This window comes from Nicotiana tabacum, chromosome 16, assembly GCF_000715075.1.
Source record: "Nicotiana tabacum cultivar K326 chromosome 16, ASM71507v2, whole genome shotgun sequence".
NCBI lineage: Eukaryota > Viridiplantae > Streptophyta > Magnoliopsida > Solanales > Solanaceae > Nicotiana > Nicotiana tabacum.
The window spans coordinates 66,253,982-66,326,070 of record NC_134095.1 but is presented as its reverse complement, the minus strand read 5'-3'; the positions used below and the strand labels follow the sequence as shown (position 1 = coordinate 66,326,070).

At 39.1% G+C, this 72,089-nt stretch overlaps 1 protein-coding gene across 1 annotated transcript; it reads right to left on the bottom strand.

Annotated features, from left to right (window-relative positions):
• Positions 1 to 32,098: 32,098 nt before the first annotated feature.
• On the bottom strand, positions 32,099 to 38,125 carry LOC107830894 (RNA-binding protein Y14A). Its single transcript, XM_016658571.2, has 4 exons — positions 37,748 to 38,125; positions 35,952 to 36,088; positions 34,362 to 34,507; positions 32,099 to 32,397 (listed from the first exon to the last, which is right to left on the bottom strand). The coding sequence occupies exons 1-4, from the start codon at positions 38,004 to 38,006 to the stop codon at positions 32,352 to 32,354; spliced, it is 588 nt and encodes a 195-aa protein (XP_016514057.1). The 5' UTR covers positions 38,007 to 38,125; the 3' UTR covers positions 32,099 to 32,351.
• Positions 38,126 to 72,089: the final 33,964 nt, after the last annotated feature.

The window sequence follows — 72,089 nt, the reverse complement described above, 5'->3', positions numbered from 1 at the left end:
TTTGACTTTTTGGGGAAATCATTGGAAAACCTATTTTCATGCATTAGAATTGATTCATTTAGCATTTATTGATATCGTTAAATAAATTGTGGCTAGATACAAGCAAATTGGTGGTGGAAACAAGAGGTAAAGCGATAGTTGACGCTTGAATAGTGTTCGTGACATTGAGGTAAGTGTTTGGTCTAACCTTAGCTTGAGGGATTAGGAGTTGTGTCCTATTTGCTATGTGTTAATTGTTGAGTACGACGTATAGGTGTGGTGACGAGTATCTATACATCGGTGTCAAGCATGCCCGTGAGTCTTATACTATGATTAATGTGACTCTGTTTCGTATTGGTCATGCTTTATATGATGATTTCTATTGTTGAACAAGGCTTGTGGAAGTATTATTGGTAATTGAACATTGTAGAGCGTTGGCTCAAGTTGAGAATTGAGTTGTGAAGTAATTATGGAAAAGAGAAGAGGTTTATGATATTGTCTCCCTTGCCGAGATGTTATTGCTTTTAATATTATCTCCATTGTCGGGATGTTATTACTCATGATATTGTTTCCCTTGCCGGGATATTGTTGTTATGATATTGTGTTCCCTTGTCAGGATTTTATTGTGATATTATTAATTCCCTTGCCGAAATTGCTTTGTGATTGTTACTTGGGTGAGGAAGAGTGTAAAGCATGAAGGGTGATGTCGTGCATGATTTTGAGAGTGTTAATGCACAAAGGGTGATGTCGTGCCGATATTGTGAGGTAAAAACACGAAGGGTGATGTCGTGCCACACGATGTACAATGTCATGCCATGGTATGAGTGATAATGCACGAAGGATAATTCCATGCCATGATTATGTGAGGTAAAAGCACGAAGGGTGATGCTGTGCTGATTATGTTGATTTTTATGGTGAGTACGAGAGTAAAAGCATGAAAGGTGATGTCGTGCATTTGTCTTTGATTTCCTTATCCTTGCTTACAGTTGAATTTTCGTGTTCATGTCACTTCTTTACTGAGATTTTGTTTGTACATGATATTCCCCGTAGCATGTTTCCCCTTCCCATGTTTAACTGCTAGTTTCTGTCATTATTACTTGTTGTACATGGTATACATGCACAGATTTATTTGGTAGTCTTGTCCTAGCCTCATCACTACTTCGCCGAGGTTAGGCTAGGCACTTACCAGCACATGGGGTCGGTTGTGCTGATACTACACTCTGCACTGTTTGTAGATCCTGGTGATGCAGCTTTTGGACCACAGTGAGGTTGCTGCCTTTAGTCCATCAGGTGACCCGATGTAGTCCTACAGGCATCCGCAGGCCTTTGCGTCCAATTCCTATCTAGTTTTTCATTTGTTCTTTACTATTTCAGAGACAGACATGTATCTATTTTGTTCGGACCCTATTTGTAGTATTCTTAGACAGTCTGTGAGATTGTGATACCACTTCTGGGTAGCTTATGTTTATGGATTTGTATCGGTATTATTTTAAGTTGTTGAATTTTATTCTTTCGCTTTATTATTTCCGCTATTTATAAAATGTTAACTTATGATTGTCAAGGGATTGAAAATGAAAAGGAATAGTTAATTAGAATAATTAGCTTGCCTAGCTTTCACTAGTAGGCGCCATCATGACTCCCGAGGGTGGAAAAGCTGGGTCATGACAAGTTGGTATCAGAGCTCTAGGTTGGTTAGGTCTCACAATTCATAGACAAGCTTAGTAGAGTCTGAGGGATCGGTACGAAGACGTCTGTATTTATCCCCCATAAGCTATAGAGTTAGGAAAAACTTTACATATATTCTTCTCCGTCGTGCGATTTTGTTCTCTCACTGCTAAATTGAACCCTCTACTCTTGTTCTTTCACGAATGGCGAGGTCACGTACCGCTTCTTCAGCCGAGCGCAGCTCAGACCAGTGATGGATCAACTACATTTTCAGATGCCTTGTGGAGGTTGGACAAGTTCACCAAGTTCTTCACTATTACTTTCGGTGGTACATCTTCTAAGGATCCCCAGGATTATTTGGATAGCTGTCATGAGGTTCTTCAAAACATGGGGATAGTGGAGACCAAATGGGTCGACTTTGCTGCTTTTCGTTTGTCTGGATCCGCCAAGACTTGGTGGAGAGATTATTGTTTGGCTAGACCATCTGGGTCACCAGCTTTGACTTGGGATCAGTTCTCTCAGCTATTTCTGGAGAAGTTTCTTCCTATCACTCAGAATGAGAACTATCAGAGGCAGTTTGAGCGTCTCCAGCAGGGTTCTATGATTATTGCGCAGTACGAGACCATATTTATTCACTTGACCCGTTATGCTCTTCTTATAATTCCCACTAAGAGAGAGAGAGAGAGTGAGGAGGTTCATTGAGGGACTCATTCAGCCTATTGGATTACATATGGCTAAGGAGACGGGGAGTGAGATTTCTTTTCAGGATGCTGTCAATGTGGCCAGGAGGGTTGAGATGGTTCTATCGCAGGAGAGTCGTAAGGGGTCTGACAAGAGGCGTCGTCATTCAGGCAGGTTCAGTGGTGCCTCATCTGGAGGCAGGGATTCTTTTGGTAGGGGCCATCCTCCTAGGCCATTTTATTTAGCACTTTAGGCTTCTCCTGGTGCTCCAGGTGGCTGTGGTTCTCATATGCAGTATTCAGATCAGTTGCCCTACAGTGCATCGCCAGCTCCTATCAGTGTACCTCCGCTCCAGAGTTTTTAGAGTGGTTATTCAGGCCGTCAGGGTCAGTAGTCTCAGTAGCCGAGGGCTTGCTATACTTATGGCGATATGAGGAATATTGCTAGATTTTGCCCTCGAGCACCAAGCAACTCTCAGCATCAGGGTTCTCGTGCCATGATTCAGGAACCGAGTGTTCCACCACCTGCACAGCTAGCTAGAGGTCGAGGTAGAGGTGCTAGAGGTGGATGTAGAGGTATTAGAGGTGGAGGCCAGCCAGTAGGAGGCCGTCCCAGAGATGTAGTTTAGAGTGGTGGGGCCCAACCCTAATGTTATGCTCTTCCAGCCAGGCCTGAGGCTGAGGCTTCTGATGCGGTTATCACAGGTACTGTTCTGGTTTGTAGCAAAGATGCTTCAGTTTTATTTGATCCGGGATCTACGTACTCCTATATGTCATCTTATTTTGCACTGTATCTAGTCATGCCTAGTGATTCTTTGAGTGCTCATGTATATGTGTCTACACCGGTGGGTGATTCTATTATGGTAGTTCGTGTCCATCGTTCATGTATAGTTGTGATTGGGGGTCTTGAGACTCGAATAAATTTGTTACTTTTGGACATAGTTGATTTTGATGTCATATTGGGGATGGACTAGTTATCACCTTACTATGCTATCTTGGACTGTCGTGCCAAGACTGTGACCTTAGCCTTGCTGGGTTTACCTTGTTTAGAGTGGAGAGGGACTCCTGGTCATTCTACCCATAAGGTTATCTCATATATAAAGGCTCGGCGTATGGTTGATAAGGGATGTTTGGCCTATTTAGCGTATGTTCGTGATTCTAGTGCCGAGGTTACTTCTATGGATTCTATGTCGGTTGTTCGTGAGTTTCCTGAGGTATTTCCTTCAGACCTTCCGAGTATGCCACCTGACAGGGATATTGACATCTGCATTGATTTGGCTCCGGGCACTCAGCCCATTTCTATTCCAACATATCGTATGGCCTTACCTGAGTTGAAAGAATTGAAGGAGCAATTGCAAGACTTGCTTGATAAAGGCTTCACTAGATCTAGTGTCTCGCCTTGGGGTGCGCCGGTGTTGTTTGTTAAGAAGAAGGACGAATCGATGAAGATGTATATAGATTATCGACAATTGAACAAGGTTAAAATCAAGAATAAGTATCCATTGCCGAGGATTGATGATTTGTTTGATCAGCTTTAGGGTGCCAAGGTATTTTCGAAGATTGACTTGAGATCTGGCTACCATCAGTTGAGGATTAGGGTATCTGGTGTCCCTAAGACAGCTTTTCGCACTCGGTACAGGCATTATGAGTTCTTGGTGATGTTATTTGGGTTGACAAATGCCACAACAACTTTTATGGAATTGATGAACCGAGTGCTCAAGCCTTACTTGGATTCGTTCGTGATAGTCTTCATTGATGATATTTTGATCTATTCCCGCAGCCGGGAGGAGCATGAGCAGCATCTGAGAGTTGTTCTTCAGACTTTGAGAGATAGCTAGTTGTATGCTAAGTTTTCGAAGTGTGAGTTCTAGTTGAGTTCGATTGCATTCTTGGGCCACGTTGTATCAGTAAAGGGCATTTAGGTAGATCCGAAGTAGATAGAGGCAGTCAAGAATTGGCCTAGACCCACTTCAGCTACAGAGATCCGGAGTTTCTTAGGTTTGGTAGGCTATTACCGTCGGTTTATGGAGGGGTTTTCATCTATTGCAGCCCCGATGACCAGGTTGACCCAGAAAGGTGCCCAGTTCAGGTGGTCAGACGAGTATGAGGCGAGCTTTCAGAAGCTCAATACAGCTTTGACTACGGCGCCGATATTGGTTTTTCCACAAGTTCAGGGCCATATATAGTTTATTGTGACACATCTTGTATTGGACTTGGTACGGTGTTGGTGCAGGATGGCAAGGTCATTGCTTATGTTTCATGATAGTTGAAGATTCATGAGAAAAATTATCCAGTTCATGATTTGGAGTTAGCAGCCATTGTTCACGCGTTGAAAATTTGGAGGCATTATCTGTATGGCGTGTCATGCGAGGTGTTCACGGATCACAAGAGTTTGTAGTATTTGTTCAAGTAGAAGGAGCTAAATTTGAGGTATAGAAGGTGGTTGACCTATTGAAAGACTATGATATCACCATCTTAAATCATCCAAGAAAGGCCAATGTGGTGGCCGATACTTTGAGTAGAAAGTCAGCCAGTATGGGCAGTCTTGCGTATATTCTGGTCGGTGAGAGACCGCTTGCTTTGGATGTTCAGGCTTTGGCCAATCAGTTCGTGAGGTTGGATGTTTCTGAGCCCAACCGTGTGTTAGCTTGCACAGTCGCTCATTCTTCATTATGTGATCATATCCGAGATCGGTAGTATGATGATCCTCATTTGCTTGTCCTTATAGACACAGTGCGGCACGGAGGTGCCAAGCAGGTTACAGTTGGAGATGATGGAGTTTTAAGGATGTAGGGTCATATTTGTATGCCTAATGTGGATGGACTTCGAGAGTTGATATTAGAGGAGGCCCATAGTTCCCGGTACTCTATTCATCCGGGCGCCGCTAAGATGTATCAGGATTTCCGGCAGCATTATTGGTGGAGGAGGATGAAGAAGGATATTGTTGCATATGTGGCTCGGTGTTTGAAATGTCAGCAGGTAAAGTATGAGCATTAGAGACCTGATGGTTTGTTCCAAAAGATTGAGATTCCTGAGTGGAAGTGGGAGCGTATCACTATAGACTTCGTTGTTGGACTCCCATAGACTTAGAGGAAGTTCGATGTAGTGTGGGTTATTGTTGATAGGCTAACCAAGTCAGCACATTTCATTCCTATAGCAGTTTCCTATTCTTCTGAGAGGTTAGCTGAGATCTATATCCGGGAGATTGTTCATCTTCATGGTGTGCCCGTGTCTATCATTTCGGACCGAGGTACGCAATTTACCTTACATTTCTAGAGTGCAGTGCAGTGTGAGTTGGGCACACGGGTTGAGTTGAGCACAATATTTCATCCTCAGACAGACGAGCAGTCCGAGCGTACTATTCAGATTTTGGAGGATATGCTCTGAGCTTGTGTCATTGACTTTGGAGGCTAGTGGGATAAGTTCTTGCCTTTAGCGGAGTTTGCCTACAACAACAACTACCAACCGAGCATCCAGATGGCTCCTTATGAGGCATTCTATGGTAGGCGGTGTCAGTCTCCAGTTGGATGATTTGAGCCGGGAGAGGCTCAGTTGTTGGGTACAGATCTAGTACAGGATGCCTTGGACAAGGTTAGGATAGGCTTCGTATAGCTCAGTCCAGGCAAAAGAGTTATGCCGACCGTAAGTTTCGTGATGTGGCATTCATGGTCGGCGAGCGGGTGTTGCTTCGGGTGTCGCCTATGAAGGGCGTGATGAGATTTGGGAAGAGGGGCAAGCTTAGCCCTAGATTCATTAGCCCTTTTGAGATTCTTGATCGAGTGGGAGAGGTGGCTTACAAACTTGTGTTGCCACCGAGTTTATTAACCGTGCATCTAGTGTTTCATATGTCCATGCTTCGGAAGTATCACGGCGATCCATCCCACGTGTTAGACTTCAGCATTGTCCAGTTGGACAAGGACTTGTCCTATGAGAAGGAGATGGTAGCTATTCTAGACTGGCAGGTTTGTCAGTTGAGATCGAAGAGTTTCCCTTCTATTCGTGTTTAGTGGAGAGGTCAGCCTGTTGAGGCTGCAACCTGGGAGTCCTAGTCTGATATGCGAAGCCGATGTCCCCATCTTTTCTCCATCTTAGGTACTTCTTTTCTATGTCTGTTTAAGGATGAACGGTTGTTTTAGAGGTGGAAAATGTGATGACCCAAAAGGCCATCACTCATTTTGGAAGTAAATTCTATGTTCCAAGGCCTTAAAAAAACCTCTCTTTGTCTCACCTCGATTTCCGGGCGCAGTCCGGGCGCGTTTCCAAAAAGCTTTTAGGTGAAAACTAAGTAAAATAAGGAAATTGGCTTTTAAAATTAAATAAAGTTGACTTTGGTCAACATTCTTGGTAAACGGACCCAGACCCGTGATCGGACGGTCTCGTAGGGTCCGCAGTAAAATTTGGGACTTGGGTGTATGCCTGGAATCGAATTCCGAGGTCCCAAGCTCGAGAAATGAATTTTTAAAAGAAATTATTCAACTGAAATTATAAGAGTTTTTGGAAATAAAAAGTGGTTTGAAATTGATGGTATCAGGCCCGTATTTTGGTTTCGGAGTCCGGTACAAGTCTTATATAATAATTAAGTTGAATCTGTGAAGTTTGGTAAGAATCGAAGTTCGTTTAGTATAAATCGGACCTTTATTTAAGAAATTGGAAATTTTGATGTTCTTGAGCAATTTCATGCATTTGAGGCTTAATTCATAGTTGTTGATGTTATTTTGATGATTTGATCGCACGAGCAAGTCTGTATGATATTTTTGGACTTGCGTGCATGTTTGGTTTGGAGCCCCGAGGGCTCGACTGAGTTTTGGATAGGCCACGGAGTGAAATTGGACTTAGGAAAAAGTTGTTGGTATCTGATATTTTACCCAGGCCTCTGATCTCACAATTGCGAGATCAGGCTTCGCAATTGCGAAGTCCTCGGGCATGGAAAAAGCGACCCAGGTGTCGCAAATGCGAACCTATCCTGGGCAGGCCTTGGTCACAAATGCGACCCTTTTATCGCAAATGTGATGTCGCAAATGCGACCCTTTTATCGCAAATGTGATGCCGCAATGCGACTGATTTCTCGCAAATACAAAGGCAACAAGTCCTGAAGGGGTTCGCAATTGCGAAGCCTGAGCGCGATTGCGACATCTACGACCAGTTAATTTGGACTTAGACGCATTTTTCTTCATTTTTCATACCCTATCAAACCCTAAGATCTCTTGGAGAAAAGTTCTTCTCCAAATCAATTGTAAGTCATTTCTAACTCATTTCCTTCAATCTATAACATCCTTTTACATGATTTCAACTCAAAATCAAGGGTTTTCATGGGGGAAATTCAGTGTTTTGGGTAGAACTTAGGATTTTTAAATTTTTGGGGATTTGGACCTCGATTTGAGGTCCGATTTCAAAACAAATTATATATTTGAGTTCGTGGGTGAATGGGTAATCGGGTTTTGGTTTGAACCTCGAGTGTTGACTAGTAGGCCCGAGGTCGATTTTTGACTTTTTGGGGAAATCATTGGAAAACATATTTTCATGCATTAGAATTGATTCATTTAGCATTTATTGATATCGTTAAGTAAATTGTGGCTAGATACAAGCAAATTGGTGATGGAAACAAGAGGTAAAGCGATAGTTGATGCTTGAATTGTGTTCGTGACATTGAGCTAAGTGTTTGGTCTAACTTTAGCTTGAGTGATTAGGAGTTGTGTCTTATTTGCTATGTGTTAATTGTTGAGTACGACGTATAGGTGTGGTGACGAGTATCTATACGTCGGTGTCAAGCATGACCGTGAGTCTGATACTATGATTAACGTGACTCCGTTTCGTATGGTTCATGCTTTATATGATGATTTCTATTGTTGAACAAGGCTTGTGGAAGTATTATTAGTAATTGAACATTGTAGAGCGTTGGCTCAAGTTGAGAATTGAGTTGTGAAATAAATATGGAAAAGATAAGAGGTTTATGATATTGTCTTCCTTGTCGGGATGTTATCAATTATGACTTGTGTGCGAAATTTAGGGTTAATCGGAGTTGATTTGATAGGTTTTGATATCAGTTGTAGAAGTTGGAATTCATTGGTTTTCATTAGGCTTGAATATCGGTTCATTTTTTTATGTTGTTTGATGTGATTTGAGGCATCGATTAAGTTCGTATAGTATTTTAGGACTTATTGGTATAATTGGTTGAGGTCCTAAAGGTCGAGGGAATGATTCTGATGGTAATCAGATTGAATTTGGGGACTTAGAAGTGCTGAAGCTAGGATTTGCTGGTGTGACCGTACTTGCGAGGGATTGGTCGCAAGTGCAGGCCTGAAGGGAGTTGTCTAGTGGTCCCAGGTGCGAGGGTTTGTCTGCACCTGTGAGGTCACAGATGTGAATAGTGGTCGCAAGTGTGATGTTTGGAAAGAGAATTTGGAGGTCGCAGATGCGGAAGAATGCACCATGAGTGACCGCAGAAGTGGAAATGGGCAGGAAGCTGTGGAGTCACAGAAGCAGTGAAGGCTTCGCAAAAGCGGAACCGCGGAAGCGATTAAAAAGTCTGCAGAAGCAAAAAACCTGGCAGTGTTTAATTGAAGGGTTCCGTGATTTTTATCATTTTTGGACTTTGCAAGCTCGGATTAAGGCAATTTTTGAGAGGGGTTTCAAGTGATTTCTTGAGGTAATCCACTTCTTATTATTTTTATTCAAACACTCATTTTGGAAGTAAATTCTATGTTCCGAGGCCTTAAAAAACCTCTCTGTCTCCCCTCGATTTTCGTGCACAGTCCGGGCGCATTTCCGAAGAGCTTTTATGTGAAAACTAAGTAAAATAAGGAAATTGGCTTTTAAAATTGAATAAAGTTGACTTTTGTTAACATTCTTGGTAAACGGACCCGGACCCGTGATCCGACGGTCTCGTAGGGTCCGCCAAAAAAAATGGAAACTTGGGCGTATGCCCCGAATCGAATTCTGAGATCCCAAGCCCGAGAAATGAATTTTTGAAAGAAACTGTTTTAACTGAAATTATAAGAGTTTTTGGAAATTAAAGTAGGTTTGAAATTGATGGTACCGGGCCCGTATTTTGGTTCCGGAGCCCGGTACAAGTCTTATATAATAATTAAGTTGAATCTGTGAAGTTTGGTAAGAATCGGAGTTCGTTTAGTATAAATTGGACCTTTATTTGAGAAATTGAAAATTTTGATGTTCTTGAGTGATTTCATGAATTTGAGGCTTAATTCATAGTTGTTGATGTTATTTAGATGATTTGATCGTATGAGCAAGTCCGTGTGATGTTTTGGACTTGTGTGCATGTTTGGTTTGCAGCCCCGAGGGCTCGAGTGAGTTTTGGATAGGCCACAGAGTGAAATTGGACTTAGGAAAAAGTTGTTGGTATCTGATATTTTGCATAGGTCTCTGATCTCGCAATTGCGAGATCAGGCTTTGCAATTGCGAAGTCCTCGGGCATGGGAATTGCGACCCAGGTGATGCAAATGCAAACCTAGCCTGGGTAGGCCTTGGTCGCAAATGTGACTCTTTTATCGCAAATGCGACTGATTTCTCGCAAATGCTAAGGCAACAGATCCTGAAGAGGTTCGCAATTGCGAACCCTGGTCACAATTGCGACATCTGCGACCAGTTGTTTGAACTTAGATGCATTTTTCTTCATTTTTCAAACCCTAAGCTCTCTTAGAGAAAAGTTCTTCTCTAAATCAATTATAAGTCAATTCTAACTCGTTTTCTTCAATCCATAACATCTTTTTACATGATTTCAACTCAATATCAAGGGTTTTCTTGGGGGAAATTGGGTGTTTTGTGTAGAACTTAGGATTTTCAAATTTTGGGGATTTGGACCTCGATTTGAGGTCCGATTTCAAAACAAATTATATAATGGAGTTCGTGGGTGAATGGGTAATCGGGTTTTGGTTTGAACCTCGAGTTTTGACCAGTGGGTCTGGGGTCGATTTTTGACTTTTTGGGGAAATCATTGGAAAACATATTTTCATGCATTAGAATTGATTCATTTAGCTTTTATTGATATCGTTAAGTAAATTATGGCTAGATACAAGCAAATTGATGGTGGAAACAAGAGGTAAAGCGATAGTTCGTTGTTTATAAAATGTTAACTCATGATTATCAAGGGATTGAAAATGAAAAAGAAGAATTAATTGGAATAATTGGCTTGCCTAGCTTTCACTAGTAGGTGTCATCACGACTCCCGAGGATAGGAAATCCGGGTCATGACAAATATTGATTACCCATTGAATTTTCCACCTAGTTTATGTATTTTTAAGGTGAAATTTTGGGAGTTTTGAGCTAGGAATTGGAAAGTAAAATTTGGGGATTTAAGTGACGATTTGGTGTCGAAATTTTGGTAGATATGGTTGGACTCGTGGTTGAATGGGTATTCGAATTTTGTGACTTTTGTTGCGTTCTGAGGCGTGGGGCCGGGGTTGACCTTTTGAGTTGACTTTTTAACTTTTAATTAGGAACTTAGCATTTTCATATGGAATTGATTCCTTTAGCTTGATTTGATTATTTTTAATTATTGTGGCCAAATTCGAGGCGTTCAGAGGCCGATTTGCGAGACAAGGGCTTATTGGAGTAGAGATTTATACGGGTTGAGGTAGGTAACACTTCTAAACTTGGTTTTGAGGGTATGAATTCCTGAATTACATATTATGTGGTTGGTGTTGAGGTGACGCACATGCTAGGTGACGGGCGTATGGGCGTGCACCGTAGTAATTGTGATCTGGTCGATTTAATGGTACTGTATAGTCATCAAACTGTGTAGCTATTCATGTGATCTCTATGTTTTAGAGTAATTGAGCTACAAATTCATGTTAGAAGTCATATTAAGCTATATGCTTATCCTGTTGAGACCCACTGTGGTCATTTCTGCTGTCAAATTATTTGCTTAGATGGCAATTTTGTACTCGGTCATATACATCATTTTCGTATCATATCTTAGTCTCTGTTCCTATTTATTGTTGTGTTATATATTAGTGTTTGGGCTAATTGGCATGAGATTTGTGAGTCCTAAGGACTGGAGAGATTGATGATTGACTGAAAGCCATATTGTGAGTGAGATTTGTGGATTGGGTTGCACGCCGCAACATGTCTTTTGGCTTATATGTGGATTGGGTTGAACGCCACAGCAGGCCTTTTAGGCTTTATCATTATGGGACCGAGCTATACGTCACAACGTGCAAAATTGGCTTATTATTAGCGCTTGGGCAGGATTCGCCCCTCTGGAGTCTGACATACCAGCAGTGAGCTCAGGCATCATATAGTGCTGAGTCACTGAATATGATGAGCGAGAATTGAGACAGATTGAGTACTATGAGAGTGTGAGTACGTGAGGTTTTCATTGTGTTGAATCACATACGATATGCATATTGACATATAGATACAGAGATGTCATATTCCTCATATCAGTCACTCTTGGTATATTTTATCTGTGTTGAGCTTAACTGTTAAACCAGGAAGCGTGTCTATATTTCTTGTACTGTGTACGAACAGATTTTGAGTTTTCTCTGAGATATTATTGTCCTATTTCCTCTCATTTCTGTACCGTTAAACTTTGTATTTATACTGTATTGGTTGACCTCGTCACTTCTTTTAGTCCAAAGGTTAGTCTTGTTACTTATTGAGTTGGTTGTACTTACGCTACACTTTGCACTTCATGTGCAAATCCAGGTATTTCGGGCACGGTGGTTGGTGATTTTGGAGTTCTTACCCGTTTGGAGATTATCGAGGTAACTGTTTTGACATCCGTAGACCTTGACTCCTCCTCTATCTCTTAATTTTACTTATATTGTTCTACCTTTCTAGACAGTGTTTCAGACGATATTATTATATAGATGCTCATATGCTCGGTGACACCCCAATTTTGGGAAAGTTTGTATTCGAGTCGCAATTGTTCATATAAGCCATTTATGAGAGTTATTACTGTTAAACTTGCTTCATCTTATTTTTAATTTAAAAATACATGGTTTAATTGTGAAAGTCGGCTTGCCTAGCATTGAGATAGGCGCCATCACAACATGTGAGATTTGGATCGTGACATTATCGTATCCCGAATAGTAAATTTTTTCTATAATAAAATATTTGAGAGGCACCATAAATTATCATATCCCAAATATTGAATTTTTTCCCACTTTAGAAGGTTAATGTAATGCAAACTGGATCTCTAATTCAAATGAGACAAATTTACTAGTAATTATGTGTTCACCATAGGTAGTGGTGCAATAGCATAAAAATCAGTCAAACAAATGATTATTTCCCTTGAGTTGGATGGTTCAGAAGTTGAGTGTCTATTTCTTAGCTAATATTCATTTAATCAAGGATTTGCTACCTTTTGTATCTATACGTTGTCAAGCGGTAATTGCTATTGTATGACATAATATAATTAAGCAGTTGCTAAGAGATGGAATCCATTGACTATGTGTAGTTAGAAGTGGCCGATTCTCTAAGTAAACCAGTAGGAAGAAAATTAATTATTCAAACCTAAAAAGAGATAGAATTTACGCTAATAAGATGTCAATAGAGATGGTAATACTGCTCATGTGATTGGAGATCCCATGAAGAAGGTTTATAAGGGTAATAACAAGTAGATATTGACACCGAAAAGCTATAAAATGAGTGTATGGCTGCTACAAGTTGAAAGGATGAGTTATAACTATCATTAAGTGCATATTCTTTAAAGATTGTGTATCACCTAATAGAGAGTGGAACATGGCTTACACCTATGAGATTTTGGCCAAATCTCTAGAGTTCTCATGAATAACTAGGCACGTGCACGACTTATTAGCGCAAAACCACACCGGACATCAAAATTGTGAAGGTCAAAATGTGATAGGTAAAATATCTAACTTATAATAAGGATTATTGATTTATAAAAATATTATATTTTATCAGTAACTTTATAGGTCAAATTATCAGTCTAAATTCGGTTCACGGTCCAAAAGACATCAAACATATTGAATTGAATTCTTTTTATATTTACCGTAGTTTTATAACTTATTTACCCGATTTTAGATAGAGTTTCTTATTTACAGAAAGTGACTAATTTTTTTTAAATAAAATATACAAATTTTCTAAAAAGATACAATTTATATACAACTTGAATATGGTTTTTAGTTGTACAAAATTCGATCAAAAGTTATAATTTACATATAGCTTATATACAGCTTGTATATAATATTTTTTGTACAGAATCCGATCAAAAGACTATATTTATATACAACTTGTATACAATTATGTTAGCTGTATAAATTTTGCATGCTATTTATACATCCGACATATAAAATATATACAGTTTATTTATGTCTTCTTATTCGAGTTTCAGTCTAAACCAAAACCAACTCGAGGTTTCACCAAATTTTATCAAAATTGAAATATAATCTCCAAAGGATATTTTCAATTATTTGCAATAATACTCAATCCAAACAAATAATAATTTTGCAAATTTCAGTTTTCGAATTTAAAGTTTCAAAAAATTTTAATTGTTGTAAATGGAGTTTAAGCTCCTATCTTCATGTTTCACACGCCCAAGCACGGTCTAGCTATAGGTCCAGTTGGTTAAGATTTGTTTTGATATGGTTAATTTGTTCTTTTCGCATTAATTTTTTCTCCTTTTAAATTTTTCATTTTGGTTTCGGCGTATGATTCAAGGGATTATAATGACTATTATTCTCTCTCTATATAAATATGGGTATCTAAGTTATAACACGCCAAAAAGTTATGCATCCAACAAGGTAATCATCATCCAACTAGATAAGACATGCTTCATGTGGTGGAATGGGTGTGGAAAGGTTGTAGAGTCTGCTTTCAGTGGCTAGAACACCTCTTTCAATGCAAAAGTTGTGTACATACTCGAGCATAATCGATTAAATATATAATTGGTAAATTGTATATCAAATTATAACTAAGTTAAAACCTCCCTACTTGTCACAAAAATCCCAAAGGATCATGATAGTATTTAGTTTCTAAGATTAAGTAAGCCTAACACATGCTGAGATTTAACAGATTTTAAACCATTGAACTATTAAATATAAACTAAGTAGTAAATAACATAACATAGCTGAGAATGAACAATAGTTATACATTTCCCAAAATCGGTAATATGGAGTCATAAGCTCTATTAAGAGTGCACTAGAAATCACTGAATACAACACTGTTTGAACTAAAGTAAACAGTAGCAAGAATCAATAAAAGGTGACTCTGAGGCTTGTGAGCGAACATGCAGGTATACCTTGAAGTTTCCACAACAACTCTGATATTCAGCTCGCTAATGCCCAACTCGCTCTGAGGTACCTGTATCTGCACAAAAATATGCAGAAGCATAGTATGAGCACACTGCAGCGGTACTCAGTAAGTATCAAGACTAACCTCGGTGGAGTAATACGAGGTTCAAGTCAAGACACTCACTAACCAAATAACATGTGTAAAATATCAAAATAAAGCTAACAATGAAAAATTAAAGTAAATAAACGGCAATGAAGGGTAATCATGTGATAAAACAGTAAAATAATCAAAGCCCAAATAAAATACAAGTGAAAACAATTAAGGAAAAACAACGACAATTCTATTCATCAAACCATTCCGCTACAATATTTACAACAAAAATCACCCTGAGGTACCATACCTCATAACCACAAATCCGATGTCCCAAATCACCAATCATATACACATGACACCTCGTGCCCATATTATCAATCATAACTGCATGGACAACTCACGTGTTGCAGGGACAACTCACGTGCTAATATCACAATCCGTCTAGCGTAGTTACAGGCTCAATATCACAATCCGCCTGACATGGTCACAAGCTCAATATCCCAAATCCGCCCGGCATGATCATGGGCTACCAGTCCAAACCATATTGCAGAGAAAGCAGATATACAAGAATACATGTATATGATCAATGAACATCAAGTTTCATATTACTGGACTGGTATAAATGATATATTACGGTGTATGGTTGTGCAATTGTACTATCACAGTTCAAATCAACAAGTAATATCAAAGACACCGAGTAGCACATTGAAAATAACACAATAAATCACGTAATATATATGACACACACAAGGATGTCACCCCCACCACACAAATATCATCAATAATATGTCCCCAGGCCATCACATATCACACCCACATAGCCCTACTTGTTTCACCGCAAACACAACAATAAAATAAATACCTGTATTATCTCATCACACGTGCATCAATAATTATCCCACTTTGTCTCGCCACATGCGCAAACCCAATATATATATAGCCTGCCTTATCTCACTGCATGTGCAATATCAATAACAACAATTGCACGACAGAACCTCGCGCAAACACCCTGACAATCTGCTCAACAAGTCCACATATGCCAAAATCACAACAACACAACATATCAATAATTGTCATCAACACATCGATTCATAAGTATGCCAATGCAGTGTACAAGGACAATCAATAAAGGAAAGTGGATGAGCGTTCAACATATAACACGAATTCAGCTAACCAATATAGCAACAATTTCAAAAATGCCCAACTTGGCCAATTAGGGAAATAAAATCCTAAAACATGATCTCTAACATGGAATATGAACTCAAGTAATCATCCACAATTGAAAATATGTAGTGAAGAAATCTCACAATCAAAACAAAGGAATAAGTGCAAACTCGGGTCAAATCTGATCATAACTAACACATATACGCTTGCATACATACTAGTCACCTTATGTACACGTCGTTCACGTAGTATGGATAATGCAATTAGACCAAATCCTACGGGAAAGTTTCCTAGACACATAGTTAGGCAAGATACTTACCTCAAAATTCCTCAATTAATACTCTAAAAAAGCCTTTCCTCTAAAATTCACCTCCGTTCGGCTCAAATCTAACCAAAATTGACTTAATAACATCAAATAATGCAAGAGAAACTAATCTATATTATATTAAAAGCACGAAGGCCCTTAGCGAAATGTCGTTCGCCTTTTTTACCCTTTAAAAATTAATATTATAATAGACAAAATAGTTATTTAATTATTTTCTAATATTTGACCCTTCAAAATCAACTACTAAAAATTTTATGTTAATGTTTTTCCTTATCTAAACTATGTAATATATGTTATGAATCTGTATTGCAGTAAATATATTAAGTAATAATCTTTCTGAAAACAGAAACAGAAAGTTAGTAGAAATTAAATTCCGAAAACAGTAAACTTCTTCAAAATAAATTCTGGAAAAACGTTGTAGGAACAAATCGAGCCCACTGAATACACAGTGTGTCCTTAAGGAAATTATTCCCCTCAAGTACCCGAGGTTTTGGAATATATCCTCCCAGGATAGAACGATTTAACTCACCAGTGTATCGGTACCTAAAACTCTGGTGATCGGCGAACCACTCAATGGTCGTAAAACACACTGGAATATTTTGTGCAGAAGAAGAAGATTCAAAAAAATTCGTAAGTAAATATTCTGGGATTTGAAGGTCTATTTATAGCCAACTTGGTGATGTTTCTGAAGAGGTTTGCAATCTTTCAGAACAGTCATGGCTGTTGGAACAGGTGTGACACTCTGAAGAGGTTTGCAACCTTTCAGAACAGTCATGGCTGTTGGAAAATTTTGCGGGAAATTTAATCGAATTTAAAGTAATCCGGGAAAGAAAATGGGCCGGACCGGACTGGGTCGCGGGTCATTGGTTATTTCGGATTGAATTTTCTTTAATTAATTTAATTAAATAATTGAAAAGAATTTTGTCCAAAAAGATTAATCAATCAATCTTTGACAAATCCGAAGCCGAAGCCGAAGCCGAAGCCGAGCGATGATGACGACGGCGCGAGGTTTGCCTTCTTATTAGCTCTTTAAGAGCTAAAAGATGAGCTTCTCTATATAAACACCAAGACTTTCTTTCTTTCTACCAATGAGGGACAAAGTGCATTAGTGAACTCATTCAAAATTTCACTTCCCTCCATTTCTTTCCCACCATTTTCCATTCACCCTTCTTTTGTTATTAAACAAAATCCAACAATCCCCCACATGAATGGGGAATGGCTATAAACTTAAAGGAATGCACGGACGTGTGTGTGTTTCACAAGCAAGAATTAATTGCATCTGGATAAGTAGATTTTCCTTTGAACTTTCCGTAGTGAACTTATATCGGATATACTCGATCAATCGGTAGATTTGATATCTTTGAACCGTCGAGTTTTGTTGTATACCTAGACAACATAAGTCACACAATCAATCCTTAACCATCTATGGTTCTCACGGTTGTGTTCGTTTCAGCCATGAACACCGCCTGGTTTCATGAGTGCTTAGAGAATGGGCCTTTACTTTCATTCTCCTTGAAGCGGCTTACACTTCACACTTACATAGGTGATTTCTAAACATGTAATACTAAAGACACACTATCTGGTCATATACTGCCAGACTTAACAAATCATTAAAAAACTTTAAGCTTTATTGACTCATCAAAAAGCCTTAATGCTTTACCTCGTTTTAGAACATTGTCTTCATCACGAGAATGGGTTAAGTTAGTTGACAATGTTGAACCGTCATTCATAACTTTTTTTGATCTCTTTGAACCTAGCTCTTGGGATCTCCAGTCTGCTAGGTAGAGTTACCACCATGATGACTTGTCCTAGGCCTTTAACCACATTCCCTTTGATGATCTTTCAACCGCCTCTCTAGATAGGCCTTTTGTAAGTGGATCCGACACGTTATCTCTTGACTTTACGTAGTCAATTGTGATAACACCACTAGAGAGTAGTTGTCTAACGGTATTGTGTCTCCGTCGAATATGACGAGATTTTCCGTTATACATAACGCTCCCTGCCCTACCTATTGCCGCTTGACTATCACAATGTATACAAATAGGTGCCAAAGGTTTGGGCCAAAATAGAATATCTTCCAAGAAATTTCGGAGCCATTCAGCTTCTTCACCGGCCTTGTCTAAGGCTATAAACTCAGCCTCCACTGTAGAGCAGTCAATGTACATTTGTTTGGATAATTTCCAAGACATTGCTCCTTCACCGACTGTTTAGAATCGGTTAAACCGGTGATCTAATTTGCATCACTATATCCCTCCATTATCGCGGGATACTTATTATAGTGCAAAGCATAATCATGGATATATTTTAAATATTCCAAAACTCATTTTATTGTCCTGACAGTTCAATGCGAACTTCATTATGTCGTAGACTAATACGTCTCGACATTCTATTGCATATCAGATTATTGACTACACTTAATGTAGCAATAATATATTATAACAGCTGGAATGATTGACATCAGTTGTGACCACAACCTTTTAATATATAATACATTTATCAATCACTCCGTCATTTTCAAGCATTTGTATGCTATTTATTCATACGCCTATATGATATGCAAATTATAGCACCTCCATTCATGAAACAAATCCAACTTGCAATGGATTTTGGTCATGTTCATCGGTTGGTTCACCTCATTATAGGCCAACGTATTAATACATTCGTTCATGAACGGTCATGTCCATACAAAAACGTACAGACGTATATTTCTATGAAAAATCACAACCTTCAAAGTGATATCATTTCATAAAGGAACTAAACAATATAAATTTTCAATAAAGAAAATGATCTTTCGAGAAAGGCACGTGACCAACTTCCGAATTAGTAGTTTCATCAACTAGTCTTTATTTAAGACTAAACAACTGATGAATATACCAACTACCATATCAATGGAGTTCAAAAATTATATCATTTAGACATTACATCTAACATTGGCTTTTGTCATACATAAGCTAAAAGCCCCCCACATTTTAAATATTTCATCAACATATCATCTACATATAATCAAATAATGACTACATGATTTGAAGTATTCTTAACGTAAACACATTTGTTTACACTCATTAATTTTTGAAACCATTTGACAATATTAAATATGTCATTGTTTGGGTGCTTGTAAAGTGACATAACAAGTCGACACACCTTCTTTTCCTTTCCAGGAACCACGAACCCTTCAGGTTGTTCCATATAAATTTCTTCCTCCAATTCTCCATTTAAGAAGGTTCTCTTTAAGTTCATCTGATGGATTTCAAGGCCATACACCGCGGCTAACGCTATTAACATCCGAGTAGATGTAATCCTCGTTACCGGCGAGTATGTATCAAAACAATCAAGATCTTCTCGTTGTGTAAATCATTTGACAACTAATCTTACCTTATATTTGTCAATAGTACCATCATCTTTCATTTTCTTTATGAAAATCCACATAGAACGCAAAGGTTTATTTCCTGGAGGAAGATCAACAAATTCCCAAGTATGATTACTTAATATGGATTCTATGTCACTATTGACTACCTCTTTCTAACATTGCTTCTTTAAATGTTTGAGGCTCACTTTCTAACAAGAATGTCAGAAAATCTGGTACAAAGGAAGTAGTTATCCTTTGACATTTACTACGTCTTGAATTTTTCTAATTCAACGTACTTTCCTTTGCTTCTTCCCGAGTTCGCTTAGATATTTCACTAGACGACTCATATTCCTTTTTATACGGATAAATATTCTCAGAGAATTCAGCATTATCTGATTCGATTACCGTATGAATATGAATGTCGGGATTTTCTGATTTATGAATCAGAAATGATATGCCTTACTATTTGTTGCATATCTTATGAAAACACGATCAATGGTTTTCGGTCCAATTTTTACCCTTTTGGGTTTAGGAACTCGCACTTTAGCGAAACAACCCCCACATTTTAAAATATTTAAGTTGGACTTCCTTCCATTCCATTTTTCATATGGAATGGATTGCGTCTTGCTATGGAAAACTCGACTGAGTATTCGGTTAGTTGTAAGAATAACTTTCCCCCCACAAGTTCTGGGGTAAACCAGAACTTATCAACAAGACATTCATCATCTCCTTTAATATTCTACTCTTTCTTTCCAATTCCATTAGATTGCGGTGACTAAGGGGCCGTCGTTTGATAAATAATACTACATTCCAACATATTTATTCAAAAGGAGATTCACGTTCGACGCCCCTATTACATTGTTGAGCCAACCACAAGAACAATTGTTTATGTCACGACAAAGCCAGAATAAATGGTGAAGTTTTTAATCTTCAAACCAATCTGACACAATCAGAATTAATAAACGGTGAAGTTTTTAATCTTCAAACCGAATGATATCTGATACAAGCAGATCTAAACAGTCGGTGAAGTTTTTTAATCTTCAAACCGAGTATATGTGACACAATCAAATTTAATAAAAGGTGAAGTTTTTAATCTCCAACCCGAATAATAAATTGGAGTAGAAAATCACTAAGATTTTAATCTCCAAAACGAGTATAAAGTCACTTAGACTTTAATTTCCGACAAATGAGTAGAATGTCATGAAGACTTTAATCTCAACGAACGAGTAAAAAATCACGCAGATTTTGATCTCGAAGCAGGAGTAGAAAATCACGAAGATTTTATTCTCCATAGTGTGTGTAGAAAATCACGAGAATTTCAATTCCCTTTCCAAATGGTTTTCCAACTAAACCATTATAAAACTTTAAACAGTTTGATCTCTTTCTCTAATCAAACACATATATGTTCATCTTAATATATAGTATATTCATGATGTCAAGATACTTCAAGTATTACTGTAAGTCTAATTCACATCTTACACACCTTGAAAATATTTTTCCACATATTTCATGCATACTGCCAAATAGTATACCAATCAATCGATTATATTTGGTAAACTGAATAACAAAGTAATTCTTTTATGTTATTCCCAATTATCACAGCATGCAAATATATACACGATTTCTGTTGTCACTTTCGGTTTACCAGAACGATGCAAATCGTATGATGATGTGCAAGTTAAATAACGCAACTGCTGCATCATTTTTGCATTCCAACCAGTGAATACACAATATTGAAGCCACGTTCACAATGTTCAATATTCATATATGTACCCTTTCTTTTGAACCAGTGGGTTGTGGAATTAAATAAGAAACTTTGATCCACTTTTAATGATATCAGCGCCCAGATTCCTTCCAATCTGGTTGAACCCATTGGCTTCACAAGTTCACATCACTAGTCTTTGGTATTATAATTATTCATTAGAATAATTAATTCATATAACAACTCAAGTCAAACATGACTTGATTATCTCTTCGATGCACCGTTTCACACTTAGATTCAACGTGATCGACAACCATACTTTACGGTGTCATTTGAATGATAATTTCCTTAAGATTGTTATGAATCTGTATTGCAGTAAATATATTAAGTAATAATCTTTCTGAAAACAGAAACAGAAAGTTAGTAGAAATTAAATTCCGAAAACAGAAAACTTCTTCAAAATAAATTCTGGAAAAACGTTGTAGGAACAAATCGAGCCCACTGAATACACAGTGTGTCCTTAAGAAAATTATTCCCCTCAAGTACCCGAGGTTTTGGAATATATCCTCCCAGGATAGAACGATTTAACTCACCAGTGTATCGGTACCTAAAACTCTGGTGATCGGCGAACCACTCAATGGTCGTAAAACACACTGGAATATTTTGTGCAGAAGAAGAAGATTCAAAAAAATTCGTAAGTAAATATTCTGGGATTTGAAGGTCTATTTATAGCCAACTTGGTGATGTTTCTGAAGAGGTTTGCAACCTTTCAGAACAGTCATGGCTGTTGGAACAGGTGTGACACTCTGAAGAGGTTTGCAACCTTTTAGAACAGTCATGGCTGTTGGAAAATTTTGCGGGAAATTTAATCGAATTTAAAGTAATCCGGGAAAGAAAATGGGCCGGACCGGACTGGGTCGCGGGTCATTGGTTATTTCGGATTGAATTTTCTTTAATTAATTTAATTAAATAATTGAAAAGAATTTTGTCCAAAAAGATTAATCAATCAATCTTTGACAAATCCGAAGCCGAAGCCGAAGCCAAAGCCGAAGTCGAGCGACGATGACGACGGCGCGAGGTTTGCCTTCTTATTAGCTCTTTAAGAGCTAAAAGATGAGCTTCTCTATATAAACACCAAGACTTTCTTTCTTTCTACCAATAAGGGACAAAGTGCATTAGTGAACTCATTCAAAATTTCACTTCCCTCCATTTCTTTCCCACCATTTTCCATTCACCGTTCTTTTGTTATTAAACAAAATCCAACAATATACCATATTTATAAATGAAAATACCAGCAAATCAAAGTAGGAACCTTAGCGTGTACTTAAAACTCTTTTTAGGTTTAGGAGTTTTGTCTTTGTTATAGAATCATTGCCGATTAATTCTTCATAATTTTGTTATTTTGGTAAAACATAGAAAATGAAATTAATTGAAATAGAATACATAGGAAGCAAATAAAGTTTTGTGCAGTTAGAACTTAGAACTCCTTATTCATTAAATTGTTTTACAAATAGCTCTTTACGAAGGGGGCATTTCGCTGTTGGACTTTGCCAAGGCTTTCGATCTAGTCATTGCGAACTCAAGTTTTACGAAGCGGGATGATCATTTGGTTACTTACCAAATTTCGGTGGCGAAGACTCAGATTGACTATCTCCTCCTCAGGAGATGCGACAGAAGGTTGTGCGAGGACTGCAAGGTTATCCCAGGTGAGACCCTCTCAACGCAGCATAGGCTTTTGGTGATGGACATTTGTATTATGATAAGGAGGAAGAAGAGGTCAGTACAAGGACGCCCCAGGATTAGGTGGGGCACCTTAACTAAGGATAAAGCTAAGGAATTGGAAGGAAGGTTATCGGCAATGGAAGCTTGGAGAAGTAGTGGGGACGCAAACACAATGTGGTCGACGATGGCGGACTGTATAAGAAAGGCGGCGAGAGAGGTGTTAGGGATATCTACGGGCCACAATGGTGGCCACAAAGGAGATTGGTGGTGGAATGCAGTTGTCCAAGGTAAAGTGGAAGCAAAGAAGGCGGCTTACCTGCGGTTAGTAGGGAGCACTGACGAGGAGGAGAAGAGAGCGAACAGTGAAAGGTATAAGGTTGCTAGGAAGGAGGCGAAGATGGCAGTGACAGAGGCTAAGACGATAGCTTTTGCTCGTCTGTATGAGGAACTAAGGAACAAAGGTGGGGAGAAGAAGTTATTCCGGCTCGCTAAGGTGAGAGAAAGAGGACAACGCGGGATCTGGACCAAGTGAGGTGCATAAAAGATGATGACGACAAAGTTTTGATGGGAGATGACCAGATTAAGAGGAGGTGGCAGACCTACTTTCATAAACTTCTAAGTGAAGAAGGGGATCAGGATATTATACTTGGGGAATTGAGGAATGCCGACAGTCCCCATTAATTAAGTAATTGTAGGGACATTGAGATCGATGAAGTCATGGAGGCAATGCGTAAGATGAGAGGGGCAGAGTTACCGGGCCAGACGAAATTCCGGTTGAACTTTGGAGGTGTGTGGGTAGAGCAGACTTGGAATGGCTTACTAGATTGTTTAGTGTTATATTCAAGACTAATAGGATGCCTAAAGAGTGGAGGTGGAGTACAATGGTTCCGTTGTATAAGAACAAAGGTGATGTCCAGAGCTGTAACAGCTATAGGGGCATCAAATTACTAAGTCATACCATGAAAGTTTGGGAAAGAGTGGTAGAAATAAGAGTGCGAAGGACGGTGTCTATTTCAGACAACCAGTTTGGGTTCATGTCGGGGCAATCTACCATAGAAGCTATCCACCTTATTAGGAGGATGGTGGAACAGTACAGGGATAGGAAGAAGGATCTCCACATGGTGTTTATTGATCTGGAGAAAGCATACGATATGGTTCCTAGGGAGGTCTTATGGAGCTGCTTAGAGGATAAAGGGGTCCTGGTTGACTATATTAGGGTGATTAAAGACATGTATGCTGGAGCTAAGACTCGGGTTAGGACAGTAGGAGGCGACTTTGAACACTTTCCAGTTATTACGGGGTTGCACCAAGGGTCTGCGCTCAGCCCATTCTTATTTGCCCTGGTGATGGATGCACTGACTCATCATATTCAAGGGGAGGTGCCATGGTGCATGCTATTTGCTGATGACATTATTCTAATTAACGAGACACGAGGCGGCGTCAATGAGAGGCTAGAGATTTGGAGACATGCTCTTGAGTCTAAAGGTTTCAAGTTGAGCAGGATGAAGACGGAATACCTCGAGTGCAAATTTGGGGTTGAGCCGACGGAAGCGGGAGTTGAAGTGAGGCTTGACTCTCAAGTCATTCCCAAGAGGGGTAGTTTCAAGTACCTTGGATCGGTTATTCAGGGGATCGGGGAGATTGACGAGGATGTCACACACCGTATAGGGGTGGGGTAGATGAAGTGGAGGTTAGCGTCGGGAGTCTTGTGTGACAAGAAAGTGCCACCGTTACTAAAAGGTAAGTTTTATAGAGCAGTGATTTGGCCTGCAATGTTATATGGAACTGAATGTTGCCGGTAAAGAACTCACACATCCAGAAGATGAAAGTAGCAGAGATGAGGATGTTGAGGTGGATGTGCGGGCCTACAAGGATGGATAAGATTAGGAATGAAGATATTCGAGAGAAGGTGGGTGTGGCCCCCATGGAGGACAAGATGCGGGAAGTAAGACTCAGATGGTTCGGGCACATTCAGAGGAGGAGCACTGATGCACCGGTGAGGAGGTGTGAGCGACTGGCTGTAGTGGGCACGCGGAGAGGTAGAGGGCAACCTAAGAAGTATTGGGGAGAGGTGATCAGACAGGACATGGCGCGACTTAGGATTACTGAGGACATGGTCCTTGACAGGGAATTATGGAGGTCGAGCATTAAGGTTGTAGGTTAGGGGAAAATTGTGAATATTTCTACAGCACAATAGAGTGAGACTAGCCAGTTAGGAGTTAGACTAAGAATGTCATTGGTCGTCTATTGATGCAGGGCTTTACCTGCTAGTTTTTACTATACCAGCCATCTATTTCGTATTTCGTATTCTGTATTTCATATCTCCTATATTGCTGTTATTTTATTATGCATTTTTATGGTACTAATATATCGTCTCCTGTTGCTTTTTTTGAGCCGAGGGTCTTCTGGAAACAGCCTCTCTACCCTTCGGGGTAGGGGTAAGGTTTGCGTACATATTACCCTCCCCAGACCCCATTTGTGGGATTATACTGGGTCGTTGTTGTTGTTGTTGTTGTTGTTGTTTTACAAATAGTACTCCTTGTGTAAATATTTCAAAAAAGTATTCACTATTCACTTTACAACACAAGATGATAAATCTTTAAGAAAGTGATTTATGCAATGAAATTCAAATGAAAAGATCCATTGATAGACCATAAGTTAAAATGAATATATTGAAATTTACCAATAAAAGATTAGATATAATTTTAAGTCCAAAACTATTGAAGTGTCCTACAAACCAAACCTATAAACATATTAGAACGGGTAAAAAATTATCTATAAATAAGTTTATTAAAGACAAGGCTATATTTTTAAAAGGCGAAATACATAAATGACCCCTTTAAGTTGTCCCAATGATCAATTAAACTCATCAATTGAGCCTATTTCCTGTTAGACATTTCAAGTGACGGTGAAGTGTATCAAATAAATGCCCGATTCAATCAACCCACACAGCGTGTAATACACATTCGAAGACTATTTTAAGAACCAATTAATATTTGACACGTGGCTAACAATAAGAATTAAAATTAATGAAAACAAAAAAAAAGTAATAAAATGCGTCAAAGTTAGTAATGACAAGCCCACACGTGTAAATAAAAAGCTAAAACAAAACCATATTTAATTTGAAAAGAAAAGAGGATCTCTCACCCTTCGTCCAAACTCTATGCCCCACCCCCCAACTCCCACCTCACTTCTCTTTTGTCTTGAGCTTGTCACTACGATGACTATTTATTCAAGAATTTATTTTGTAATTCAAACAAAACAACAACAACCCATTTCTTTTTATTCATTTTTTTTTTTTATTTAGTTACTTTTTTTGCTATTGAAATACACAACTCATCTGAGACAAAAAAAATGGCGTGTAAGCCAGAATTGTTTCGCTGACAAAGAGTGAAATCTCCATATATTCTGCTAAGAAAGAGTGCAAGTCAAAATATTTTTAATTTTCAGCTTCAATTTTTATTTTTTTAAAGACTTTTGACTTTGAAGTAGGTCTAATGATTAAGGTTGCAGTGAATAGAGTTTAGTGGTGTTTTTGGTTGTGTTTACATATATAAAATGGTGCATGAATGGTGGATAAGGAGAGGGTCCGTTGGCCATGGAAGGGGGGAAAGAGAAAAGTGTTCTAGGCCACAAAAAGACACTCACGTGCTAAAAGTTTTGGCAGAATACACCCATCTGCCAGGTCAATGAAGGGTATTCAAAAGTCACAGTTCTATTGATTAGAAGTGTCTAAATGAAAATAGGCTTCGATTGGTTGCGGGGACAACTTAAATGGTCGTTTATATATTTCGTCTTTTTAAAATAATTATAATTGTAGTAATAATAAACTATAGTATATTTTAAATATTTTGTTGAACTTATACAAGCTAAAGAACAAATTCATAGATTAGAAATACTGAAATTTATATATCAGAATTAACAGTAATAAATAGTATTTCTTCCTGAGAAATTCAAGTATGAAATAGTAATTAATAAAATGTTTTATAAATAAGTTATCATTTTTCTTTCTTTTTTTCTTCTTTCTTGCATTCAGTCTGTCAAATGATAGCCTCACTATTATTTTTATATTTAATTATTTATCGTAAATATCAACTGTAGTCATTTTTAAACTTTATAATTTTAGATTGAAAACTATTTAAGTCTCCTAACATCGTAAACCAAACCTATAAATATATTAGGACAAATAAAAAAAATTATCTATAAATAAGTTTATAAATTACATGACTGTATTTTGAAAATAATTTAATTATAGTCATAATAAAATATAATGTACTTTAAACTTTTTGTTGAACTTATACATGTTAAAGCGCAAATCCAATTAGATAAGTGAAGTACAGAGAAGATACTGAAATTTATATATCGAAATTAAAAATAATAAATTTTATGTATTTCTTTACAGGATCTTTAAGGATGAATAGTAGAAAATAAAATATACTATAAATAACTTGACAGTATTGCTTTTCTTGCATTCTGTCCAATAAATAACAATGCTTCGTTATGTTTTTCTATATTAAGTTATTTTTTGTAAAAGATTAATTCACCCATTTTTAGATTTTATATTGTCATCAATTTTTTGGGAGCTATAGGTAGGGGTGTACAAATGAAACCGACAAACCGCACCAACCCGATAATTCGAGAAAAAAAATCTGACTATAATTGATTTGATTTGGTTTGGTATTGGAAAAAAAAAACTCAACCATAATTGGTTTGGTTTGGTTTTAACTAAAGAAAGTCAAACCGAAATCAAACCAACCCGACATTACATATATAGATATTTTAGATATATTTAATATATAAATATACTTATTGTGATGTAATTTATAAATATTTCTTAAAAGATTTCATAATTTTATTTTTTTGAGGTATTATTTCAAGGTTGGATTTAGAACTTTTGAATGTTCTAATAAGTTTTAAAGCCATTAACATTAGTAAATTAAATAGTGCTAACAAAAGCACAAACCAAAATCAAATCAATACTAATGCTAACAAAAGACATTTAATTCAATACTACGAACAGGAATATATTGAATATCTATTTTTTGTTTTGCAATAATTCAGATAAAATGCATAACTTATTTTTATTTTTTCTTTAGCATTTAATTATGTATTTAATACTCCCTTATTAGTCGACTTATTTTAGCATGACTTACTCTAAGATTATGTTTATTTTTATTATGGCTTTTTAATTAGCAGCATTTATGTTACATATTTATTGTCTTTATTGTTGAATATTTTCGGATAATGCCATGACATATCTCATATTTTGTATTATTTTCTTGGAAAATACTTTATATAGTTGTATCTTATTAGGACTAAAGAAATATTTTGAGCATAATTTATATATTTTTGCGAAGATTTTACCGGAAAAAAACCTCGAAAAAACCCGAATAACACGAAAACCCGAGAAAAACCGAGAGCGAAAAACCCGAGTTCTATTGGTTTGGTTTGGTCTTTAGATTTAATAATCCGACACAATTGATTTGATTTGGTAATTGTATAATCCGAACCAACCCAACCTATGTACATCCCTAACTATAGGTCCAACCTTTTTATTCCCAAATCTTTTGTGTTTTTTAGGTCATTGAAATAATAATATTTTTCATAAGATATTCTCACGTAAGTCCTCATAAATTACAAAAAAAAAAAAATATCTACGATGCGTGATTTACGTGATTTTTTGGCATTCGAGTAACATTTACGTGATTTTTTTGAAAATTATGTATGTACTAATATGGATACACGTGCAAAGCACATACCATAAGATTAGTTTCAATAAATAATGTTAAGATCTTTACACAATTTTCCAAATGTCAACCCCGGATCCCCAGGTCAAAACCAGAATTGAAGGGTAGATCTTGACTACTCATAACCCCACGAGTCCAAATATGTATTTAGTTTTCAAATCCGAGTCCAGTTCGACTCTCAAATCTCAAATTTTTATTTTTCAAAACATAGTCAAAAATCAACAAAAACTCTCTTCAAATCTCATGATTTAGATGTTAAATCACATAAACAATCATGTTATGTAATAAAAAATAAAACAAAATTATTTACCCAATAATTTGGTATAAAAATCTTTCCTCAAAATCGCCTCCCATCAAGTCTAGGGTTCAAAATGTGATAAAATAAGACTAAGTCCCGAAATACACTATATATAATCAGCTGCAGATATCGCATTTGCGACTGGAGGTACGCAAATGCGACACAAGCGTCGCAAAAGCGAAGCCTGACCCAGCCCTGAGAATCTCGCAAATGCGACAATATGTCTGCAAATGCGAACCAAGTAGGCTCGCAAATGCGAGAAAGCCATCACAAAAGCGGCCTGCTCCAGCCCCAGCTCCCCATTGCAAATGCGATAAGGGGTTCGCATATGTAAACCCAGAACATCGCAAATGCAATCTTAGTTCCGCAAATGCGAAAACTGGTCTCCTAGGCCAATATCGCAAAAGCGAGAAGGATCTCGCAAATGCGAGAACATAGCAAAAATATGAACCTCTCTTTCAAACTCTCTGGTACGCATCTGACACTCACCGGAGCCTCCCGAAGATCCACACCATACATCCACACAAGTGCATAAATATCATAATAACTCGCTGGCTCGCGCGATCAAAACACCAAAATAATTTTCGGAACCATGAATCGGACACCAAAACACATGAAAATTACAATAAAACTCAAGAATTGCTAGAAACTCAACCATGCGTCCGATTCCTATCAAATCAACTCGGAATGACACCAAATTTTGCATACAAGTTCCAAATGACAAAACGGACCTATTCCAAGTCCCAAAATCAAAATACAAACCCGATAGCCATAAAGTCAAATCATGGTCAAACTTATAAAAATTCAAAACCTTCAAATTGCCAACTTTCGCCAAAAAGTGCCAAATCAATTTAGGAACTTTCGAATCCAATTCTGAGCATACGCCTAAGTCCAAAATTAACATCCGGACCTAACGGAACCATCAAAACTCCGATCCGAGATCAAATATGCAAAAGTCAAACTTGGTCAACTCTTCCAATTTAAAGCATCTAAAATGAGAATAATTCTTCCAAATCAATCCTGAATCGCTCGAAAATCGAAAACGACCATACACGCAAGGCATAATACATAATATGAAACTACTTAAGACCTCAATCCACCGAACGGGGCGCTAAAGTTCAAAACGACCGATCGGATCACTACACTACTGAAGGTAAACAAATTTCTAAGATAGTATAGCTATGTAAAAATCTATTACAATTGAACCATTCAAATCTATCAAATCTTATTATTCCTTTTTTTGACCCTTTTATTTCTATTTTTTTAAATACTGCAGGGAATTGTTGACTACATGAATTATGGGTTGACGACAAATGGCTAATAAATTAGCTAAAGGCTTTATGAAGGAAAGATCATAGACACGTTTATGAAAAATAAAAAAAAAAACTAGTCAAATGGAAGAAAACCAGACAAATGGCAAAAGAAACTACAACACTTGTTGTGAGTAGAGGCCTTCCTTAGGCTATAAATAGGCAAAATTCAAAAATAGTCAGATTTATAAGTGATAATTGAAAAATAATTTTAGTTTCAAAAGTAATCGAAATTTAGCCACTTTTTATGTAAAGATAAATATGAACGAAAATACTGTTCAAAATCCAGGAAATATTCCAGCATAATATACTAGAGTTCGAATTTTTTTCGTGTGAACTTCCAACATAATATGCTAGAAGTTCATACACAGGTGTTCCAATCTCCAGTATATTATGCTGGAACTTTCCGTGTGCTGGAGTTCCAGCATAATATGCTTGAAGTTCATATACAGGTGCACTAATCTCCAGTATATTATATTAGAACTTTCCGTGTTGCAGCAAAATAGTGGTTCTTTTTCAATAATTTTGCAAACGCTAGCTATTTTTCAATTATCAGTCCGAAAACTGGCTAGCCCATGCTATTTTCACCCTATAAATAGCAATACTTTTTCCATATTTTTCAATCATAAGCAAGCACTAAAACTTTCGAGTACAAGCCTTCTTGACTCGCGTTAGCTTCTTTCTATCTCCATTTTTCCTTTTAGGATATTAGTTGTCATTTTCTTTATTATGCTTCATTTTTCCTTGTACAAAATTAGTTGTCATTTCTTTATTTCTTTATTCATGTTTCCTCAAAACTAAAGCTTGTTTAATGCTAAAGAAATATTTCACATGGATGAAATAGTATCTTAAAACAAATCCTAGCACGATGTATCTGCTCAAAAATAATTTTTATTTTTGTGGTAATTCAACAATTAAAAGTTTTCAATTTAATTTGAGAAGTACATGATACTAGTCTAATATAAAATATATAAATTAACTTGAAATTAAAGAGAGCGATTGAACAATGCTACCAACAAGGGTTGTAGTGGAATGGTAAGTACTCCTTCATCCTTAACTAAAGGTCTAGGGATTCAAGCCCCTGGGTACAGAATCGCCTTTTTTAGGAAGCGCTTTTACCCCCCCCCCCCCCCCCAATGCGGAACTTTTCAGTGCGAATTCGGATTTATTTGAACTCCAATATGGGTACCGGACACCGGGTTGGAAGCCAAAAAAGAAAAACATGAACGATGTTTGCGAAACGTTAATAGTATCTTAAAAGGGAAGAGTCTCTCGTTAGTTAAAAATAATAATTTATCAAACAGGTATAATATTATAAAGGAAAATTTATTACTATATTCTAATTAGTTAACATTGATTATGAATAGTTTAAATAATTGTTATAAAAAAAATTAAAACAAGGGAGATAAACATAATATTGCAACATCGTAAGTAGAGCATGGATGGAATTATCCCAAAGTTAATAATTAGCAAAATCATATCAGACCTAAGCAGGTGTCCCAAAATGAAGTGACAGCATAATCATGTGTAAGTTGAGCAAAAGAAAAGAACAACATTTGACGGGGACCTAAACGTAATTCAAAAGACTAAACATCCAATCCATCAAAGTAGAAGCAGCTGCATATGTTATCTCCCCACCTCAGAGAAAATTAGTAAATTCTTCTCTAACGACATTCTTAACTCGAGAAAAAATGTACGTGTCACTGCACTTTCTTTTTGCATACCCCCAACAAAGCATATGGCAATTCACTTGAAAACGAGAAAACAACAACGTGCATGCAAGTTTTTATCAAAAGAAGCAACTTAGAGACATTTTGAGCGTAATTCAAATCGTACTGACATCCCACTCGCATGAAAAAAAGCATTAATCTTAGATGACTACTGGACAGTGTTGAATATTCTGAAAAGAACAAAAAAGAATCTAAACATATCATAAAGGACAGTATATGCCATGCTGCTGGGAAAGTTTCAATACCATTCACTCAGAGGTATTTAAGGAAAGAGAAAATAGACTCAGCAAAGTAATAATCATACACATAATTCTCACAACTTGGTCTCAAAACCCTAAAAAGAGCAGCTTCGTGACCCTTTCATGAATGGACACAGGTTAGAATCTCCGCCTGGGACTTCTAGAACGATGGCCACGCGGTGATCTGCACAAATAAAGATCAAATAAGGACCCGCTGCCTTTTAATTAATACTTTCACAACTCAACCTGACAGAAAAGTTCAGAAATGCTAGCAGAAAAGAAGAGTATATTTACTTCTACAAAAAAAAAGGAAGAGTATATTTTCTAATACTTATTCTTTTCTGAGATAAATTAAAAAACTTAAAGAGGAGGAGAAGAAGCCCTTGATTTTAAGGTCTCACTACGAACTCAGAAGGTTTTTTTTATAACACTGGTGTCCGTGCTAGCTTGTGTGCACATCGACCAATTTCACGGGATACCTGCTACCTCCCTTAAATATGTTTTTCATCTCTAATTCTTCCTATTTTCTTTTCAGAATATGCTATGGGAAACTGAAGATCTCTCTTACAAAGATTCCTTCACCAAACTGAGAATGTGATCAACCAAGGTAACAACTAAGCTTCAATCTCAAACTAGTTAGGGTCGGCTACATGAATCCTAAGTCTATGTTTTCGCTCCATTTTGACATGTTTCATACTGATACTCCATAGTTCGGAGTTCTCCAAAACTAGAAACTCCCAGTACAAATCTCTAAATACACTACAAAGATTATTAACATAACATGTAAGTGACGGACACGACCAAGTCTTAATCATGTATGTGGATTTTTTGTTTCCATTGCATTCTTTTTGTTTGCTTAGTATGAACTCCCAGAGATTGCAAGTATTTGAGGAGACTTCCTTTCACGAGATTTTAGGTCTATCCTATCCCCTTTTATCACCTTCAGTCATGAGAGTTCAATTATGTAACCAATGCCATAAAGTTTTTGCGTGCATCTCACATACTACGCTAGTAAAATGAGACAGCCAATTTAAGCTATTGGTTGCTACGCTCTCTGATTGTTTGCTAACTCAAAAAAGAATAATCTAGATTTATCTGTCCATCAGATGTAGCTTCGACAATTTAGCTATTAGTGATTGTAGTTAAACTTTGGAACACCCATGAAGCTGGAGTTTACCTGTTGGCCATATGAAGTTTTAAGACAGATATAGCCTCATAATCTGACTAGTGATGATTTATTAACTAGAACTAGACCTGATGTAGAACTTGTATGCAAGTTGAAAGTCAAAGCAGAAAACAATATACCCTAATTCGGCAACAACCAAGATTGTGCATAATATAATATGTTGGTCGTTTCTGCCAATAACGTGATCGACATGAAACCTAGTTCAATCCATCTCAACTTGGGTTAAAGCATAGTACCAAATTCAACATTTTGAAAACACTATGTAGACCATAAATTTCTGATAAACAGAACCCCCAACTCGAAAAAGGGCAAGAAGAAGACTAAAAGATGTAACGATGGTGCCCTTCATCAAAAGATATAAACGCTGGTGTCTCCAGTAGCAAATGGTGTGATAGAGGTGGGAAGGTGCTTCAACATGGATGAAGTACTAGGCTTCACAAAGTAAACCTAAAGTTGACAATATGTTGGATTTAAAAAGGTAGCCTGTTGCCACTGTTTAAACCTTTATACTTGATCGTGAGGTCTACTGCTGGTTATAGTTCCATCTGAGAGAAATGCATGTGGCTGAGGACTAAATGAGCATGGCAGATGATCTTGGGATCTAACTATAAGAATATGTGTCTGGAGGGCATTGACAATTCACTCCCTGGAGATAGGAGGCTTAACCAAAAGAAAACCACAGGGAAAGTAGGAAACTAGCTGGAAGCATCTTTAATACCACTTGAGCACTTGAAGGAATGGAGAACCTGATGCTTGAATAACAGCAGACTTAAAAAATAAAAAGAAATAAATACAAAGTACAGCCATCAAAACTCAGTTAACTTCATTCAGAAAAGAATGATTAAAGTGACAAACTAGGGTCTTTCCAATGTTCAGGCATCATTTCTTCAGAATTTTCTGCTTCATTTTCTATAAACCACATATGACAAAGATACAATACCATGGATAAACTATGGACATACCTCCTCCTAGCATTCCTCCTCTTGAAAGGACCTCTGCTGAATGCCCAATCAACATGTATAGTCTGAGTGAGAAACTCGGCTCCATCCTTTTCATTTATAGCTCTTTGTGCTTCTTCAAAATTCTCATATTCTATCAATGCATAGCCCTACACAAACAGTTCAGTTCAACTACTAGAATAAAAAGGACATGCTCCAAGCTAAAGAAAATGCAAACACAGAGCGAGGACTAGGGAGATAAAGGATAAGGACAAGCGTGTAGATATCATATTCCAATCTTCCTATTACCCTATAACTCGGAGTTTTGCAACGATCAAGAAATAATACGTGTCAGCCTTGTCTTGAGAGGATAGGGGAAGAGGAAAGGCAGACACCGCAAACAAAATTGTTACCAACTGCTTGAAAATTGAATATCTATGTTTAACTTGCCACAGATATTTAGAGAGTTGAAAGTATGAATTATGTAAGGGTAACAAAAAATATTTTTGTTATTTTTAAGGATTAAATTAGAGAACATATCATATAGAGAATTTTACAACGGGACCCTATGTTGCTCAGACTCTCCGAAAATATGGCAAGATACGTGTCGGATCCTCCAAAAATAGTGCATTTTTGAAGGATCCGGCACGGGTGCGGCTACATTTTGGAGAGTCCACGCAACATAGACGGGACCCGTATGACTTTTTGAACTAGATAAAGGGTATAGAACATACCCTTTTAAGAAGGTGGACATCAGCTGAAGCGAACAAATAGAAAAAAGGACATTGAATATAGGACAAGCCAAACTTTGTCTTAATTAAAGGAAAGAATCTTCAAATTTGTTTTTAGTTCATTTTCAAAAAGAAGTCCTTTGTTTAGCCATCCCATGCCAATTTTTCTATTTCATTAAAATGCTAGTCTTCATTTCTCAATCAAAAGAAAATTACTGTATAGCAGCTAGAATCTATCCTAAAGAATATTGAGAATTTGAGAGAACGTTACAGGCAGAACTTTCTTTTTTTTGGATAACCGAGAAATTCCCAAGGTCCAGTGGAGCACGGTTCGGAACTCGATGGATAACAGGCCCAACCCTCTACCCTTCTCCACTTAAATGACAGGCTTTTGTCTGCAGCAGGAATTGAACTCGTGACATGCGCGTAACTCATACATTACACCCACTAGAACAAAGGGGCCTGTTACATGCAGAACTTAAGGTATTGAGAATTTTGAACACAACCAAGCGTGTAACAATTCAGCAGGCGTGGATATTAGGTGAATCTACAAGAGGGGGGAAGGCGGAACTCAAACATTGACATTGCAGCAACAGAAAGCACTTCTAAATCATCTGACCTAGCTAAACTTTTAACACGGTCTGCTAATTCTTGCCTATTTTCCTAAGAATTGCTCTTGTTATTATATTGCACTTCCTTCATTGAAAGGTGACCTGACGAGAATCAATAATACAAAAATAAATGCTTGCAACAGCTAATCTTCACTAATGACTATTTATTCATATAGTCCCACCACATTAGCATCTTACTCCTACGAATAGAAATTGTGCAACAAGCAACAGAATATTAATCGACAGTCTGAAAAAGAAGAGAATCAGGTCACCTTGACAAATCCAGTCCGACGATCCAGATTCAAATGCACATTCTTGATTTCTCCGAACTCACCAAACTCATTATGAAGATCATCTTCTTGTGTTTCTTCATTAACCCCAGTAACTAAAACAATCCATCCTTCAATGGCTGCAGAAATTGGAATTCAGTAAAACTCAAAAAACTTCATTAAAATTTTTCTTACCTCATCAACAGAAACAAAATTGCATTCAGCATACAGAGGCCCTATCTAGCTGACACTTTGTGATATTAATTACAAGTAATTGCATAACTTGCATGTACTGTCTAATAGCTCACCTAATTTGTATGCTAAGTGTTCATTGCTCATTATATGGCAGTAAACAACTAAATAAATAAGAACGAAATCAAATTGTCAAACTCTTTAGCCACGTGTATATCTTTTTGAGTAAACTCTTCACCCACGTGTTTTGTCAATCTAAACCTACAGAATAAGCTGTGGCCTATTGAGTGAATAAATCAGAACGCCCATTAATACTGTTCTTGTGCCAAGGTACTAAACTATCCAGAAAACATATTCCCATGACCCATATTTTGCGGGGTGAGTTCAGGTTAAGCTGGATTGGCACAGGACGCAGGCTGTGCTTAATTTTAAAAAATCCTAATTTCAAAGTTTCCCTCCCTCTCTCCCTGTGAATTCAGGTTAAGCTCGATTGGCACAGGACACAGGCTGTGCTAATTTTAAAAACTCCTAGTTTCAAAGTTCCCCTCCTCTGTAATAATTTCCTTTCTCTGGACAGACAAAGAAACCAACTTTAACCGCTGGAAAACGCCGGCCGGTCTCTTCTTCATCTCTTTTCTGGCTATGCACATACTACACACAACTTAAACCTAATATTACTAATCATTAGTTCCTCTGTTCCAAACTTTTTTTCCTGATTAGTATAATCTATCCCAGACTTTTGAGGGCCAGTTTGGCTAATTCCCAATCTTAAATCTCACATAAATCAGTTACTTTTTCAGAATACAATTTGGATGTTTAAAACCTAAGAGAGATATGGTGCAATTACACTATTTTCCATTTCAATACTACAACATTGTACTGACATATGGAAAGACAATGGCACTAAAATTTTCGGACATAGGGAATTTGTGTGAAAGGGAATACATTTACAGCATTTCCAGAAATTGGAAAAATTAGTACCCTCAAACACATAGAAACAGCAAAACATCCACATTTATGTTGGATGCGAACCCATAGGACGGTGGCATGTGAATCTGAGAACCCATGGTCATACAGGGATGGATGCAGATAATAGTACAGATTCATCTGAACCCATTAGCTTTCTCAAGATCCTATATATTTATTAAAAAAGTTCACAAAATTAGTCCAGATAATAGATTTTGAACCCACTAAATCAGATGGACTATGGCCAAATCTCGATCTTGAACCCTTAAAGTTCAAATGCTGAACTCACCTTCGTGGTCACGTTAGTGCTAAACCAACGCTCAATTGGCTATTTCAAATTTTGATAATGTGGTGTCACGGCAAGCTGGCAGGCACCATAATGCACCAGGTAGGTACCTTCTACCTCCAATTATCCACCCGGTACATACTAAGTCTCACCACCAAGACCGCTAGGCCACTCCCTTGGGGGCTTGGATAAAACTTATTACTATCGACAAATTATAATACACTCAATTACCCCGCAAATAAGCACCCTAATATTCAACTTTTTGAGCAGGAAGCTAAGAAAATCTCAAAACCCTAAAACAATGTACTGAAAATTGTAAACAAAGAGAAGATAAATAGGAGAGAGGGAAACTGACATCGTTCAGGACCAGGACCGCCGTCAGAATCGAGCGAATCGAAGCGGGCAGACATACGGGCATTACGGTCAGCCTCAGCGGCTTCTTCACGGAATCCACGTCCTTTGGTCTTCTTAGGTGCGGAGGAAGAGCCGCCAGTGATTGCAGATTTGAGCTTAGGGATTGTAGCCCTAGGAGACGACGAGGCATCCACGTCTTCGTCCATCAGATCGTCATCCTCTGGCTCGAAATCCACCGCCTCTACCTCCGCATTCGCCATTGCTATTGGAATTGTATTGCAGCTGCTTATACCAAAAAGCTTTCCCCTTGCTTGTTCTTCTGCAGTGAAGGATATTCCTCTCCTTCAAAGCTGTGTCCAGCCTATTTGGACTTTTTAAGGGCAAGGGTTTTGGTAAAATATGGTCCGACAAACAAACTGGTTCGGGCCGGTCGGATCAGTAGAAATAACATCGGGTAGCCACTTTTAATGGTGCTATAATGCTATTTAGAATAAAACCACAGTTATGTATTTAAAAGTTGTTATAAAATAAAGACCGCAAAGAGAAGACAAGTATAGAGAGAAACTGATATATTATTTGAATTCAGACTATTGTACATAATGAACTGAAATCTCTTCTATTTATAAAAGAAAAGAAGTTGTTACTATATCAGATATGGATAATCTTCTACTGAGAGTAATATTTATTCATAACGGAGTATTGAAAATATAAGCTCATTGTACCAGGTATAGATAATCTTCTACTGGGGATAATATTTATCCTTAACGGAGTACTTGAAAGGATAAGCTCATTGTATCCGGTATGGATAATCTTTTATCGGAAATAATGTTTATCCATAACGGAGTATCGAAAGGATAAGCTTATTATACCTGGTATGGATAATCTTCTACCGGAGATAATGTTTATCCATAATCGGGTACCGAAGTGATAAGTTTCTTCAGGAGGCTTATTTCCAATAGAGTACTAAATAGATAAACATATTTACGGCAGAGTCCCATACCGATAAGCTTCTTCAGGAAACTTATTTACAATGGAGTACTAATGAACATCCATAATATAATATATTTATAACACTCCCCCTTGGATGTTCATTAAAAGATAATGTGCCTCATTAAAAACCTTATAAGGAAAACCCCATGTGAAAAAACCTTAATAAGAAAAAAAGAGTGCATCGCGTATTTTACTCCCCCTAATGAAAATCTTATTTCAAATATTTGAGTCTTCGCATTCCAATCTTGTATACCATCTTCTCAAAGTTGAAGTTGGCAAAGATTTAGTGAATAAATCTGCTGGATTATCACTTGAATGGATTTGTTGCACATCAATGTCACCATTTTTCTGAATGTTGTGTGTGTAGAATAATTTTGGTGAAATGTACTTCGTTCTATCTCTTTTTATAAATCCTCCCTTCAATTAGGCTTGCATGCAGCATTGTCTTCGTATAAAATTATGGGTCTTTTCTCACATTCCAAACCACATTTTTGTCGAATAAAATGAATTATTGATCTCAATGATACGCATTCCCTACTTGCTTCATGAATAGCTATTATCTCAGCATGATTTGAAGAAGTAGAAATAATAAAATACTTTGTGGAGCGCCATGATATGACAGTACCTCCATATGTAAACACGTACCCGGTTTGAGATCGAGCTTTATGGAGATCAGATAAATAACATGCATCTGCATAATCAACAAGATCTGCACTATCTTTGTTAGCATAAAACAAACTCATATCAAGAGTTCCTTTTAAATATCGCAATATATGCTTAATCCCGTTCCAATGTCTTCGTATAGGAGAAGAACTGTATCTTGCTAGTAAAAAAACAAAAAAATGCTATGTCATGCCTTGTAGCATTAGCAAGATACATTAGTGCACCAATTGTACTGAGATATTCGGGACCAAGGAGTTCCTCATCCTCTTCTGGAGGTCGGAACAAATCCTTATTCACTTCAAGTGATCGAACAACCATTGGTGTACTAAATGGGTGCACTTTGTCCATGTAAAAGAGTTTTAAGATCCTTTCTGTATATGCAGATTGATGGATAAAGATTCCGTCTGCTAAATGTTTAATTTGCAGACCAAGACAAAAAAATTTCTATCCAAGATCTTTCATCTCAAATTCTTTCTTAAGATATTCAATTGCCTTTTGGAGCTCTTCTGGAGTTCCAACAAGATTTATGTCATCAACATAAACAACAAATATAACAAATTCTGATGCCATTTTCTTTATAAAAATACTTGGACAACTAACATCATTTATGTAACCTTCTTTCAGCAAATATTCACTAAGACAATTATACCACATGCGCCTAGATTGCTTTAAACCGTATAAAGATCTTTGTAATCTAATTCAATACATTTCCTGAGATTTTGAATTCGCTTCAGGCATTTTAAATCCTTCAGGGATTTTCATATAAATTTCATTATCAAGTGAACCGTACAGATAAGTTGTAACTACTGTATTTCAAGCTTTTTATGTAGTGCTAAACTGATGAGATATCGAAATATTATGGCATCCATAACAGGTAAATATGTTTCATCAAAATCGACTCTAGGTCGTTGTGAGAATCCTTGTGCAACAAGGCGAGCTTTGTATCCTTCAACTTCATTTTTATCATTCCTTTTTCGCACAAAAACCCATTTATGACCAACTGATTTTATACCAGCAAGTGTTTGGACTACTGGTCCAAAAACCTCTCTTTTAGCAAGTGACTTAATTCCGATTAAATTGCCTCTTGCCATTTTGGCCAGTGAGATCTTTGTCGACATTCTTCGACAGATCGAGGTTCAAGATCCTCACTATCTTGCATAATATTAAGTGCAACATTATATGCAAAAATATTATCCACCACTATTTCAGATCAATTTAAATTAATCTCATCACCGGTCGAACTTATTAAAAGTTCCTCACTTACATGAGCTTCGGGTTCATTGATTTCTTCAGGAATCTCAGAATTAATCAGATCTTGAGTCTCTTCAGGAGATCCCTTCATAGTATCGTTTTGATCATTTGTCGATTTTCTTTTTCGAGGATTTCGATCCTTAGAACCCAAAGGCCTACCACGCTTCAGGTGTGCTTTAGGTTCACTAGCTCTCATGCTAGTAAATGGTCCTACTGGGACTTCAATTCGAATAGGCACATTCTCTGCAGGGATATGTGACTTAGTTATCCTTTTCAAACCAGTAAATGCGTCTGGCATTTGATTTGCTATATTCTGTAAATGGATGATCTTCTGGACCTCCTGATTAAATATAGGGGTACGTGGATCAAAGTGAGATAATGATGAAACTTTCCACACAATTTCTCTTTTGATTTCCTTTTTCTCTCCCCCTAATTGTGGGGAAATTGTTTCATCAAACCGACAATCTGCAAATCGAGCGGTAAATAAATCTCCTGTCAATGGTTCAAGATAGCGAATATAGAGGGTGATTCAAACACAACATATATTCATATCCTTCTCTATAGTCCCATCTTACTGCGCTGTGGTGGTGCTACTGGCACATATACAGCACATCCGAAAATTCGTAGATGGGCAATATTTGGTTCATGATCAAAAACTAATTGTGACGGAGAATATTTATTATAATGTGTCGGTCTGAGACGGATAAGTGATATTGCATGCAAGATACCATGGCCCCAAATAGTAGTGGGCAATTTTGTTTTCATAAGTGGTGGTCTTGCTATCAATTGCAGGCATTTAATAAATGACTCTGCAATGCCATTTTGAGTATGAATATAAGCTATATGATGTTCGACTTTTATCCCAACTGATAGACAATAATCATCAAAAGCTTAAGATGAGAATTCTCCAACATTATCAAGGCGAATAGCCTTTATAGGATAATCTGGGAATTGTGCCCTTAATCGAATTATTTGGGCTAATAGCTTTGCAAACGCCAGGTTGCGAGATGATAGTAGGCACACATGAGACCATCTTGAAGATGCATCTATTAGGACCATAAAATATCTAAACAACCCACTTGGTGGGTGAATAGGTCCACATATATCCCCATGTATACGCTCTAAAAAGGCAGGGGATTCAATACCAACCTTCATTGGTGATGGTCTAGTGATCATTTTTCTTTGATAACAAGCATCACAAGAAAATTCGTCATTTGTAAGAATCTTCAGGTTCTTTAATGGATGCCCACTCGAATTTTCAGTAATTCGTCTCATCATTATTGATCCAAGATGGCCCAAACGGTCATGCCAAAGCACAAAAGTATTTGAATCCGTAAACTTCTGGTTTACGATAGAATTTGCTTCAACTGTACTAATTTTTGAATAGTATAAGCCAGAAGATAAAGTTGGTAACTTTTCTACAATGTATTTCTGGCCAGAAATATTTTTTGTAATACAAAGATATTCCACGTTCATTTCATCTATTGTCTCAACATGATACCCATTTCGTCGGATATCTATAAAACTCAACAAATTTCTTCGGAACTTGGAGGAGAATAATGCATTGTATATAATAAGTTTTGTTCCCTTAGACAGAAATATAATGGCTCTTCCGGAGCCTTAAATCAAACTTATATTACCAGAAATTGTTGCAACATTTGCTTTTTCCTTATGCAAATAAGAAAAGTATTTCTGATCCTTGAATATGACATGAGTTGTTCCACTATCAATAATACAAATATCTTCATGATTTGTCTTTGATCCAAACATAATTTGAGGATTATCCATATTCTTCAAAATGACATAAATAAAATATATTATAGTAAACATCGTTATCAAAGCATAATTTTTATTTATGTACAACAATTACATAATCATACTATCTATTACAAACAACAAAAATTAAAATATTTACATTTTTACAGATTCACCACCGATTACATGACTTGTTTCTCCTTCTGGGAGTGCAAAGTAATCAGCTACATCCAAATGCATGAAGTCTAAATTATCTTCAGAAATAAAATTTGCTTCAGCATTTTTCTCTGTCTTCTTCAGGGAGGCTTGATAAAGCTCAACCAGGTGCTTTGGCGTACGACAAGTACGTGACCAGTGCCCTTTTCCTCCACATCTATAACATGCATTTTCTGCATTTGGTGCTTGCACCGCTTCATGCTTTTGTTCCTTCCTTTTCCACTGCTGGTGGCGAGGAGAGTTCTTTGGTGCATTATTATTACCATGATTAAAGTTTCTTCCCCGACTACGGCCATGACCACGACTGGGGCCACGACCTCTTCCACGTCTAGCTTGGTGGAAGTTCTTCTCATTCACTTCAAGGAATGGACAAGAACCAGTAGGTCGGATTTCATGGTTTTTCATTAATAGCTCATTATGTTGCTCGACTATAAGAAGATGTGAGATAAGTTCAGAATACTTTTTAAATCCCATCTCTCGATATTGCTACTGCAGGAGCATATTCGAGGCATGAAAAGTGGTGAAAGTTTTCTCCGACATATCATGATCAGTAATATTATCACCACATAATTTCAATTGAGAAATAGTTCTGAACATAGAAGAATTATATTCACTTATAGATTTAAAATCTTGTAGCCTTAGATGAGTCCAATCATAATGTGGAAGAACGACCACCTTCAGGTGGTCACATCTATCTTTCAAGATATTCCATAGTATGACTGGATCTTTAATAGTGAGACATTCCATTTTCATGCCCTCATCAAGGTGATGACGTAGGAATATCATTGCTTTGGCACAGTCTTGGTTTGATGCTTGATTTTTATCCTTGACGGTGTCTTCCAGACCCATCGCATCAAGATGAATTTCAACATCAAGCACCCAAGACATGTAGTTTTTGCCCGATATATCCAGGGCTACACATTCAAGTTTAGAAAGATTTGACATTATATAGAAAAAAAAAATTCGTACCTCAGATACTTTCATAGTATTTGCTCGAGATAAAAGAGTCTCGTGCTGATAACGTGTTATAAAATAAAGACTGTAAAGTAAAGACAAGTATAGAGAGAAACTGATATATTATTCGAATTCAGACTGTTGTACATAATGAACTGAAATTTCTTCTATTTATAAAAGAAAGGAAGCTGCTGTGTAAGCTGCTACTACAAGCTACTGTGTAAGTTGCTATTATATTAGATATGGATAATCTTCTACTGAGAGTAATGTTTATCCATAACGGAGTACTGAATGGATAAGTTCATTGTACCAGGTATATATAATCTTCTACTGGGGGTAATATTTATCCATAAAGGAGTACTTGAAAGGATAAGCTCATGTATCCGGTATGGATAATCTTCTATCGAGGTAATGTTTATCCATAACGTAGTATCGAAAGGATAAGCTTATTATACCAGATATGAATAATCTTTTACTGGGGATAATGTTTATCCATAACTAGGTACCGAAGTGATAAGCTCCTTCGGGAGGCTTATTTCCAATATAGTACTAAACAAATAAACATATTTACGGCAGAGTCCCATATGGATAAGCTTCTTCAGGAAGCTTATTTGCAATGGAGTACTAAATGAATATCCATAATATAATATATTTATAACAAAAGCCACTTCCCTGCTACCTTCTTCTGTTACTATTCTTCCTTTCTTTGTGTAGAATTAATAATTTAATATATACAGACTACTGATTTCTAATGAAAAATAAAATTGTACAAATTCTTACAATTTTCAGACAGATACTTTGAAATACTAACTCATAAGTCAAAAGACTATAAAAACTTGAATTATTATGGCAAAAAATATTGTTACTATTTTTTGTACATGATTTATCGTAGAATTACAGTTTGAGGTTCAAGACATTGTCCTAAAATTTAAACGGTATAAATTAAACTTCAAATCATTGTCTTGAAATTTGAACCAAAAAAATTGAACTTTATAACATCGGCATAACGTTTGAAGGGCAAGAATTAAACTTTGGTGCACTTTCTGAAGTTTGAAGAAGCGGGTCCTTGCCGCTCTTTTTAAGTTTTGTGTATATCTTTTAGCATAAATATATTTACAAATGATGGTTAGCGTCCTTAAAAGTAACGACTGTTGCACTTAATCCCATTTGCCTTTGTGGAGGACACGAGGAGTGAGTGGAGTGAATAGTTCTTTTCTTATCGGCTTCTTATGGACTAACCTGGCACGATCCAATTCCCACTATAGGCTGTTATGGCGTTCAACATTGTCGCATTAGGCAAGCAAGCGAAAACCACCAGTATAATCATCCGTTCACAATACTTTTAAAATCAAGAATCTCATTTATAGAACAGAGTTTAATTTAGAATTCATGATAGGAAACTTTCATTACTACTAAGTTGCGAAGTGGAACAAAACATAAAGCATAACGAAATATGTATCAAGTACAACCATAAATATTTACTAAAAATCCCAAAATTCAGTGTCACAAATGCATGAGCGCCTAGTAGAATATACAAAATCACTATAACTACTATCTGAAATAGAATAGACAGAAATAAATAAACATAGTAAGAAGGAGACTTTGGCTGATGCGGATCGAAACATGGAAACCAGCACCACAAGGTCTCCAGCAAATGCAGCTACATGCCCGAGTGACGAGAAGTACCTGCACAATTAGTACAGAGAGTGTAGTATGAGTACGTAAATCAATGCATACCCAGTAAGTATCTAGTCTAACCTCGGAGAAGTAGTGACTAGGGACCGATGCTTACTAGTGGTCCAAAAATAAAGTACATAAAGTAGACAAGTATGAAATACAACAAGTAGCAACGAGAGAGATAAATATCAATAATATGATTCTTAAGCAAAAATAATTATGAAATCACTAAATACCATAAACTACCTTGAAGGAACAAGACCAACCAATATCAATACAAAATCAAATCTCAAGTCAGGAAAACTCAGATGTACGCTGACTCCTTCTCAAGTATTATGCAGGAATCTGTCGAGGCCAAACGGCCCGATCCCATAAGAATAGTATTACACAAAACCGCCGAAGCGGCCCGATCTCATAAGAATATCTCACAATAATCCCGAGGTGAACGACTCGATCCCATAAGAATGATTTATAATACTGCTACGATGAACGATCTGATCCCATAAGAATAGAGAAACTCTCTCAACCCCCAAGATATGTGTGAGTCGAGAAGATACAGAACTACTGTTCATCAAATATTCCAAAAAATCCAAAGTAAGAGGTTCAGTTAATATATTTATTCTAGTCTAAATATCAGCTATAAATTCAAGTAATCAAACAAACAAGTTTAATTCAAATAGTACAGTTAAGGCATAGTGTAGGTTTAAGTCTACCCGGACGTACACATGAATCTAGCTACGCACGGACTCTCACCACCTTGTAATTACGAGCACCCATAACAAGTAACACACAATAATTAAAATAACTACGGAAATAATTTCCTCTTACAAGATTAAGCAAGAGACTTGCCTCGCTTTCTGTCACAACCCGAAATTCCTATCTTCGGGACCATGATGGTGCCTAAAATTTTACTTGTTAGGCAAGCAAACGTTAGAGTAATTCTTTTACCAATTTTAAAGACCTTGAACAATTTAACCAAATCAGACAAAAATAAAGCTAAAATGAAGTACGAAATAGCATAATAATCTCATATCTAGTACAACCCGTATCTGGAGTCACAAGTACACGAGCTACTAGGGTTTCTACAGATAGGGTTTGAAATAAGTACAACTGTCTCGAACAAAAAGAACAGTAAATAGGGAAATGGAAGGGGACTTCAAGGCCTGCGGACACCAACAGATCTACCTCGAGTCTCCAAATAGCTAATCCGAGCTTACGCGCCTCACAGACAACTAGGACCAGTACCAAAATCTACACAAGAAGTGTAGAGTGTAGTATGACTACAACCGACCCAATGTACTCCGTAAGTGTCGAGCCTAACCTCGACGAGGTAGTGACGAGGCTATGACTAGACACCCACGTAATTAAACTTGTACAGATGAAGATATACGTACAACATAACAACAAATAAAGAATTAACAGGTACTATTGGGAGGGGACATGCGAAAGGGGTACAAGATACAATACTACAACAGGAAATGACAACATGGAGCAGTAAATAAACCTTCAACCAAAGAGACGGATAGCATAAAGAATAGCAACTGCACGGCATCACCCTTTGTACTTTTACTCTCAACCTCACCATGAAACTGCACGACATCACCCTTCGTGCTTTTACTCTCAATCTCTCCATAAAATGATAAATATGGCACGACATCACCCTTTATAATTTTACTCTCAATTTCATCATGAAACAATAGATACTACACGACATCACCATTCGTGCTTTAATTCTCAAATACGGCACGGTATCACCCTTTGTGTTTTAACTCTCTTCCTCACTATATATAAATTAATAATTGCAATAACAATTGGCACGACATCGCTCTCCGTGCTTTAATACTCTCCCTTACCATGTAACAATAAACATATAACAATTTGAGAGATAGAATAAGCAAGAATAAAACTTACATCAACAATGGTTTCACAATACCAATCTCAACTTTAAGTAACAATACTCAATTATCACAAATAACCGTAAATGCAGAAAGATCGATCAATTAAATAATAAACTAGTCTAAATATGGATATCATAATCGAGGAAGGGAGTAGATTACAAGAAACAAGTCCCACCCGCATGCTTTAACACAACAACAACGCATAAGTACTTGTCACCTTGCATATACGTTGTACCCAACATTTAAAGATGTAGCAAATAGGCAAACAAGTCCTAATCCCTCAAATCAAGGTTAACCACAACACTTACCTCGCTCCAAAAATCAACTCAAAGCTCAACCACAACTTTTCCTTTCGAACAAGCCTCCCAACCAACCAAATCTAGTAAATTATCAACCAAATGATTCAACATAATCCTTAGGAACTACCCACAAATGCAGAAGATTCAATTTAGGTCATTATTGAAAAAGTCAACATAAGTCAACTCACGGGCCCGCTTGGTCCAAACCAGAAATTTGGATCAAAACCCGATTACCCATCCCCCCGAGCTCGGTTATGTAATTTGTTTCGAAATCAGACCTCAATTCTATTTTTTTTAAAAAATCCCTAATTCTACCCGAACCCCCAATTTTTACCATGAAAATCTTAGATTTTAGGTTGAAATCTTATGAAATGTAATGGAAGATTGAAAGAAAATAGGTTAGAATCACTTAGCAATGAATTGGGGAAGAAGAGCTCTTGGAAAAATTGCCTATAAGGTTTCTAGGTTTGAAAATTTGAGAGAATGAACTAAAATCCCGTTTTTCATCTTAAGTCCAGGCGCAGATGTCGCAATTGCGACATGTGCGAGAAATCCTTCGCAATTGCGAAGTTTCTCCATATCTGCTACCATTGCAAATGCGATGGTTTTGTTTGCAATTGCGACCATTGATCGCAATTGCGAACCATTCCCTCCCGAGTACTACTTCGCAAATGCGAACCCATAGTTTCCAGCTACTCTTCGCAATTGCGAGGGAGTAGGTCGCAATTGCGAACCTAGAAGGTCGACTGACTTATCGCAAATGCGAATCCAGACCTCGCAATTGCGAGGTTTGAGGCCTGCACCAGATCAGGTTTGCACCAGTGATGAATTCTAAGTCCAATGCGCTCAGCGGCCTATCCGAAACTCACCCGTACCCTCGGATCTCCAAACCAAACATGCACACAAGTCAAAAAATATCATACAAACTTGCTCGCGTGATCAAATCGTCAAAATAACACCTAGAGATATGACTCAGACACCAAATCAAATGAAATTTTCAATGAAACTTAAAAACTTCTATTTTAACAACTGGACGTCCGAATCACATCAAACCAACTCCGTTTTCACCAAATTTTTGCAGAAAAGTCATAAATATAGTAATGGTCCTATACCGAGTTCCAAAACCAAAATACGGACCTGGTATCAACAAAGTCAAACGTTAGTCAAACCTTGAAATTCATTAAACATTTAAACTTAAATTTTTCAACAAAATATGATAACTCAAGCTATAGACCTCCGTATTCAATTCCGGGAATACGTCCAGGTCCCAAATCACGATACAGACCCACCAAAACTGTCAAAATACGGATCCGAGTCCGTTTACCCAAAAAGTTAACTGAAGTTTACTCAAATTGATTTTAAGGCAAAATTTTATATTTTATCAATTTTTAACATAAAAGCCTTCCAGAAAAAGACCCGACTATGCACGCAAATCGAGAAAGGATAAAATGAGGCATTTGAGGTTTCGAAACATGGAATTAAGGTTTAAAAATCTAGATGACCTATCGGGTCATCACATTATCCACCTTTAAGACAACCATTCATCCTCGAACGGACATAGAAAAGTACCTGGACTGGTGAAAATGTGTGAATATCTACTCCGCATTCCAACTCGGACTCCCAAGTAACTGTCTCGACGGGCTAACCTCTCCATTGCACTCGAACTGAAGGATAACTCTGAGACCTCAACTTGGAACTTGCCGGGCTAGAATAGCCACCAGCTCCTCCTTATAAGTCAAATTCTTGTCCAACTGGACTGAGCTGAAATCTAACACATGGGACAGATCACCGTGATACTTTCAGAGCATGGACACATGGAACATCGGATGGACTGCTGATCACCCACTCTCTCAAGAATCTCAAAGGGCCCGATAAACCTAGGGCTCAACTTGCCCTTCTTCCCGAACCTCATCACACCCTTCATGGGTAAAATCTGGAGCAGTACCCTCTCTCCGGCCATGAATGCAACATCACGAACCCTACAGTCAATATAACTCTTCTAATTAGACTGAGCTATACGAAGTCGATCCTGAATAATCTTGACCTTATCCAAGGCCTCTTGTACCAAATCTATATCGAACAACCGAGCCTCCCTCGACTCGAACCATCCAACTGGTAATCAACACCGCCTCCCGTATAATGCCTCATAGGGAGCCATATGAATGCTCGACTGGTAGCTGTTGTTGTAGGAAAACTCCGCAAGTGGCAGGAACTGATCCCAAGTGTAGACATATGATTTTTGACCCTTCCCAAGATTTTACACATTTTTAACGTAAATATTTAGTTTAGGTTTAATATCGGTATTTTAAATAGTTTTGATTCTTTTACTTTATTTTATCACAAAAATAAAAATTACAAAATATTTTCTTTTATTTAGCTAATTAATATTTTATCTAGTTACTTTTAATTTATCTACTTTACATAAAATTTAAAAATAAAAAAATAGTTCCACTTTGTTTTTAGGAATATTATTTTAATTTTTTGCAATAATTTTAATCTAATTCTATTTTTATCTTTTAGTATGATATTTGAAAAATACAAAAAAAATAGGTTTGTTCTAACAGTTAGTCTTATTTTAATAGTTATTTTTATTTAAGTAGGATTAGTTAGTAAATAAGGTAGTATTTTAGTCTTGTTCACGGAGAAAGAATAAAATTTGGGCTCATACAGCCCATTTTAGGCCTAATTTTCGGACCTAGCCCATAACAACCCAAGCCCAATACCCCCAAAACCCTAGACTTAGACTTAAAAGAACTCCTAACCTAGACCTAAGCTTCAGCCGTTTCTTTACAAAAAAGACCCTAGGCATTATCTTCTTCTTCCCATTCAAAAACCTAGCACATCTTATCCTTCTCCAGCAGAAAAAGAACGATCAAACCTTCAGCATACAGCCGCAATAATAAAAACCCACAGACCCCCTCCCGGTTCTTCTTCAACCGAGCAAACAGCCACCAAACCCGCCGGAAAACGATCCCCTAACACCATAGAACGTTGCTGCCTCATCAACTAAACACACACATACAGCTGCTGCCAGCCTCTAACCCGTCGAAAAAACTCCAGCAGCTGGCGATCATTTTATGACACTACAGCTATTGCCATTTTCGTTTCTCCCAATTCACTGCGTGAGTTTCGCAGGTTTGAGTCTCTTTAGGAGCTCGTTTGTTAAATCTGTCCGAAGCTTCGTTCGTTGGTTGCTAGTTCCGTTCGAGTTGCCGGAGAGGTTTCCGATCTGAGATTAGTGAGCTTTCCAGCGAGGTTCTTTGCTTCATGTCGAGTTTTCCATTTTCGTTTTGTACTGTTGTCTGATTTCTTGTCGATTGGTTTGGAGTTTTCAGTTAAATAAAGAACATCCCTCAAACTTCCATGGAAGCCTCTCATCTCTGTTGATGGAAATACAGTCCATGATCTAGCTAGATGAACAATTCAAAGTAATTAAAATAGAGTTGATCTCTTCAATTAAAAAATTAGAGCTTATTTTTGTTAAGCAGCGTCAATCTCGTTTTTATCCGTGAATTGCTTTATCTTATGTTTCATGTAGGTATTTGCTGTCCAGCATTGTCCCTTGAACTTAAAATATTTTTACTATTATATGTTAACCGTGAATATAATAATCTGCTTTTCTAGTTGGCAATTAACCTTATAATGTTAGTAAGATGAGGCCCTGCGGTATATAGGTAGAATTAACTTCGTAACCCATGCCTTTGCCAGAATCTCAAGCCTTAGAAAAATTATCAATCTTTGAATAATAGCTAATATGCTTTAGGCACGACTTAATTTATCGTCGTGATTGTGTACACATTCGCGTGACATAATTACGATCTTTTTTAAAATAAACTAAGGTACACGTTCGCGTGACTTTGGCTAAATAATCTTAAAAATAATAAAGCGTTATTAATTATGGACACGTATGCGTGACATGATTTTTGACGCGCCAAATGAAATGAGTACATGTATGCGTGACTCGTTTTTTAAAGATAATTCCATAATTAAGAGTAACTAAGCAAATAAAAGCGGTTAAGGGGGTAGATGCACATAGGTTTAAAAATAAGTAATTAGACAATTTAATTGATCCAAGTATGATTAAAGCGACCATTCTAGAACCACGGAACTCGGGAATGCCTAATACCTTCTCCCGTGTTAATAGAATTCCTTACCTGGATTTCTGTATTCGCAGACCATAAATAAGAGTCAAAATTTCCTCGATTTAGGATTTTAAACCGGTGACTTGGGACACCATAAATTATCCCAAGTGGCGACTCTGAATTTAATAAATAAATATCCCATTTTGATTGTCACTTAAATTGGAAAAAACTCCCTTATACCCTTCCGGGGGTAGGAAAAAGGAGGTGTGACACCAAGAACCCCCAAAATCTATAACACAAGCGCGGAACATATCCTCCAATATCTGAATAGTACGCTCGGACTGTCCGTCTGTTTGAGGATGAAATGATGTGCTCAACTCAACCTGAGTGCCCAACTCACACTATACGGCCCTCCAAAAATGCAAGGTGAATTGCGTACCTCGATCAGAAATGATAGATACAGGCACACCATAAAAACGAATGATCTCGCGGATGTAGATCTCAGCCAACCACTTTGAAGAATAGGTAACTGCCATAGAAATGAAATGCGCTGACTTGGTCAGCCTTTCCACAATGACCCACACCGTGTCGAACTTCCTCTGAGTCTGTGGGAGTCCTACAACAAAATTCATAGTGATACGCTTCCACTTCCACTCAGGAATCTCTAACTTCTGAAGCAAACTACGAGGCCTTTGATCCTCGTACTTTACTTGCTAACAATTTAGACACCAAGCTACATATATAACTATATCCTTCTTCATCCTTCTCCACTAATAATGCTGCCGCAAGTCCTGATATATCTTAGCGGCACCCGGATGAATAGTTACCGGGAACTGCGGGCCTCCTCAAGAATCAACTCATGAAGCCCATCTACATTAGGCACACAAACACGACCCTACATCCTCAAAACTCCATCATCTCCAGTGTTAACCTGCTTGGCACCATCGTGCCTCACTGTGTCTCAAAGGACAAGCAAATGAGGGTAATCATATTGTCACTCTCTAATGCGCTCATATAAGGACTACCGAGCAACTGTGCAAGCTAGAATACAACTGGGCTCTGAAACATCCAACCTCACGAACTGATTGGCCAAAGCATGGACATCTGATGTAAGTGGTCTCTCACCGACTAGAATGTACGCAAGGTTACCCATACTCGCTGCCTTTCTATTCAAGGCATCGACCACCACATTGGCCTTCCCGGAATGATACAAGATGGTGATATCATAGTCTTTCAATAGCTCCAACCACCTCATCTGCCTCAAATTGAGATCCTTTTGCTTGAACAAATACTGTAGACTCTGATGATCCGTGAATACCTCGCACGACATGTCGTAAAGATAGTGCCTCCAAATCTTTAGCACATGAATAATGGTTGCCAACTCTAAGTCATGAACATGGTAATTCTTCTCATGAACCCTCAACTGCCATGACGTGTATGCAATCACCCTACCATCCTGCATCAATACTACACCGATCTCAACACTAGATGCATCACAATACACCGTGTAAGATCCTGAACCTGTGGCAACACCAACACTGGCACTGTAGTCAAGGCAGTCTTGAGCTTCTGAAAGCTCGCCTCACACTCGCCTGACCATCTGAATAGGGCACCCTTATAGTATAACCTAGTCAATGGAGCTAATATAGATGAAAACCCCTCTACAAACCGACGGTAATAGCCCACCAAACCCAAGAAACTCCGGATCTCCGTAGCTGAAGTCGGTCTAGGCCAGTTCTGAAATGCCTAAACCTTCTTAGGATCCACTTATATGCCCTCAACCGATACTACATGACCCAAGAAAGCGACCGAGTCCAACCAAAACTTGCACTTTGGAAACTTGGCATATAACTAGTTGTCTCTCAAAGTCTAAAGTACAGTTCGAAGATGCTGCTTGTGCTCCTCTCGACTGCGGGAGTAGATCAAGATATCATCAATAAACACAATCACAAAGAATCCAAATAGGCCTTGAACACCTAGTTCATCAAATCCATGAATGTTGCTAGGGCATTTGTCAGCCCAAATGATATCACTAGAAACTCATAATGCCCATATCGAGTCTGAAAAGCTGCCTTAGGGACATCGGATGCCCTAATTCTCAACTGATGGTAGCCAGACCTCAAATCAATCTTCGAAAACACCTTCGCACCCTGAAAATAAGTCATCAATCCTCGGCAATGGATACTTGTTCTTGATGGTGACTTTGTTTAACTGTTGGTAATCTATACACGTCCTCATCGATCCATCTTTATTCTTCACAAACAACACAGTCGTACCATAGGGCGAGACACCAGGTCTAATGAAGCTCTTATCAAGCAAATCTTGCAGTTGCTCCTTCAATTCTTTCAACTATAGCAGGGCCATACGGTATGGCGGAATAAAAATAGGTTGAGTGCCCGGACCAAATCAATATAGAAGTCAATATCTTTGTCGGGTAACATCCCTGGCAGATCTACAGGAAACACCTCTGGAAATTCACGAACAACTGGTACTGAATCCATGGATGGAATCTCTGCACTAGAATCGCGGACATAAGCCAAATAAGCTAGACACCCCTTCTCAACCATATGTCGAGCCTTATATAGGAGATAACCCTATTGGTAGAATGGTCGGGAGTGCCCCTCCACTCTAATCGAGGCAACCCTGACAAGGCTAAGGTCATTGTCTTGGCGTGACAATCCAATATAGCATAATAAGGTGACAGTCAATCCATACCCAAGATGACATCAAAATCTACCATATCAAGAAGTAGGAGTTCTACGCTAGTCTCGAGACTCCCAATGGTAACCACACGCAAACGATTGACACTATCTACAATAATAGAATCTCCTACAAGTGTAGACACATACATATGAGCACTTAAAGAATCACGAGGCACAACCAGATGTGAAGCAAAATAGGATGACACGTGGAATAAGTATAGCCCCAATCAAATAGAACTAAAGCATCTCTATGGCAAACTGGAATAATACCTATGATAACATTGTCAGATGACTTAGATTCAGGCCTAGCTGGGAAAGCATAACATCGGGGCAGGGCCCCTCCACTCAGAACTACGTCTATGGGACAGGCCCTAGCTGGCAGGCCTCTACCTCTAGCGGCCTGACCTCTACCTCTAATGCCCTGAACTCCACCTTTAGCTACTTGACCCTACCTCTAGCTGGCTGAGCGGGCAGTGCAGCAACTGGTGCCGAGACCATGGCATGAGAACCCTGCTGTTGTGAGCTACCTGATGCCCATGAGCAAAATCTAGTAATGTGCCTTGGATCACCAAAAATATAATAGGACCTCGGCTGATGTGTCTACTGACCTTGAACACCCTGTCGACCTGGGTAACTACCTTGAAAACTCTAGAGCGGTGGTGCACTAATAGGAGTTGGTGGTGCACTGTAGGCTAGCTGGTCAAAATAAGGTATATAGGGAATGCAACCACCTGAAGCACTGTGGGATGCCTAGAGCGCTGAATGAAATGTCCTGGGAGGATAGCCTCTACCAAAAGTACCCCTGCCTCCAAATGAGGCGCCACTAAAACCACCAGAATGATGAGGCCTCTTATCAAACCTATGCCCTCTCTCATGTGAAAGAACCATATCGATCTGCCTGGTGACATTAACAAACGTCTGAAAAAAGATCTCACCCCCGGTCTCCTTGGCCATCTATAGCCTGATAGGGTGAGTAAGTCCATCAATAAACCTCCTCACCCTCTCTCTCTCTCTCAGTAGGAAGCATAAGAAGAGCATAGTGAGCTTGATCCATAAAATGGGTCTCGTACTGAGTAACAATCAAATTGCCCTGATGGAGACGCTCAAACTGCTCGCGGTAACCCTCTCTCAGCATGATAGGGAGGAACTTCTCCAAGAATAGCTGAGAGAACTGGTCCCAAGTACGAGAAGGCAACATAGTTGGTCTAGTCAACATATAATATCTCCATCACCTCTTGGTAGAACCCATTGTGAGCACGTGATTTTTGTTTCGCACGACAATCGCTCCAAGAGAAATAAAAAATAATAATAATTGGCCCTGCTGTACAAGTTTGGGATTTTTACCTGGCACTTTGTTGGTTATTTACGATTTTTGCCCATTTTTACTTTATTAAAACAAAATACAAAAAATGTGTGTGTCATGCATAATTCAAACCGTAATCCGGTCGTTAAACAGAAAATCATAAATAGGCATCTTCGTCCGTGATTTTATTTTTGTTTGATTTTACCTGTTTTAAAATATTTTAGTGTGTGTGCAAATAATTGTATTGAGTGTGTATTTAATTTTAATTTGATTTTTTTTGCTTAGTTTTGTTTTTAAAATAAATAAGAAAAAGAAATAAAAATAATAAAAGAAAAAAAAAATCTCTCTTCTTCTTCCGGATTGGGCCAATTTATTAAAATTGGCCCAAACAAACAATGCCCAAACCAGGCCTGCCCGGTCCAGTCCAACCTGATACCCAGGGTGTCCAAACGACGCCGTTTTAATACAGTGTGATCCAGGCCGTTGATCTCAGATTGATCAACGACCAAGATCACATTTCCCATACCCACGAACAGAACCCGACCCGTTTCCACCCGGACCAACCCAAACCCCCTTTAGTTGAAACGACACCGTTTCCCCTAGGCCTTTAGATCCAAGCCATTGATTTCAGTTGATCCGACGGCTGAGATCAACCCACCTATTCCATATATAAGCCTATAACCTTACCCTGCCCCCCCATCTGATACCCCAGCTCCCGTCTTCAACCTCATCCCCATCAAACCCTAGAGCCGCCCCTGTATCCTCCACCATGAAACCCGGCGGCATGAACGCCGGTGACCTCGCCCTGAACACCATAGAACCCCCTCACCACCCTGAACATAGACCTGTTGACCGTTTAGTTCGAATCATCCTCTAGGTCCTCGAATCTTCATTTGAAGATTCTAGTCAAAACTCGATCTACACCGTTTAACCCCAGCTTCACACCAGACACTCCCCAGACCCCCTCGTGACCAAACCATACTTGGTTTGGTCCGAATCTGATCAGGGAAGCATGAATCCCAGATCTGAGTTTTGGAACTTTGTGATTCTTCGTCACTGGTCCGTGTTTTGTTCGAACCAAAGAAATTAAGGCCTAATGGACCTTAATCGAGGTGTTTCTCATCTGAGAAACACTTCGATTAAAGTCCGTTCAGCCTTAAGAAAAGTCTGTCCAAATCCGAGTTCAAACTTTTGATTTTTCGAGTTTTAAGGTGAGTTTGCTTTCTTTCCTTTACTTGTTTTAGTCCGTGTGATTTGTTTTAAAAGTCTGTTCATGTTTGTTTTAATTTTATCAACTTTTGTTTGTCCACTTTACCTGAACCTCTGTGTTTGTCTGAATCCCCCTCCTATTCTGATAAGGCATATGTATTTGTTGTGCAATTAGTTTGAATTCCAAATTTGTACTGATTAACTGATTCCTCGAAGTACAATTCTGTTTAATCAGTATAAGTCGAGTCATGTGTCCTATACTTTTGAATGTCTGATTTTTTGGCTACGATTGTATGTGTTAATGCTAATATAGTCGAGTCGATATATGTCGTCAATTAGTTTCAACTGTCTGAACAAAATAAATCGATTTGCTTCTGTTGAACATTTGCCTGAATCAATTAAGAACTAAGTTCATTTACTTATAGTTGTTAATGTGATTTCAGAAACCTAATGTTTAGTCTGTAATGGCAATCCGAACTGGAGGGCATGTGCACAACATGGGCATAAAGGCCCTTTTGAATTAAATAGTTTGACAGCATGTGCTGTCAGACTACATCCTGCTGCCCATGCTTGCTTTTAGTTAATAAAATGGGAAAGATAAGTCTGCCAGGGAATGTTGATGGGGTTAATACTTAATTAGCTAAAGTGGAACTGAAAATGGAAGGCACATGGGAGGGGTATGGTGATAGTCTAAACAGGCTGTTAAAAGGGGTAATGTGAAGGCTTATAAAGAGAGGATTAGAGGTCAGAGAAACAGAAGATATACAGAGAGAAAAAAAAACACACACTGTGAGGATACGAAGGGAAAAGGCATCTGATAATAGGGACATACAGACATAGAGGGATACCTAGACTGAGAGGATTGAAAAAGGATAGAACTGATTTTAGGAAAACACAGATAGAGAGAGGTTAAGAGATAGAAAGTATACAATCAACAATCAGAAACTGTTTCTTCTTATTGTTGTTTGGGTTTCAGTTGTTCAACCTGTTCAATCAATTCTGATTCTTTGAAGTTCCAGTTGTGTCTACTAGTCGAGTGTTTTCATTGGTTTACTACTGGTTTGGTCTGCCTGGAGTTCTGATTCTACTCCACTGGGTGTTGCTGTCATTTGGCTACTTCTTTCTATCGGCCATAGTTGCATTTCTGCACTCGAGCCTGTTCTGCTGTGTTGCTTTGTTTGCTGCTATTCTGTCCTGCTGCTATTGCTAGTCCTTTTTCTTGCTGCTGCTGATTTCCACATCTTCTTCTTCTTCTCCTTTGCATTTTCAGTATTTCCAGGTACACATTTCGAGCCCCCATCTTGGTGTAACCAAAACAGTTTGAAAGCATGAAATGAAAAAGGTTGAAGAAGTTCAAAGTTATTTGTTGTAATATTCATGGTATATTAATGGGCCTGTGTAGTTGTTAGTTCACAATTCAATAGTACAAAAATGTATGTTAATTAATACTCATCTGAGCTTAGTCCTTCATGTTTCAGTTTGTAGTTATTTGTTAATACGGGGTATGGATACTCCAAACTTACACTATGCTGACTTGTTTTATTTTAGTTTTTTTTTGCTGGGTCTCGTTAGGCAGTACATAAGATCATATTCAAATCCCATTAGTAACAACGCCTAGTAGTTAATTCCCTTAATTCAGCCCCAATAAGTCTAGTTAAATTCAATTCAAGAAACGTTTGGACACAAGTATAACATTGGGTCAATCTCGAATATAATTTCTTTGTCCAATTAAAGTATGTTTCACAAGTTATGACATCCCTCCACTTTGTAAATAATTAATCAGAAATTGATAAGAATCCGGATTAAGCAAAAGCATATAGTTAAATTAGCATGTTCCTTTTCTTTTAGTTTTAGGGACAAACGTAATAGAAATGTAGTCACTGTAGGATACCCTTCTAAAATAATGAGACGAGCCTCGCCAAATAAAATGCAAATTGCGGGGCCCTCAATAAATAACCATAATAAGTATTTTAGAAGTCAGGCTAGGCCGCTTAGCGAATCTCACGGCCTTCCACCAAATAATAACGCGCTAGACTCTTCAGGCACGGTTTAAGTAAATTATATTCTTAAATTCGGGTGCACATTGATGTGACCTAAATCCAAATCTCAACGGAGTCAAAATGTGTTAACAACTACGGGTGCATTGATTGTGAAGTGGTTCGAGATGCATTTTCACGACGTTGCAATTCTATAAAAATAAATGATAATAATAAAAGCGGTTTAAACTTAATAAAAGCATGTAAGTCATAACATGTATTTAAATCAGATATTTAGCCATTATAACAATTTAAGCGACCGTGCTAGAACCACGGGATTCGAGGGTGCCTAACACCTTCCCTCGGGTCAACAGAATTCCTTACTTAGAATTTCTGGTTCGCAGACTTCATTTGGAAAAGTCGAAAATTTCCTCGATTTGGGATTCAAGATAAACCGGTGACTTGGGACACCAAAAGCCAAACCTTTCCCAAGTGGCGACTCTGAATTAATTAAATAATCCCATTTCGAATATTGTCACTTAAATTGGAAAAACTCCCCTCGCGCATTTACCCTCCGGGGCGGGCGCGCAAAAAGGAGGTGTGACAGCTCTGGCGACTCTGCTGGGGATGTAAACCCAGAACCACTGGTTCAGGGTTCAAGAATTCGAGCTTAGAATAATTGTTATATTTGGCTTTATTATCTGATCTTTATTACATGTTTTTGCATAATGTGCCAAATGTTGTTTTTACCGCTTTGATATTATCTGCACTGTATATAAATTGTGCCGAAACCCTTCTCTTCTTACCTCCGGGGAGAAGCTCGCTGGTCGAGACTCCCTATTCTGTTAGTGTCAATACCTGAAATAAGAAAGAGGTCGGACAAGTTACAAAGCCGGACGATCTCGCGGGTCCCCGGTACGTAGCCCCTCCTCGACTCGAGTTGTCCGCTCGGGTACACAGTCTAGAACAAATACCCAGGTTACGAACCTAGAATAACTTGACTTCATGCCGGATCCCTAGTAGGAACGCTTATTTGCATCATGTTGCATTTGACTTAGGGGACTCAACACAGGGGTTGGGTCCGTCTAGGACAGGCAACCTGAAATGAAAAGACCATCATGCTGCATTCCTATCTGTGTTGTGCATTTATTTGCTTCGGTTCCGCATGTCGACCGGTTCCTAAAAAAAAAGAAAAATAGCAGCGTAGGGGAGATAATTACTTATTTTGGAAAATAAAACCAACGTCCAAGTAGTATCAAAACCTCGCCGGAATTTTTCTTAAAAAAAAAAATTGTCTTTTTATTGAAAGTTAAAAAAAATTAATATAAAAATTTTCTTTTATCACTTTCAAAATCAAAAAAAAAGAGAGAAAAGGTATTAATTTTAAAAGTAAAAAAAAAAGGGAAAATTCATAATTCAAAAAAAATGTGTTGTTTCTTTCGTATTACCCCTTTTATGAATTCAGACTAATAGTCCAAATTTTTCCTAAAAAAATAAAATAAAAAAATAAATAGTTTCTTTAATCTTTATCTCTTTTCAAATATAATAAAAGTACATATTCTTGATTTCTAGGTTTATTTGATTTTCTCTATTCACGATAGCCCGAACTACGCCGGTTTGATTCTCACCGGATGTGAGATACGTAGGCAACCCTCGTCGGGTTCAACCCCATTTTTCTAAATAGCCAAAAATCAATAAATAAATAAAAAAAAAATGTGTCAAATTTTTAAAGAGTCGTAAATAAATCGGGTGACATTGTTTTGTCATAAATAGCCGAATGTTCCCGAAAGGGACGCCGGAAGGCTGACTTTGCATAAATAGCCACCTTTGGGTCTTGTTTAGCATTTTTATCCAGTAGACCCACACAGCCTTAAAATCTTCGCCCCCGAAATGTTTAAAGGCCGTGTTTAAAACTCGATCCCCTCTGTAAAAAAAAAAAATTTTGAGTCAGTTCGTTTTGTTAAAATCACCTTAATAAATGTGCAGGATGAGCACGATGCGAAATGAACATTTTTCAATAATGACCAAAATCCCTGTCAAGTTACGGCTATGGTGGAATGATCTAGGTGTTGAAGGACAAAATGAGGTTAAGAAATATCTGAAAGGTCTTGTGGGTTTATTGGAAATCCAGCCTCGGGGAGATATCATAAGAGCTTTGGTTACCTATTGGGACCCGGCGCACAATGTTTTCCATTTCTCTGATTTTGAACTCACTCCGACTTTGGAAGAAATGGCCGGATACATCGGGAATACTGAACTTCCGTTGAGGGAAAAATACTTGGTCGCCCCGAGAGTCGTCACGGTACATCGGTTCCTGGATTCATTAAAAATACCTAGAACAGTCCACAACCCGGATCTAGCAGCCGGATTCTGTACTCCATGCTTCATATATGATAGGTACGGTCACGAGGGGGATTCAATAATCCAATCAACAAACTGTGCAGCAAAGGAGTTCGTCAGAAGTGGGACAAGCACAGACGGGTAGCGTTCATGATAATATTCCTGGGCCTTCTGGTATTTCCAAGGAAAGATGGAAACATTGATTTGAAGATATCTGGGGTCGTCAGCACTTTACTCACACAAAGTGACAGTACTCTCGCGCCTATGGTGGTATCCGACATCTTTCGAGCTCTCACAGCTTGTAAAGCTGGGGGAAATTTCTTCGAAGGTTGTAACTTGCTCCTACAGATATGGATGACCGAGCACCTCTGCCATCATTCCGAGATTTTGAGCCATGGTTCCCCGGTAAAGACCCGCATAGAAGAATCTTACACGAGAACCAAAGAGATCATTTTGCCCAAAGGAGTCCTGGCATGGACCTCGTTCTTTCAAGCTCTTACTGCCAGCCAAATACAATGGACGTTGGGATGGTTGCCTGTTGATGAGATCTTATATATGTCGGCGGCTAAAACTCATTTCTTGCTGATGGGGCTTAAGAGCATTCAACCTTACGCACCCGGCCGAGTTTTGAGACAGTTCGGAAGATGCCAGACAGTACCTCGTGAGGAAGATCTTAGCGCTCAAGCAGTTGAGATAAGTCCTAATGGACAGTTCCCAGAAGCAAAGATTCGCCAAATCTGGAATGAGGGTCAATATTTGAAATCAGATACTTGCGTGCGGGATCGAGCCAAAGGAGAAACGGCGCCAGGTTACCTTGCATGGTACAAAAGGGAACTTGAGCATGAAAGGCCAGCTAAGAAACCCCACATCCGGAATTTCACCGAGTCATCGCAAAGGCATTGGGATTGGTTAGCAAAGGAAAGAGGCTATTGTGCCGAAATCAGCAGGTTAAAGCAACAAGTAGAAGGCATGAAATACGAGCACAACGTGCAAATTGCTACCGATCTGGGAGAGCGGAACAGGTTAATTCAAGAAAATGAAATGCTCAGAGCCCAGATCAAACAGATAAGGTTGGATGCAGATAAACAGCCAAGGCGTCGATCAGACGAGCACCTGATAAAAAGGCTAAAAAGCGAGATCAGAGAATGGCAAGATGGTTTGGAGAAATCTGAAAACGTCATAGCAGAGCTCAAAGCACAGTGGGATACAAGAGCAGATAAGCATCGTCGATACCTGAATCAATTGGAAGGCGACCACGAGAAAACTGTTGCTAAAATAAAGAGAGAGATGGCTGCACTTGAGATCAAAGCAGCTAATCAAGCCAAGGATTTCCAAATAGAGAGCGGATACTGGTACGACTCAATAGCCCAGATGAAGTTGGAAGTACGGCGACTGAAGCATCAACATGTACAAGATGCTCAAGTCTTCAAGATATGCAGCGATCAGATAAAACGCCTACTCGTAGAGAAGAAGCAAACCAGAGATAGGATCAAGGCCATTGCCCATGCCATCACAAGACGATGTCTACGATGTGAGAACATGTCCAGCATCACCGTCCTCTCGGCAGTAATGGGTTATGTTAAGCAGACTATGCATGAGCTGGAGCAACTTGAGAGGGATCTCACGCCTAGGACCGCGGTGAGGCCGAACGATGCCCCGCGGACACCAATTTTCAAAACCATAATGCGTTCATAGGTCAAATCTGTATCTTAGCATCTTCTGCTCGTTTTTCCCATCAGGGTGATTTTTAGTCGATTTTGAATCTAGATTTATTTTTCAAAGTTCGCTTTTTCTTTTGCAAAATGTAGTTTGTAATAGAACATTTCAACAATAAAAAGGTTGTTTCTTTTACGATCATCTGTGTTTTTCGAACTACGTAATGATCTGATTCACGTAGGCATCGTGATACGTAGGCAATCCTCATCGGATCCGGTCGCATTTCTTTTACTGCAAAATAAAAAAAAACATAAAAGAAAAACGAAAAAAAAAGAAGAAAAAGAAAAATATAATAAAAAGGGGAAAAACTAATAAAGAGGAAAAATGCCGGAATGACGCATGCTCTCGTAGCAAACATATAGTAATCCACATAACTATATAGGTGCATCATGCCCAACGTGAGATTAACTATCTGTTATTTGCTACAAATTAACCGTGCATTTGTCATTGAGTATTCCAGGGTTTTTGAAAAGACGGCTGGTTTGGTGAAAGTCTGGCCTCACACTCATATTTCATGAGGTCAAGGAGAAGTGTTCAACTACCTGTTATTAGGGCCGGAAGTAGTACTCACACTTATTTTACCAGGTCAAAAGGAAGTGTGGAAATGTCTTCAGAAATTCCATTGTAAACAATCCCTGTTTCCGAGGAAAGCTCGATCTCAGCCGTCCTCACACCTGAATCCGCGACTGTAGAAGAAAATAGAATCCTACGGCTCTGCATGTTGGAAATGCTGGACGACTGGAATAATGGGAAAGAGCCGCCAAGTGTCGTCCCCGGATTCCCTGAATTATTCTCCAGGTCAAGCCGGGACTTCTAATGTCCCCATAAACTATCCTGCTACCCCATTTGGGTACCCAGCCACCTCAGCCTTCTCTGCTGGATCGCCTTCTGAGCCTCATCCCCGAATGTCATCCACTGATGCAAGCATGAACATCTTTACTGCATCGCCTTGCCCGGTTACGGCACAACCCACCACGTACAAGCCAAGCTTTGACTCATCCTCTTTTACATTCCAAGCACCATCGTTCTCAATGGAACCAACTAGGTTCGCTACCAGTACTAATCCTCTACCGCCTCAGTGCGAGCTTGCACCAGGGCAGGATCAGAACCCCAGAATTGCAGAACAAAATGAGATTGCCAAGAGAATGAGAAGCCTTGAACAAAGTTTGAAGAATATGCAAGGATTGAGCGGACAAAAGAGCGTCTCTTACGCCGACCTGTGCATGTTCCCTCACGTGCACCTGCCAACGGGTTTCAAGACCCCCAAGTTCGAGAAATACGATGGGCACGGTGACCCCATTGCGCATCTTAAGAAATACTGCAACCAATTGCGGGGAGCCGGCGGAAAAGAAGAACTGCTAATGGCATATTTTGGGGAAAGTCTAGTAGGGATAGCTTCGGAATGGTATATGGATCAGGAAATGTCCCGATGGCATATATGGGATGATCTCGCCAGAGATTTTGTAAAACAATTCCAGTATAACATCGACATTGCGCCAGACCGAAACTCTCTGTCGAATTTGAAGAAGAAGCCTTCGGAAAGCTTTAGAGAGTATGCTATTAAGTGGCGTGAACAGGCGTCGAGAGTGAAGCCTCCCATGGATGAAGTGGAAATGGTCACTACCTTTCTCCAGGCTCAAGAGTGTGACTATTTCCAAAACATGATGTCAGCCATGGGTAAGCCATTCGCGGAAGCGATTAAGATTGGAGAGATGGTGGAAAATGGCTTGAAAACAGGTAGGATTCTGAGTCAAGCAGCCATAAGGGCAACCTCCCAGGCCGTCCAAAGCGGGTCCGGAAGAACGACAAGGGGAAGAAGAAGGAAGAAACGACTATGGCAGCCTCTGAAGCAAGGGAGTATCGTCATCCCAGGCCCCATTTTCCGGAAAGAGCCCCACAACACTATTACCCCCACTCAAATTTGGCATATGCTCATCAGCCTTATATGGTCATGAATGCCCAACCTTATAACCATCCACCACAACAAGCCAACCGAGGCCCAGCTCCACCTCCCAGAAATCAGCCTCCTTACCGCAACCACTATAACCCACAACCCCTGCAGAATAACTACCGCCCCCAGGAGCCACCTAGAAGGCGGACTTTCACGCCCATCGGTGAGCCATACTCAACTTTGTTCCCAAAGCTGGTCCAGTTGGGTTTCTTGCAACCAATCCCTCAAACAAGGCAAAACCCAACATCGCCTTCTTACAAAGCCGGAGTCAGATGCGCATATCATTCAGGGGCCGAGGGACATGATACAAACAACTGCTGGTCATTGAAAAGAGTGGTCGAAAATTTGATAGAGCAGGGGAAAATAGTGCTAAGGGACGAAGAGATCCCAAATGTGACTAACAATTTATTACCCGCTCACAATAATGGGCCGCTGATCGGAATGATTTGTGAAGACAAAGAGTTCGACCCTGCTCTGAAAGCCATAATTGCCATTGTCGACACGGGAAAGAGGCCTGAAACGAACCAAAAACCAGAAAAGGGGGAATAGGCCAAAGCTATAAATAAAGTGCTTGAGAAGAAGGTGGAGAAGAAAGTGGTACCAGCAAAAGGTGGAGTTCTTTACATACCACGAGGTCAAGTTGAGAAGACGCAGAACTTCGGAATCAAAAAGACAAAACCTATGTACGTGCCAAAAGGGGCCTATGTGGTCCGGGGGACGATTCAACCACCTCGGCTGAATGAGCCAGTGGTTATCGGACGCGTGCCACAAAAGCCAATGACCAACCCGTCCACAGTGCCGTGGAATTATCAAAAGACTTTGGTGATGTACAAAGGTAAAGAGGTCATGGGAGAACTTCCAGAAAATACTTTCATTGGAAGGTATTCAAATACCCAAGAACTGAACAACGCCACACAAAGGCGCTTCCCTCCAAAGAAGCCCGTGAGTGTTGAAGAAGCGGAGGTGTTCTTCCAACAAATGAAAATGCCGGATTACGAAGTGATAGATCAGCTGCGCAAGTACCCTAAGCAAGTATCCATGCTGTCATTATTGATGAGGTCAACCGAGCATCAAAAGATCCTGCTGAAAACCCTGAATGAAGCATATGTACCAGTTGAAACCTCGGTAGAGCAACTAGAGCGGATGACAGAAAGATTCTTCGCCGTCAACCAAATCTCTTTCAGCAAGAATTATTTACCCCCGGAAGGAGCAGCACACAACAAGGCTTTGCATCTAACAGTTAAATGCGAAGACTACTATGTCAAGCGGGTAATGTTGGATGGAGGATCAGGTGTTGACATTTGCACGCTCTCCACGCTACAAAGAATGGAAATTGGGACAGGAAGAATCCGACCCAACAATGTCTGCGTAAGAGCTTTCGACGGCATCAAGAGAGATACCATGGGAGAAATAGACCTGTTGTTGGTCATAGGACCAGTCAAATTTCGAGTAACCTTCCAGGTAATCGACATGGACACATCCTACAATTTTCTCCTTGGCAGACCTTGGATCCATGCGGCATGAGCCGTTCCTTCCACTCTTCACTAGATGGTGAAGTTCGAGTACGAAGACCGAGAGATCGTGGTCCATGGGGAAGATGAGCATGCCATTTATCGGGACCCATCCATCCCGTACCTTGAACCAAGAAAAGGAAGCAAACATACGGTCTATCAAGCTTTCGAGGTTGTACTGGCAGAGCAGCACGAAGAGGGAATACCCTGCCCCCAGCCTTTCCTGTCCAACGCCTCGTTTATGGTGGCCAAAGAGATGATCCGGCATGGATTTAGGCCGGGGAAGGGGCTTGGGCGAACCCTTCAGGGAATAACAGAACCCATTACTTTGCCAATCATCAAGAAACCTTTTGGACTAGGTTTCAAACCTACTCCAGCAGACGAAGAATGGGCAAAGAAAAGGAAAAATGAAGGTTGGAAGTTACCTCAACCGCTGCCGGATTTATATGCAACTTTCATCAGGCCAAGGTACGCTGAGGAAGAAGATGATGAGATCTTCACAGCTGAGGAAATCAAGGAGATATGTGGGGCGATGAGAGAGATGCTCTACGAGGTCCACATGGTTCAACCAGGTGAAGGCGCAAGCACTGCTGAGATGATGTACATGGGACCAAATGCCAAACTCCAAAACTGGGAGGCCACGCCATTCCCGACTAGACGGAAGTCCGGGTAGACCTGTCCTGCCACCTTTCCTGTGTCGCAAGTTATCTCCAGGACATAACTTGAACGTTTTATTTTTTTTGTTGTTGTTTTGAATCCCTAGTTGTAAACATTGTTGTCTTCCAACTTTCCAAAGAAAATAAAAAAAAATCATCATTGCTTTCCCATTCTTTCTGTTGTTCTGATTTTTATTATTTTTCCTTTTATCTTTCTTTTTAGTCCTAATAATGCGGCTTTAAATATGATATGCTTGCGGACTTCACGCCCAGATCACAATGAGTTATTTAACTGCGAATTAATGAACCTAGAACCAGAATATGATGCGGAAGAGGCTTTTAGGGAGATAAACCGAGAGTTGGAATATTTCGAGAATAAACCTAAGCCAAATCTGAATGACACTGAACCGGTAAATTTAGGAACCCCGGAAGAAATCCGGGAGACCAAGATAAGCATTCACACGGACAAGAAAACGCGAGAGGCGATAATTCAACTTCTTTTTGAATTCAAAGATGTGTTTGCTTGGTCATATGATGACATGCCGGGACTAGGTGTTGATCTAGTGGTTCATAAATTGCCGATTCATCCTGATTGTCCTCCAGTTCAACAAAAACAACGAAAGTTCAAAACTGAGGTCAGTGACAAGATTAAAGAGGAGATCACCAAGCAACTGAAAACAGGAGTGATCCGGGTAGTCCAATATACAACATGGTTGGCGAATGTGGTTCCAGTACCAAAAAAGGACGGGAAAACTCGGGTATGTGTAGATTGCCGAGATCTGAACAGAGCAAGTCCTAAAGATAATTTCCCGTTGCCCAACATCCACATCCTCGTTGATAATTGTGCCAAGCACGAGATACAGTCTTTTGTAGATTGTTATGCTGGGTATCATCAGGTACTGATGGATGAAGAGGACGCCGAGAAAACTGCCTTCACCACGCCTTGGGGCACCTACTGTTACCGGGTCATGCCATTTGGTCTGAAAAATGCTGGGGCTACTTACATGAGGGCCATGACTGCCATTTTCCATGACATGATGCACCAGGAAATAGAGGTGTACGTGGACGACGTGATAGTCAAGTCCAGGACGCAGGATAATCACATCCAAGACTTGAGGAAATTCTTCGAGAGATTAAGGAAGTATGACTTGAAGCTAAACCCAGCCAAATGCGCTTTCGGAGTTCCGTCGGGCAAACTTTTGGGCTTCATCGTAAGCAGGAGAGGAATCGAGCTAGATCCAACTAAGATAAAATCCATCAGAGACCTACCTCCCCCGAGAACAAAGAAAGACGTGATGAGTCTTTTGGGCAGGTTGAATTACATCAGTAGGTTCATTGCCCAGCTGACAAACACGTGCGAGCCCATATTCAAGCTGTTAAGGAAAGACGCGGCGATCAAATGGACAGTTGAGTGTCAAGAAGCCTTTGATAAAGTCAAAGAATACCTTTCGAATCCCCCGGTCTTGGTCCCTCCAGAACCGGGAAGGCCACTTTTCTTGTATCTAACAGTCTTGGAGAACTCTTTCGGCTGCGTCCTCGGGCAACACGACGTAACCGGAAAGAAGGAGCAGGCAATTTACTACTTGAGCAAGAAATTCACCGGCTACGAGGCCAAATACACTTTGCTGGAAAGAACATGCTGCGCTCTCACATGGGTTGCTCAAAAGCTAAGACATTATCTCCAAGCCCACACCACGTTCCTCATAAGCAGGTTGGATCCTTTGAAGTATATATTTCAGAAACCAATGCCTACTGGGAGACTGGCTAAATGGCAAATTTTGCTTACGGAATTCGACATAGTTTATGTCACTTGCACGGCAATGAAAGCCCAGGCGTTAGCAGATCATTTGGCCAAAAATCCGGTCGATGAGGAATACCAGCCATTGGATACCTACTTTCCAGATGAAGAGGTAAACACCGTAGAAGTGATCTCGGAGGAAGCTCATATTTGGAAGATGTTCTTTGACGGAGCCGTGAACGCCAAGGGTGTAGGGATTGGGGCAATATTGATCTCGCCTTCCGGTCAGCATTATCCCGCCACAGCTAGACTGCGTTTCTTTTGCCCAAATAATACAGCTGAGTATGAAGCCTGCATTATGGGCATGCATATGGCAATCGATCAGGATGTCGAAGACTTACTGATTATGGGAGATTCTGACCTGATCATCCGGCAAGCTCAAGGCGAATGGGAAACTCGGGATGTCAAACTTATCCCATACCGACAACATGTGGAGGACCTCAGCAAGCGCTTTACATCAATAGAATTCAGGTACATTCCGAGGTGTCACAATGAACTGGCAGATGCACTTGCTACTTTGGCTTCAATGCTACCCTACCCGGGCAACGCCCACGTCGATCCTTTGGAAATCCAAATCAAGGAAAGACACGGTTACTGCAGTGTAATCGAGGCGGGATCAAATACGCAGCCTTGGTACCATGACATCAAGAGGTTCCTGAAGATGCAAGAATACCCCGAGCACGCTACTGGAGATCAAAAGAGGACCATTAGGCGACATGCAAGTGGTTTCTTTTTGAGCGGTGAATTGTTATATAAGAGGACCCCGGACCTCAATCTCCTAAGGTGTGTCGATATCGAGGAAGCGAGAAAGATCATGCACGAAGTACACGCAGGTGTGTGCGGACCTCACATGAACGGGTATGTCTTAGCGAAGAAAATCCTTAGAGCAGGCTACTACTGGATGACCATGGAAAAGGATTGCTTTAGCTTCGTTCGGAAATGTCATCAGTGTCATGTGCACGGTGATTTGATTCATGCACCTCCCACGGAACTGCATCCCATGTCCGCACCTTGGCCATTTGTCGCTTGGGGCATGGACGTCATTGGACCAATTGAACCAAAGGCCTCGAATGGACACAGGTTTATACTGGTTGCCATAGACTACTTCACAAAATGGGTAGAGGCTATCACCCTCAAGTCGGTCGCTAAGAAAGCTGTGGTGGATTTTGTACACTCAAATCTTATCTGTCGCCTCGGTATTCCTGCGACTATCATTACAGATAACGCAGCAAACTTGAACAGTCACTTAATGGGAGACGTATGCGAGCAATTCAGAATAACGCATAGGAATTCCACGCCTTATCGTCCAAAGGCCAATGGTGCTGTGGAAGCGGCAAACAAAAACATCAAGAAGATTTTGAGGAAGACCATCCAAAGTTCCCAACAGTGGCATGAGCAGTTACCATTTGCATTATTGGGGTACCGCACTACGGTACGCACATCGGTGGGAGCGACTCCTTATCTTTTGGTTTATGGGACCGAGGCTGTAATACCGGCAGAGGTAGAAATTCCTTCGCTTCGAATCATTGTCGAAGCAGAAATCGAGGACAGCGAGTGGGTCAAGACTCGGTTAGAGCAATTGACGTTGATTGATGAAAAGCAGATGGCCGCAGTTTGTCACGGACAATTATACCAACGAAGGATGGCCCGTGCTTACAACAAGAAAGTCCGACCCCGGAATTTCGAAGTAGGACAATTGGTACTGAGGCGTATTCTGCCGCATCATGAGGAAGCAAAAGGGAAGTTTGCTCCGAATTGGAAAGGCCCATACATCGTAAGGAAGATATTGCCAAGAGGAGCATTGTATCTAGGTGATATCGAAGGAAATGACCCCGACACAGCAGTAAATGCAGATGCAGTCAAGAGGTACTACGTCTAAATCATACTCCAGTGGTCCTGACACGTTTGAAAATGGCAAAGGTTTTATTCCCCACTACTCCCCAAACACTACCCAATTCTCTCTACCAACTTTTGAGCCGCTTACAAAACAAAAAAAAAAAAAGAGAAGAAAACAAAACAAAACATTGATTGAGGCCTGAACTATGTTTGACTTGATTCCGAAAGGATACGTAGGCAGCCTCTCCCTGAGGTTCAGTCACACCAACAATAAAATCCCATCCACCCTGAAATTGAAACCGGGGCACGTCGAGCAGTTGAGAAGTTAGTATCATCTACCTCTTTTTACCAAGCCTTCAAATCAATTACCAAATATGGTGGGGAACCAATAAGCGTCACAAATGGAGACCAGCACACTCTGAATTGAGAGAGATAAAATGAGAGAGTCTCGGCGGTGAAAACCTTCGGGCACCACGAGGCGACGGGAGTAGAGAAACCAAAATGAGAGAGCTTGTTTAGTAAAAACTCGCAAAGAGTGCTACCAAGCGATGACAGGAAGAGAAATGAGAGAGGTCAGCCAGCGAAAACCCGCAAAGGGCGCTGTTGGCCGAAAAAGAATGACTCCACCCCAAGAAGGTTTCGGCAAAATGCCACCGGTTTGGAATCATAGATCCGTTCGGGTTCAGGAAAACGCAAGTTCTTGGAAGGTCAGACGTCCAGTCCAAAGAGCATGTCATGTCCTTTAAAGCCAGCGTTATCTTCCTCAGATAAGTCTTTCTCGTCCTGAAAAGGACACTTTGTTTTCTGATTTGTTTTCTCCTTTCTTTGTTTCCTTCGAATCCCTTTTGTGTTTTAACCCCAAGTTCAGGACACACCGGAAAGGGCAGGTGGCAGGTTTGTTTGCACGGAATCCCGTTTCATGAAGGAAAACGCCTCATTTCGTTGGTACGATTGCCCAAGCCTGATGAATCATGATGTTTGATGGTGTTTAAAGTAAAGAGGAAAGAGAGAAATCTCCCCCAGCAAGTCCGCCTTCGGACGAATCCCCACAGAGTTTCCCTCTGTACAAATCCCCACAGAGTCTCTCCTTGTACAATCTCCCACAGAGTCTCCCCAATATAAAAAAAAAAAAAAAATCCCCGTTGGAATTTCCCCAGCACAGCCCCATCGAGTCCCTTTGTAAAAATTCCCCAACAAGCTTACCCCAACAAACCCTGGGAAACTCGTTTTGAAACAAAAAACCCAGCATACCCCATTGTACAGAATCCGCACAAAGAATCCACTTTGTAAATATTCCCCCCACAGAGCTTCTTTTTGTACAAATTCCCACAGAACACCTCCAATAAAATCCCCGTTGAGAACCTCCAATCAAAACGGGACAAAAAAAGACAAAAAAAAAGAGGCCTTACGAGGCAAATCATCGCAGAATCTGGAAATACAAGCCTGAACAGTCTAGAAGGGTTTCGCCATTCGAATCAAATCAATGGCAGAACTTCACAACAGAAATACAGACGCAAGAAAGCAACTGGGAACGGTCAAGGTCACCAAACCGACCGTCAT

Excerpts from the sequence above, each read along its gene's own strand:
- LOC107830894 (XM_016658571.2), bottom strand. The coding sequence starts at position 38,006 with ATGGCGAATGCGGAGGTAGAGGCGGTGGATTTCGAGCCAGAGGATGAC. Across the intron at positions 36,089-37,747 it reads CGGTCCTGGTCCTGAACGAT|CCATTGAAGGATGGATTGTT; the intron begins GTCAGTTTCCCT and ends CAATTTCTGCAG. Across the intron at positions 34,508-35,951 it reads GTCGGACTGGATTTGTCAAG|GGCTATGCATTGATAGAATA; the intron begins GTGACCTGATTC and ends CTGTTTGTGTAG.